The sequence below is a fragment of the Meles meles genome, chromosome X, assembly GCF_922984935.1.
Source record: "Meles meles chromosome X, mMelMel3.1 paternal haplotype, whole genome shotgun sequence".
In the NCBI taxonomy this organism is placed as follows: domain Eukaryota; kingdom Metazoa; phylum Chordata; class Mammalia; order Carnivora; family Mustelidae; genus Meles; species Meles meles.
In genome coordinates this window covers 111,209,339-111,281,427 of record NC_060087.1, presented here as the reverse complement: position 1 = coordinate 111,281,427, position 72,089 = coordinate 111,209,339, and the positions used below count along the sequence as shown (strand labels likewise).

General features: G+C 41.0%; 1 protein-coding gene across 3 annotated transcripts; it reads right to left on the bottom strand.

The window, feature by feature from the left end:
• Positions 1-18,969: 18,969 nt before the first annotated feature.
• OCRL (OCRL inositol polyphosphate-5-phosphatase) lies at positions 18,970-70,953 on the bottom strand. Of its 3 annotated transcripts, none has more exons than XM_045995618.1 (24): positions 70,698-70,953; positions 70,363-70,442; positions 64,919-64,998; positions 61,256-61,294; positions 52,359-52,469; positions 51,844-51,933; positions 51,069-51,189; positions 50,818-50,979; positions 49,476-49,577; positions 47,987-48,101; positions 46,608-46,724; positions 46,316-46,503; positions 44,194-44,305; positions 42,709-42,818; positions 41,058-41,193; positions 35,858-35,968; positions 35,052-35,217; positions 34,553-34,788; positions 26,080-26,103; positions 23,192-23,308; positions 22,206-22,290; positions 21,457-21,584; positions 19,427-19,538; positions 18,970-19,246 (listed from the first exon to the last, which is right to left on the bottom strand). In XM_045995618.1, exons 1-24 carry the CDS (start codon positions 70,734-70,736, stop codon positions 19,125-19,127), a joined length of 2,703 nt encoding a protein of 900 aa, XP_045851574.1. In that variant the 5' UTR covers positions 70,737-70,953; the 3' UTR covers positions 18,970-19,124. The 3 variants fall into 3 exon arrangements, with proteins under 3 accessions (XP_045851574.1, XP_045851575.1, XP_045851576.1); XM_045995619.1 differs by having other exon boundaries at positions 61,256-61,291; XM_045995620.1 differs by lacking the exon at positions 26,080-26,103.
• Positions 70,954-72,089: the final 1,136 nt, after the last annotated feature.

The window sequence follows — 72,089 nt, the reverse complement described above, 5'->3', positions numbered from 1 at the left end:
TTTATCATGGATCTCATCTGTAAAATGGGAATAATAATAATACTCACCTCATAGGGGGGTCATCCAGGCTACATGAGTTAATATACATAAAGTGCTTCATTGTTTGTTGTAATTACTACTTCTCAGTAGTAATTGGGCGCCTGCCAGAATATTAATACAAGCTTGGGTCCAAAGTGCCTCCAACTTTCTCCCTTTCTCTTCCCCTTAGAGATTCCGGTTGTTGACTTGAAATAGGAATTGCTTCATCTTTTTCATGGGCTTTGAGTCTTCCCAAATGAGGACCTCTGCAGGTTCTGTGGATCAGGACAGGTCAGGCGATTGGGGAGCCCGTCATCATGCTCATTAAGTCATGCAGCTCCCCAGCAATCTTTCAGTAACTAATGAATAACAGTTGGCTTAACCTCCTGGCCTGACGGGCTGTGGTCTGCTTAGACCAACAAGATATGCTCCTGAGGCTTCACCTTATGTGAGCCGCTGGCCTGCTCCATCCTACTGTCTGCTTTAGCCCCATTTCCTGGCTGGCTTTGAGAGATACACATTTGAGAAGCCCAGGGTGGGTGCCTTCTGTCCAGACAAGGGCTCCACCTGCTGCAGACCAGCTCCATGATACCCAAATTCCTTGCAGTCTCTGAATCCCACAAGGTGTGCAACCTGACCATCCTGCCAGTAGTCTCTCTGGGCAGGGCAGGAGTTTCTCAGTCCCTGACTGAGGGGCATTTGCCTTGTTTAAATGTAAGCTTTGGATCCAGCTGTACTTTCTTCTGAATGGTTATCTGGTCGTCCCAACATGGCTTGTTGAAGAGTCAACACTAGAATCACATCGAGCACAGCGAGCTACTCATGCAGGGAAAAGCATGTAGGGACAGAGACTGAGGGAACAGCAGATTCACAATCCCTGTGTAGCTCACACTCTGTTTAGGTATGTGCTCATTGAGTGGTAGGAGACTGAAATCCCTGCACTTAGTCATTTTTTTAAATCTCTCTTTTTGTTCTGTGCATATATACATAAATTCCTAGAAGTTAAATGCTACGGCTACATGATATGTACTTACTATCAAGACCAACCTCCAGGTTTGTGGGTGTTCTGTTAAGAAGCCCCAGCCTCCAGTGTTGGGAGGGGCTCATACCACCACAGAATAAAGCAGGGGTCAGCAAACCTTTTCTGTAAAGGACCAGACAGTAAATATATTAGACTTCGCAACCCACATGGTCTCTGTTGCAACCACTCAACACTGCTTTTGCCATGCAAAAACAGCCATCGACAACATGTAAAGAAATAAGCATGGCTATGTTCCAAAAAAATTTATTTACAAAAACAGATGGAGGGCCATAGTTTGCCAATGCCCAAGAGCAACTGAGACATACTTCTACAAGACCTGTCTGAGGCAAATTATACAAGAGTCACACAGGAGAGTTCCATACCAAACGTAGGGTCATCGAGAGTCTTCATGGGCATCTTAAATGGAGACTTACTGGCTGGGTAGGTGGGCAGGGCTTCTGGCTTAGGTTCCTCAATAGGATCTCCTGTGCCCGCCCTCATAGAGCAAGCCATCCTGGCATTCTAGGTCTCGTAGATTACCACTAGATTAAGTCTAAATCTCAGCCAGGGCCGCTTCACATAGGTATTGGTCCTTGCCTGCACCAAGCCATTTGTGTTAGCTCACTGGCTGATGCCAAGCACACCACCAGCCAACCCTGGGCCACCTCTTGCCCTGCATGTCTAAGGAGAGAAAGGACATGAGGATTGGCAGGGTGAGATGGGGCTGACATTCACCGAAGACACAGGAAGATAAGAAGGTTTATGGGGGTACAGTGAGTTTGGTTTATGATGTGTTGAGTTTAAGATGGCTGTGGAACATCCAAATGGAGATATCCAGCAGGCGGTTTCACATAAGCATTTGATTTAAGTGAATTCAAGTCTACTCATGCTGCCAAAGAAAGAAAAGATGATAATGGAAAGTATTCTAGTGATTCCACCTGCATCTGAGCCTGGACTCTGGAAAGAATGTGAGACAAAGAAGTAGGTCTGCCGCTCCTTCAGCGAGTCCCGGTTCTTCCATGGCTATCATGGTATGACCATCTGTCTGGGCTGATATGGGTCATGCATTTAAAGCTGCTATTTTGGGGTGCCTGGCTGGTTGGGTAGAGCATGAGATTCTTGATCTTGGGGTTATAAGTTCGAGTACCATATTGGGTGGGGAGATTACTTAAAAATAAAATATCAAAAAATAAAGCTGTTCTTAACACTCTCCTCACTGAAATGGACAGAGCATCCAAGCAAAAGATCAGCAAGGAAATAAAGGCCTTAAATGACACACTGGACCAGATGGACATCACAGATATATTCAGAACATTTCATCTCAAAGCAACAGAATACACATTCTTCTCAAGTGCACATGGAATATTCTCCAGAATAGATCACATCCTGGGTCACAAATCAGGTCTCAACCAGTATCAAAAGATTAGGATAATTCCCTGCATATTTTCAGACCACAATGCTCTGAAGCTAGAACTCAGTCACAAGAGGAAATTTGTGAAAAAAGAACCCAAATACATGGAGACTAAAGAGCATCCTTCTAAAGAATGAATGGGTTCACCAGGAAATTAAAGAAGAATTGAAAAAATTCATGGAAACAAATGATAATGAAAACACAACGGTTCAAAATCTGTGGGACACAGCAAAGGCAGCCCTGACAGGAAAATATATAGTGGTACAAGCCTTTCTCAAGAAACAAGAAAGGTCTCAAGTACACAACCTAACCCTACACCTAAAGGAGCTGGAGAAAGAACAAGAAAGAAACCCTAAACCCAGCAGGAGAAGAGAAATCATAAAGATCAGAGCAGAAATCAATGAAATAGAAACCAAAAAGACAGTAGAACAAATCAACGAAACTAGGAGCTGGTTCTTTGAAAGAATTAATAAGATTGATAAACCCCTGGCCAGGCTTGTCAAAAAGAAAAGAGAAAGGACCCAAATAAATAAAATCATGAATGAAAGAGGAGAGATCACAACTAACACCAAAGAAATACAGACAATTATAAGAACATACTATGAGCAACTCTATGCCAACAAATTTGGAAGAAATGGATGCATTCCTAGAGACATATAAACTACCACAACTGAACCAGGAAGAAATAGAAAACCTGAACAGGCCCACAACCAATAAGGAGATTGAAACAGTCATCAAAAATCTCCAAACAAACAAAAGCCCAGGGCCAGACGGATTCCCAGGGGAATTCTACCAAACATTTAAAGAAGAACTAATTCCTATTCTCCTGAAACTGTTCCAAAAAATAGAAATGGAAGGAAAACTTCCAAACTCATTTTATGAGGCCAGCATCACCTTGATCCCAAAACCAGACAAGGATGCCACCAAAAAAGAGAACTACAGACCAATATCCTTGATGAACACAGATGCAAAAATTCTCACCAAAATACTAGCCATTAGGATTCAACAGTATATTAAAAGGATTATTCACCATGACCAAGTGGGATTTATCCCAGGGCTGCAAGGTTGGTTCAACATCCACAAATCAATCATTGTGATATACTACATTAATAAAAGAAAGAAAAAGAACCATATGATACTCTCCATAGATGCTGAAAAAGCATTTGGCAAAGTACAGCATGCTTTCTTAATCAAAACTGTTCAAAGTGTAGGGATAGAGGGCACATACCTCAATATTATCAAAGCCATCTATGAAAAACCCACCGCAAATATCATTCTCAATGGAGAAAAACTGAAAGCTTTTCCATTAAGGTCAGGAACACGGCAGGGATGTCCATTATCACCACTGCTATTCAACATAGTACTAGAAGTCCTAGCCTCAGCAATCAGACAACAAAAAGAAATTAAAGGCATCCAAACCGGCAAAGAAGAAGTCAAACTATCACTCTTCGCAGATGATAAGATACTATATGTGGAAAACCCAAAAGACTCCACTCCAAAACTGCTAGAACTTGTACAGGAATTCAGTAAAGTGTCAGGATATAAAATCAATGCACAGAAATCAGTTGCATTTCTGTACACCAACAACAAGACAGAAGAAAGAGAAATTAAGGAGTCAATCCCATTTACAGTTGCACCCCAAACCATAAGATACCTAGGAATAAACCTAACCAAAGAGATTAAGAATCTATATGCAGAAAACTATAAAGTACTCATGAAAGAAATTGAGGAAGACACAAAGAAATGGGAAAATGTTCCATGCTTTTGGATTGGAAGAATAAATATTGTGAAAAATTTTATGCTACCTAAAGCAATCGACACATTTAATGCAATTCCTATCAAAATACCATCCATTTTTTTCAAAGAAATGGAACAAATAATCCTAAAATTTATATGGAACCAGAAAAGACCTCGAATAGCCTCTGCCTTCAGCTCGGGTCATGATCTCAGGATCCTAGGATCGAGCCCCGCATCGGGCTCTCTGCTCGGCGGGAAGCCTGCTTCCTCCTCTCTCTCTCTGTCTACTTGTGATCTCTCTCTGTGTGTCAAATAAATAAATAAAATCTTAAAAAGAAAAGAAAAAGAAAGCCAAAGTTGGTGGCATCACAATTCCGGACTTCAATGTCTATTACAAAGTTGTCATCATCAAGACAGCATGGTACTGGCAGAAAAACAGACACATAGATCAATGGAACAGAATAGAGAGCCCAGAAATAGACCGTCAACTCTATGGTCAACTAATCTTCGACAAAGCAGGAAAGAATGTCCAATGGAAAAAAGACAGCCTCTTCAATAAATGGTACTGGGAAAATTGGACAGCCACATGCAGAAAAATGAAATTGGACCACTTCGTTACACTACAGACGAAAATAGACTCAAAATGGATAAAGTACTTCAATGTGAGAAAGGAATCCATCAAAATCCTTGAGGAGGGGGCGCCTGGGTGGCTCAGTGGGTTAAAGCCTCTGCCTTCAGCTCAGGTCATGATCCCAGGGTCCTGGGATCGAGCCCCGCATCGGGCTCTCTGCTTAGTGGGGAGCCTGCTTCCTCCTCTCTCTCTCTCTCTCTCTCTCTCTCTGCCTGCCTCTCTGCCTACTTGTAATCTCTATCTGTCAAAAAAATAAATCTTAAAAAAAAAAATCCTTGAGGAGAACACAGGCAGCAACCTCTTCGACCTCAGCCACAGCAAATCTTTCTAGGAACACCGGCAAAGGCAAGGGAAGCAAGGGCAAAAGTGAACTATTGGGATTTCATCAAGATCAAAAGCTTTTGCACAGCAAAGGAAACAGTTAACAAAACCAAAAGACAACTGACAGAATGGGAGAAGATATTTGCAAACGACCTATCAGATAAAGGGCTAGTGTCCAAAATCTATAAGGAACTTAGCAAACTCAACACCCAAAGAACAAATAATCCAATCAAGAAATGGGCAGAGGACATGAACAGACATTTCTGCAAAGGAGACATCCAGATGGCCAACAGACACATGAAAAAGTGCTCCACATCACTCGGCATCAGGGAAATACAAATCAAAACCACAATGAGGTATCACCTCACACCAGTCAGAATGGCTAAAATTAACAAGTCAGGAAATGACAGATGCTGGAGAGGATGCAGAGAAAGGGGAACCCTCCTACACTGTTGGTGGGAATGCAAGCTGGTGCAAGCACTCTGGAAAACAGCCTGGAGGTTCCTCAAAATGTTGAAAATAGAACTACCCTATGACCCAGCAATTGCACTACTGGGTATTTACCCTAATGATACAAATGTAGTGATCCGAAGGGGCACGTGCACCCGAATGTTTATAGCAGCAATGTCTACAATAGCCAAACTATGGAAAGAACCTAGATGTCCATCAACAGATGAATGGATAAAGAAGATGTAGTATATATACACAATGGAATACTATGCAGCCATCAAAAGAAATGAAATCTTGCCATTTGCGACGACGTGGATGGAACTAGAGGGTATCATGCTCAGTGAAATAAGTCAATCGGAGAAAGACAACTATCATATGATCTCCCTGATATGAGGAAGTGGAGATGCAACATGGGGGGTTGGGGGGATAGGAGAAGAATAAATGAAACAAGATGGGATTGGGAGGGAGACAAACCATAAGTGACTCTTAATCTCACAAAACAAACTGAGGGTTGCTGGGGGGAGGTAGGGTGGGGAGAGGGGGAGTGTGGTTATGGACATTGGGGAGGGTATGTGCTATGGTGAGTGCTGTGAAGTGTGTAAACCTGGCGATTCACAGACCTGTACCCCTGGGGATAAAAATACATTATATGTTTATAAAAAATAAGAAATAAATAAAAAATGTAAAAAAATGAAGCTGTTCTTGTATGGGGTGTGTGTGTGTGTGTGTGTGTGTGTGTGTGTGTGTGTGTGTGTGTTGCTTCCTGGGACCATTATTTCACTTTGGAATATTTAAGGGATTTTTCTGGGTCTATTCCATTTTTCCTGAAGTAATTGTAGAGTATGCTGAATAGGATGTGATGCCACTGTAAATGTGTCTGAAGCAGAAGGTAGCGGGGAAGGACACTGCTTCAGAATTTTGAGATTCACTAGTGGATAGGTGGCAACAGCAGACAGAATAGTGAGTGCAGTTTTCAGAGCAAGAATACAGAGTAAGAAGAGAAGCGGCCGAAGTCCGAGGCCTAGGACCTAGGATGCGCTGTCATTTACCAACAGGACCAGGGAGGGAGATGAGCCTGCAACAGAACGGTGGGTGAAGTGGGAGAGAAACCAGGAGTTTTGGTCCTGGCAGTCTGGTGGAGGGAGTGTTCCAGAAGTGGGGAAGTGCTACTGAGAAGTTAGAGAAGATAAGGGCTAAGAAATGACCTTTGGCTTTGGAAACATGGTGGTTACTGGCGACCTTGATGAGAGTGGTATCAGAGGGAAGGGCCAGAAAGGGTAAGGGGTGAGTGGAGGTGAAGAAGTGGGGACAGTAAGTGGAGACAACTCTTTTAAGTGTGGCTGTTGGCGACAGATTGTTAGAGCGGGAAGGCTTCTCTCCGTCAGTCATCACTCCTTCATACTAGGGCTATGCAGTCCTGGGGAGAAGCAAAGGAAATACCTTCATTTTCTGCCGTCATCTCATTTTTCCTAGAACCTTGCCCCAAAGAGTGTAGTTTTTGAGGGCTGCCATAATGAAGTACCACAGACTGGGTGGCTTAAGCGCAACAAATATTTATTCTCTCACGGTCCTAGAAGCCAGAAATTCCATATCAAGTTTGGCAGAGTTGGTTCCTTCATAGGGTTGCAAGGGACACTCTGCTCCAGTCTTCTCCCAGAGCTTCTGGTCATTTGCTGGATGTCTCTGGTGTCCCTTGGCTTGTAGATGCAGCACCCAGATCTCTACCTTCATCCTCACATGACCTTCTCCCTGTGTGTCCCTGTGTCGAAATTTTCCCTTTTTATAAGGTCATCAGTAATACAGGATTAGGGCCCACCCTCCTCCAAAATAACCTCATTTTACTTGACAGATCACATCTGCAAATAAGGTCAACATGACAGGTAGGAGGTTAGGATTCTAACATACAAACTGGGGGCGGGCACAATTCAACCTATAACAAGCCGTTTGGTCTCATTCTTTCCACTTCCTCTCCAGTTGTCTAGCCAGAGATTATTCTGTTCCTTCCGGTTCACATCTGTGCCTTCCCCTCTTCTAGCTCCTTATCGCTTCCATCCCTCCTTCCCTGCTTACCCCCTCTGAAGATCTGACTCATCAACTTTCTGCAAGAAGACTTCCCGCCCTTGTTGAAACTTTCTAAATAACTTGCAACACTGAGGGATGGTGAAGGAATAAAGAGAGGAAAGTGATATTTAATTCTGCCTGTTTTCAGCAAGATGGGGCTGAAAGCTCCATGGCCTTTAGATAATTTCTGAAAAACTGTTTTTGTTTTTGCTGACTTTTGAGGCCGTAAGTAAGAGATTGTAAGGAGAACAGTCAATAAAGTTCCTCAAAATAGAAAGAAATTATCATGAAACCAGAAGAGTAACTGCAGCTTCAAATACCAGTTTTCCAACTGGGAACACTCTCCTCTGCCACCTACTGGCCACAACTACAATCAGTAAATGATCCTTGCTCCTGGGAACAAGGGTCACCATTAGAGGTAGAGGGGTGGCCCGTGGTCACCAAATGGCCCATGCAAGTGTGCTTTGTGTCAGGATGTGGTTTACAGCCTCCTGCCCCAGGGAGTTGTGAGGCTGGCTGGAGGGCCCCTCGGCTGCCTGATGGTGTGCTGGTTTGACGTGCCAGAAGCTAGAAGCAGCTTGCAGATGCTGGGGACGGAGCAGCCGGGGATGTGAGGGAGTGGTATGGAGTGGGCTGGGCTCTGTGCCTGAGAGGCCCTCTCCAGCCGCCTACAAGCTCGAGAAGGACACTGTGTCTGTTCATTCCAACACACAGACGTTTCTTTCTTTTATGAAATAATGTTTTCTTTAATCTTTTTCTGATATAAAAAGTAATGCATGCTCATTGTAAAACATTAAGAGAACCAGACAAATATGAAGGTATTTAATTTAGGTTGGCATTGGAAGGTGGCCTGGGGGGCTTTACCATAATCTCCAACAGCACCCCCAAAGTCTCTCCAAATATACATGCAGTTTAAGGAAAAACTCTGCTTGCTATGCAAAGACAGCTTCCAGTTTCAAGACAAAGTCACTAGCCTCTTTCTGAATGTCTTCTAAACCTTCCTTTATAGACATTCTGGAGCCACCACAGCCCAAAATCCCACCACCCAGGGGTAACAGCTATTTATAGAATGGAACATCGACTTCCACTATTTTTGTGCCTATGGATTATTTTTCAAATTTTACTTTTTATTGAGATATAATTGATATATAACATTATATTAGTTTCAGGTGTATTTGCGTATATTGCGAAACGATAACAGTAAGTCTAGTTAACATCTATTACGACAGAATTACACATTTTTTTCTTGTGAGGGGAACTTTTAAGATCTACTCTTAGTGAGGCAAACCATAAAAGACTCTTAACAATAGAGAACAAGCTGAGGGTTGGGGGGGCGGGGGAGCTGAGTGGGGGGTGGGCTAAATGGGTGATGGGCATTGAGGGGCACTTGTTATGCTGAGCACTGGGTGTTATACTAAGTGATGAATCACTAAATTCTACTCCTGAAAGCAATATTACACTACATGTTAACTAATTTAAATTTAAATAAAACCTTGGTTTAAAACAAAGGATCTACTCTTGTAGCAACTTTCAGATATATGCTACAGAATATATACAAATATATGCTATTTTGTATTTTTTGCCATTTTACCATTTTTTAATTATTTACCATGCTATACATCACATGTTTAATCTTTATGTATTATCTTTATATCTGATTTCTTAAATTTAGGGACATTTGGTACATACCTACTTAGAAGCCTGCTTTTCTGCTCAATGTTACTCTTAGCATTTTCCCTGTCCCCATTCCTCAGCAACATTATTTGTAAAGGCTGCATATTTTATCCATAAAATATATAACGTGTTTACCCATCTTCTGATTCTGAAGGGTACGTAGATTGTTGCCAGATTTTGCTCTAGTGAATAATGCTAGGATGACCCTGTGTGGACTTAACCCTTTGTGCTCCTCTAGGGTCATTTCCTAGAAGCAAAATTGCTACTATGAATGTTTCTAGGCTCTTAATACATGACCACATTGCTTCTAGGAACGTGATACTCATTTACCCTTTGACAAGCAGCAGACACGCATGTTCGCCCTCCCCTCTGCCAACACTGGAGTTGTAGATGACATGGATTATTGGATGCTAGACTTTAGACTAGGTGCTGGGGATACCACGGTAAGGGAAATAAACCATGGTCTCTGCCTCCACAGTCACTGACCCAGTGGGAGAGCAGCCTGATCCAATGATGAATGTGTAAATCACACTGTGATGATGCTCTGGCTGGGAATGTAGCATGGGAGGAGTTGGCTCTGTGGTGAGAGGGGGCTGAGAGCAGTCAAGGAACAAGTCCATGTAGCTGAAGCAGAGAGAATGGGGGTGGTAGGATGTGGAAGGAGGCTGGAGTCAGTAGCACTCAGACCTGCAGGGCCTTGTGGGTCCCAATTCGGAGAAGTCACTAAATGGTTTTAAACAGAGGGGTGATGTGATTAGATTTACCTTTGGAGACTCACTTACAAATTGTTTTTAATTCTTAAAATTGTGGTAAAGTAATGAAATTTACCACTGTAGCCATTTTTAAGTGTATGATTCAGTAGTGTGAAATATATTCATATTGTTGTGCAACAGATCCCCAAAATGTTTCCAACTTGCAAAACTGAAACTCTATACCCATTAAACAACAACTTCCCATTTCTCCCTTCCCCTAGCCCCTGGTGGTTACCATATACTTGCTGTCTATAAATTTGACAGTGCTAGGTACCTCATACAAGTGGGCTCATACAGTACTTGTCTTATTATGACTGGCTTATTTCACTGAGCATAACGTCCTCAAGGCTCTTCCATGCTATAACAAGTCAGAATTTCCTTCATTTTTAAGGCTGAATAATATTCCACCGCATGCAGATACCACATTTTGTTTCTCCATTCATCCGTCAATGGACACTTGAACAAATGGACACATTTGTTATTGTGAATAATACTGATATCAAAGTGGGTGTGCAAATCATCTTTTCAAATCCCTGTTTTCAATTCTTTTGGATCTTATACCCACAAGTATGATTGATGGATCATATTGTATGTAGTTCTAACTTTTTGAGGAAACTTGAGTATCACTTTTAAAAAGCTAATTCAGCAAGACTGATTTTGTTGGTTACAGAACAAAAGAAAATAGAACTGGTTGGCTGTTAAAGGCTGTTAACTTTTTGGACGACACTAATATAATTTACCAAATACCCTGTACACACCCACAAGGGAACTTCCCTCAAGCTAATAGAGCTCAGTATGAATAATTAAATGTATTCACATTTCAGAAACACCTATTGTATACAGACTTATGTCTTTAAGTGCTTTGAAGGACAGTCTATTTATTAACAAAATATTGTTAAGCACTGACGATATTCTCAGGCATTGTGGGGAAATCCAAAATATGCCCAGCTTGGTTCCTACTCTCATGATGCTTCTAGTCCCAGATGGGCAACAACACCTTTTCTGTGTGGTGTGCTAAGACAGTGGTACAAAGGGAAGGTTCTAAGAGTTCAGAGGAAGCAGGAGTTGTGGGAATAGACTTCCTGGAGGAGGTGACATTTGGGTTTCATAGGGTTTGGGCAGGTGGAGTGGTGGGGGCTAGAGTTCCAAGCAACTGACACAGACTGAGCCCAAGTGGAGTTTAGGGAAGGTAAGGGCATGATAAGGTCAAGACTGGGAGTTTTGGCCAGAGAGGTGGGCAGAAGAGACTAAGGAGAGCTTTAATAACAGGCTGAAGAACTAGAACTTCTGTGGTAAGTGGAGGCTCAGGACTCTGAGGGGTTTTGATGAGGGGAAAGACATCAAAGCAGTACATTGGGAGGATTAGTCTGGCAGTGATGTGTGTAGAACAAACTGAAAGGGAGCTGAAAAATTAGTCAGAAAGGGATTAAACAGGACACCCCAGGCCTGAGGTAATGAGGGTTTGAATTTGGTGGTGGGCCTGGGAAGTAGGCAGTGGAAAGGAGGAAAGAAGGGGTCAGATGGACAAGACTGTGAACAACCTGAATTTGGCCCCATGAGAATGTCCCATCACACCCTTTCTCCCCTCCCCTCCTTCTTCCTTCCCTCCTCCTTTTCCTTGCCTCTTTTCTTCCGCCGTCTCTATAAAAAATAGTATGTATGTCTTATGATAACCAGTTCAACTCATTTTGGTTTCCTTCAGAACCTTGCACAGTGGTCTACACTTACAGGTGCTCCATGAATATTTGTTGAATTGCAATTGGTGACTGATTAGAAGTGGGCCGGGGACCAAAAATAATCAAAGGTTCCAGTCTGGCTGATGGGAGAGAGGAAATGCCGGGAGAAGTCGGTCAGGATCAGAGTCAGGTTAATTTGACCTACCGGCACGTCATCCGGCTGATGTGAAATCTTGGGATGTAGCTTGAAGAGAGATTTCAAGGAGCATCCCCACTTTCATCCCCACTCCAGCTGGGCAGATATTAGCTATATGTAAAAGCACAAATTTTGGTTTGGGGACATATTCTGGTCTGCCACTAGCCAAGTACCAAGCTAAGTAGTATTTCTGAGCCTGTTTTATCCAACTATGAAAGGGGGATAAAGTAGTCCGTAATAAAGTCATTGTCCAGGCTGAAAGTGATGTTAAATGTATTAGTACAGCATCTGGAGTAAATGATAGCTATAGTTGTTTGCGACTATTACTGTTATTAAGGAGAAGTATAAATCATGAAGTTCCAGAGTGAAGTCATCCATGGCTTCCTGTTGCCTATAGACTCAAAGGCAGCCTCCTTCCCAGGCTCCACAGGCTCTGCCCACCTCTCAGCAAACACCCCTAGCCCCACCCCACTGTGTTCTGTCTGGCTGTCTCCTGAACACAGCAAGCTGCTTTGCTGCCTTAAAGTCTTTGCATTTGCTCTTTCCTTTGCTTGGGATGTTCTTTGCCAGATCTTGTATAGCTGGCTTTTTAGGGGGGCAGATGCCTACATACTGTGCGATCATCATTCAAATCAAAATATGGGACCTGTTGGTCTCCTGAGATTAGGTATTAGCAACCATCATCTCCTCAAGGCAACCTCCCCTGACCAAGTCTGCTTGCTGTGCCCTCTGGCACGTCACCCTGCCTTATTCTCTCCAGAGCGTTTGTCCTACTCTCCAGTTACCTTGTGCATTATTTCCGTCTGCTTTACCCCATCCTGCCCCATGGTGGCTATATCATCAGCACCTTGAACAGCGCCTAGCACATATGAAGCCTCAATAAATACTGAATGGCTGGCATTGAAGATGCAAGGCGGGGGGTGGGGTGGGGTGGCGGTGATGAGTGATGGGAACAAGTCCAGTGAGAGTGGGAAGAGATGGACTCAAAGTACAGTGACAAAGTTAGCCCAGGCAAGAAGGAAGACCACTTACTTCTGACACAGGCGGGAAGGGAGAAGGATGAGGTAAAGCGGTGACATTTTGATTTGCAGAGCAAGACTTTGAGGGTTGCTTTGGCTAACCACTTTGACATTTTCACGAAGTAAAGGGTGTGGCCACCTACTGAGAGCAGAAGGGTTGAGGAAGAGGTCTGGGCCTGGAGGCCAGTGGAAGTTTTGGAGTAATTATACTAGGTGCTATTTATTTAGCACTTGTGCAGCAGGCACTGTTCCCGGCCCTTGAAATGTACTAGCTGATACCATCTTATGATGATCCTATGAGGAAAGGTACTATTATTAGTTTAAGATGGGGTAACTGGGGCACCTGGGTGGCTCAGTTGGTTGAACATCTGACTCTTGATTTCAGCTCAGGTCAGGATCTCAGGCTTGTGAGATCAAACCCTCTGCTGGGCTCCATGCTGAGCATGGAGTCTGCTTGGGATTCTCTCTCTCCCTCTGTCCTTTCCCCCACTCCCGCTTAAATAAATAAATAAATAAAATGTGGTAACTGAGGTCTAGAGAGGTCAATATACTTTTGCCCAACTTTGGACACCTAGAAGTGGCACAGCTGGGATTTGAATCCAGCCAATCTGATTGTTGGAGCCTCTGCAAAGAACCACAGCAATTTCCTGTCTCTCAGTCCCTGAGGCGCAAGTCTATGAAGGGTCCTCAAGACAGGAAGAGGAAGCCTGTGGAACGAATGATATATGTAGGCCTACAGCAGTCAGCCAGCTATCAGGCTATGCCAGGAAGCCCAGGAATGGAGGTGCCGGGGTGGTGATGACTGTTAGGCTTGGCGAAGTTGGAAGCCGAACTATTCTTTTTTTTTTTTTTGGTTCTTGGGCTCAGTTCAAGTCAGTCTTCAGTAAGCATGAGCCCTTTTTTTAAAACCTATTTTATTTCTTTATTTGTCAGAGAGAGAGAGAGAGAGAGAGTGTGCAAAAGCAGGCAGAGTGGCAGAGAGAGAAGGCTTCCCGCTGAGCAAGGAGCCCAATGCAGGACTCGATCCCAGGACCCTGGGATCATGACCTGAGCCGAAGCCAGATGCTTCACCGACTGAGCCACCTATGTGTCCCAAGGAAGCTTAGTTATTCTTAAGTGCACAAGAGAGGTGGTTTCTCAGTAGAGGAAAGCAGCACATGCAAAGGCCCTGAGGTGGGAAAGAGCTTAGCTAACTGGGAGTGAAAGGACAGTGTCAGAGTATAGTGGTCGGGGCAGGGGAACATTACTGGTGAGCATTCAAACATTCTAAGGTAGGATGTAGGCACTGGTATTTTTTAAAACCCTGGGTTATGTGCCCAGGATTAAGAATCACTGATTTAGGGATGCCTAGGTGGCTCAGTTGGTTGGACTGTCTTCGGCTCAGGTCATGATCCTGGAGTACCGGAATCGAGTCCCGCATCGGGCTCCCAGCTCCACGGGGAGTCTGCTTCTCCCTCTGACCTTCTCCTTGCTCATGCTCCCTCTCACTGTCTCTCTCTCTCAAATAAATAAAATCTTTAAAAAAAAAAAGAATCACTGATTTAGACCAGTTTCCACATAATACTCATTTGGGGCCCACACTTGGAGAAACATGCTCTAGATGACTCCACTGAGTAGCCAGGGTTGAGAACCACTCATCTATACTGAAGATGGGGAAGTGAAAGGCACAAAACCACGGCTTCAAAGTGTGACTGAAGAAAAGGCAAGCCCCTCTTGTCTATCTGGGGGGCTGAGGGATGGGAGTAGCTCCAACAGGACAGACAAGGGAAAAGGTTAAGTAGCACTGGCTGGGTAAGAATAAATTCAGGTAGGAGCAGCAAAAGCAGAAACTAGAGGGGTGATTTATCTACAAAGCAGAGAAACAAGGGCCAGGAACCAGGCACCCAGGGCAGGAAAAAGCAAAAGGAGGTGCCTGGGGGGATGGGCAGACTGCAGGTGTGGTTCCAGAGGCTCAATAACAGCCAGGTGTCACATACTAGTGATGGCCGCTCGGTATACATCCTTTAATTTACACCTCAGCCCTACTTCCCAAACATGCAGGAAAAGGCTGAAATATGGGAGTATAGAAGGTGGCACTGTGGTGTGTCTGTGGTGGAGGGGGAGGGCAGTGAAGTAGGCTAGGCAGGGGGTCTGTTATCTAGTTGACAGGATTAACGTCAAATGAAAAGACAGAAAGCCTTTGGCAGTTGCGAGACAATCAGTGAAATGCAGGGGAGAGCTAAGGGGCGCAGGGCAGAGGCTAACATCTACACAGCACCCACTACAGACTGGGCCTGCCACGTCATTTCTTTTTCATTTAATAATGCAGGGCTTGGTAGGCCGTGGGAAGTTTGGAGTTTCTTCTAAATGCACTGGGAACTCACTAAGGAGTTTTGAAGAGGGAAGTGAGGAGATGTAGTTAAGTCATCAAAACAAGTGCTAGGTCTGTTCCATTTTATAGGCCAGGAAACTACAGGCTAGCCAGTCTAGGGTCACACACAAGGAGGAAGTGGCAGAATCCAGAGCGAAGATCAAAACTCTCTGAGATGAATGGTGGCAAAATGTTAACAGTGGTGAGTTAAGGGTATAAGGTGTTCACTGTATCCTTTTGACTTTTCTGTATGTTTGAAAGATTTTGTAATAAAAAGTTGGAAGAAAGAACTAGGTTTAACACCAAAGTTTAAACTCTTTTTTTCCCACTCTGGCATGCTGTCACTAACTAAGTGACCTTGAGTCCCTCCTTGTCCCTTCTAAGCCTGAGTCTGCCTGTGGGAACAATGAGATTGAGTTAGATCACTAAGGTTCTCTCCCTAACACTTGGTGATCCCACTCTGGCTGGGTGTAGCTGTTAATTATTAGGCTACACCAAGAGCCAGGTCATCCACTTGCCCGGTGGTCTGAAAGACCCCAGTGGTTCTCCTGTAACAGCAGCCAGGGTTGCAGTTTGTCACCTCTGGAAAGGTCGTCACTGAGGCTGCTCTGCCAACACTGCCTGCTGCTGTGTAAAAACTGCTGGATGTCCGTTGTCTCTGTCTGCTGGGGAGAAATCTCTCTCAAAGGGAAACACATTCCTCTGCCAAGGCTTCGGGTGGGGCTAAAAAAACTGTTTATGACAACACTGAATCAGCACATTCATCAGGGTCAAGCTCATAGTCAGACAGAACTGGAAGAGGGCCCTGGTTGCAAAGAAATCTCCAGCTGAGGCCTCTTTGGTCTGAAAGGAAACAGAACCAGAACAGAGATCAGCAGGGGAATAAAAGGCACCATGCTCAAATCAGGGGTTTTCTCTTAAATGTTCAGATTAGAGCCCCCCTCAAAAGAACTAAATTTATGGACTTTGTCCCCCCAAGAGGTAATAAAGCTTCAAAACTGATTTTCAAAAAGTTGCAAAATGAATCCTGTGAAAACGGGCTCTTTGTAGGGAATGTCTAAACTGCTGAGGCTATGTTGGCAAGGACATTGGGTTCTCCCAAAATATGTATGTTGGGGTTTGTTGGATTTCTGGGGGTGGGATGATCATGAATCTGACCCAGGGTGACATTTACATGCATAAAGAATCAACATCTTTTTTTTCCTAGTAGTGTTATTTTGTTGCCTGAATCCCCGGAGTTAAGATAAGATCCTGGGCTGGCTTCTGGAAGCACTGTGACTTCTTTCTTAGCCTCTGAAAATACATGGCTGCTTCTCCCATCCAAAGGCAAATATACTGAAATTTCTTGTATTTCCCTGTAAGGAAATGACAGAACAGTCATAGCTGTGAGGACCACAGTCAAGTGGGACCCAGTGATCTAAGCCTCTCCTCAGTTCTTCCTTACCAAGATCACACTGATTTTTCACACAACATATTTATTCAGAAAAAAAATTGCAATAAATTATAATAAAAAAAGATGACACAAAATACAGAATACCACTAGCAGCTTTGCTTAGTGACCAAGACATTTCTGGGAAATATAAGAATTACAGAGTAAGAATCAGAAAACAGTGAAAGGGAAACTAATGCAATGTCACCATGTGGGTTCGAACCATTTCTTCCCTAAAACAATACAGATGCAGAATTCTTCTCTACCAGCTGGATCTGAACTCCTTACTTCAGAGGAGCTATGAAATAAATAGCGCATTAGAGTTACTTAGGAATTAGAGGTTGGCTGCTGGAGTAGGCACAGTAGGGGAGCAGATTTCTTACACCTACTCTATTTCTGCCTCCCCTGCCTAGAGATTGTCTCAAACCCTTAATGCTGTATACATCCCAGGGCCAGATCTGGAAAAACACAGAGGCGGTAAACAAATTTAGTGTGTTTGCCTCATGAACAAAGAGCTAGGATGCTGCAAACGGTCCCCACCAACCATATCCTTGATGTCCCAAAGATCCTAGGTTGGCAATATACTAGACAATGTGCCCAGGACAGGCATTTCCCTGTCTTTGTGTTACAACCTTGCCCCAGCTTCTATAATTTGCCTCTCCTATGATCACTTTCTGGCCTAGTGGAGATGACAAAAGCATTCTGCTCACAATCTTCTATTAATGAAATTCTGACCTTCTATTAATTCTGACCTTCTATTAATGAAATTCTGATTGGCAGCTATTTGGCACCAGGAACCTGACTCCTAGTTTCATAACTCCAAATCAGGAAAGGGTTTAACCAGTATATCACAGGATATATACCTTTTCTTCCCCAACAGAACTCAACTTACGAGAGATGAGGGGAACTGAAGAAGCATTCAGCAGTGGTGTTTCCCCTGGCTCTCTCCTTCAGTGTGCTAAAAGAGTCAAGAGTCAATGTCCAAGACCAGACACAGAGCCCGTACATTAGGCTCCTTGGCTTTAATGTTAATAGTCAAGAATGAGTTGATTCAGGGTGGTTTTAATGAAAGACATCTAGGAAGAAGCCAACTGCATCAGGCAGTTCTGCAGTCAGTGGCTGGTAGCTGGTTTGCCAATCATCACAGAATAATTTAAAAAAAATGCTGCCCCACAGAGCTTGAGTAAATGAAAAGCTCAGAGAGTTGTCTTGGGTGGGAGAGAAAGGGGCTTCGTTGGGCTCACTGCACAGTCTCTTTTATGTAACACTGGATAAGGAGCTATGGGAGCTGGTCATAGAGCCCAGAGCCAACCCTGGTGAGGGAGGGGGCAACAGCTGCCCCTTGGTATTTCAGGAGACCAGAGAGGGGTTCTAAGGATTATTCACAATACCCTGCTGGGGGAAGGAGCAGTATCGCTAGAGAGGCCCACCTGAGGTCCAGACTGCCTTTTTGACTGTGATGCAAGCATTGCTCTGGAGGTGGATTTCTAAGTGAGGAATGGGTCCCTCAGACAGTCAGTATTAGCTCTCATGTAAAATCTGATTAAGAACAGAAAGGGATGGTAGAAAGCAGGATCTGTCAAACACGAATATTTTCACTTCTGAAATGCTCAAAGTGCTTCCACTCTGACCGTGATTCTCTCACATCAGTGGGATGTCATCTCTAGTAGCCCCTAAACTTCTGCTAGGAAATGTGGTCTGGGACAAGAGAATACAGTTCCACTCAGTGCAGATCCATGAAAAGGCCAATGTTATAGACATACAGATGCCACTGTAGTAGAAATGCACAAATGCATGTCACAACCACATGTAGATGGTTAATTCACTGTTGGGGACATTCGAGGAGTCACTAGCTTCACTCAGACTTCCTTCGACGTAATAGAACTAGTGGAGTGGAGTGCAAAGGGGTGATATGGGAGGGGGTCGGGCAAAAGTGCTTTAGACGAAGGACTATAAACGAGTCTGAGCTACAGCACGTAGTGCTTGTAGACCTAGAACGGGAACATCTCAGAATCTAGGCCTAGGGCGCTAAGGACAATCATGATAGCTGGGCAGGAGGGCAACAAACACATCCCCAGGTAAAGGAGTGTAAATACAGATCTCTTTGCCTTATAAAGAGAGAACACAAAAACACCAAAATATGGTACCTTTGGCTTGGCAATATAAGTCTAAAAGTATTTTGCTGTGTAGGATATGGTAAGGGAGCGATTAGGCAACTCTCTTCCTCTTGCACTAGAAACAACCTTTTCATGCCAACAGCCTCAAAATTCTGCAACAGACACTTCCTGTGGCATGACTTTTCAAATCATTCTGAAATACTTGGTGCCCAAGATCTTCCACCTCTAGAATCTCAGAGAGTACTAAAAGGAAAAGGCTTATTAGTCTTCATCGCTTTCAAGAAATCCCAGAAGGAACTGGATAGCACGTTGACGGTCACTTGGAGTCTGTCTTGCCATAAGGTTGGGTGGAGGCCTTAGGAGAAGACTAGTGAAGAGAGTGGCTAGAGGGTGAGAGAAAGGAAAGGGGGAAAATCTTTGTTAGACACAACCTAAGCAAAGCTTCAGGGATGGGAACTGGAGGACCAGGGGATGAGGGCAGTGGGCCATGTGCCTGGATATGAAAGCTTTCCCATCCAGCCCGCCCTCCTGCTCATGTTGCTATTCTCATGAAGTACTCTTACCAATCATGTTTTCGCTGACGTTGTTGTATTTAGAGAATTTTAAGAGTTCTCGAAGGAATGCCATCAAGTAATGGAAAACATTTCTATGGCATCTTGGAAGCTGGGAAATCACCTGTTTTTTAAAAAAAGAGGGCGGACAGTGAGGAGAACAAGTGAAAGAAAGGAGTAAGAAGAGCTTATAGCTGCCACAGTAGTTTATAATCCAACCCACACAGGATCCCATTCATTTGTCACAACTCTCTTTTATTTCCTCATGACTACCAGAGTACCTGCCAAATGAAAACTTCCAAGTCAGAATGGTCATACTGTTTGGTCTCTGTACACTCAATGACCAGGCCACAGTCACATGTGTGATACGGTCATCACACATTCACACATATACACCACCTCACAAGCAGGTTAGTATTAATCTGGTCTTTTCCATCTCCTCAGACAAGCAGCCACGGCATCTGTGAAGCTCAATGGTTTTCTCTGTAATGTCATTTAGCATGGATGGGAGCTTCTCTCAATATTCACTAGTCTGATTGAATGGTATTCTCTGCCACTGTGCATCAAAACTATTTCAAGATTGAGTGGCGCCTGGATGGCTCAGTGGGTTAACCCTCTGCCTTCGGCTCAGGTCACGGTCTCAGGGTCCTGGGATTGAGCCCCGCATTGGACTCTCTGCTCAGCGGGGAGCCTGCTTCCCCCCTCTCTCTTTGCCTGCCTCTCTGCCTGCTTGTGATCTCTCTCTCTCTCTTTCTCTCTCAAATAAATAAAAATCTTTAAAAAAGGGGTGCCTGGGTGGCTCAGTGGGTTAAAGCCTCTGTCTTCAGCTTGGGTCATAATCCCAGGGTCCTGGGATCGAGCCCTGTGTCGGGCTCTCTGCTCAGTGGGGAACCTGCTTCCTCCTCTCTCTCTCTCTGCCTGCCTCTCTGCCTACTTGTGGTCTCTGTCTGTCAAACAAATAAATAAAATCTTTTTAAAAAATCTTTAAAAAATTATTTCAAGATTGAAAACAAACACCAAGAAGGGGCGCCTGGCTGGCTCAGTCAGTGGAGCATGCGACTCTTGATCTCAGGGTTGTGGGTTCGAGCCCCACACTGGATGTAGACATTACTTAAAAAAATCTTAAAGAAGGGCGCCTGGGTGGCTCAGTGGGTTAAGCCACTGCCTTCGGCTCGGGTCATGGTCTCGGGGTCCTGGGATCGAGTCCTGCATCGGGCTCTCTGCTCGGCGGGGAGCCTGCTTCCCTCTCTCTCTATCTGCTTGTGATCTCTCTCTGTCAAATAAATAAATAAAATCTTTAAAAAAAAATCTTAAAGAAAATATTTTATTCATGTATTTGTCAGAGAGAGAGAGAGAGGGAACACAAGCAGGGAGAGCAGCAGGCAGAGGGAGAAGCAGGCTCCCTGCTGAACAGGGAGCCTGATACAGGACTTGATCCCAGGACTCTGGGATCATGACTGAGCTGAAGGCAGGCACTTAACCAACTGAGCCTTTCAGTGTCCCTAAAAACAGAATCTTAAAAGAAAAAAAAAAAAAACACCAAAGGGGCTCCGGGGTAGCTCAGTTGGTTATGTGTCTGCCTTCAGCTCAGGTCATGATCTCAGGGTCTTGGGATCGAGCCCTGTGGCAGGCTTACCACTCAGCAGGAGTCTGCTTCTCTCTCTCCCTCTGCCCCCCACCCCGCTTGTGCTATCTCAAATAAATGAATAAAATCTTAAAAAAAAAAAACACCATGAAGACAAAAAGGAGAAAGGCTCACAAATGTCACAGATCCTTCCTGGTAATGTCAGCCAGAATTCCATGTATAATCAGCTTTACCAATCCAATGCCAGAGTAGAGGTATCTGCCCTACTCAATAAACCAACTAGAGAAGTATGGCAAATGTAATGGGAAATAACACAACCTAAAATTTAAGAGTCCCAACTCTCAATGTTGGTGTCCTACCATGAGTGACGGATTCAAACCCATCCTACCATATCTAAAAATTGATTTTTCTATGGGGGCACTTGTCCCAGACATATCTTCAGAGCAGTAAAACTCACCTGTCGGCAATTCTGGGGATCCTGAGCAGAGTCAAGGCATCGCTGATATAGCTCATAACAGATGACAGGTTCTGGCAGGGCTTCCAGGAAAATGAGCAGTGCTTCAGCCACAGAGTGATTACTGCCAGCTGGATTAACTTAAGTCAAGGGAAAGGGGCTCCAGGAAAAAGTCCACACAGAGACCCGATTTGCTTTCTTCCTCCAGCTCAGGGACGTTTCCTTCCTATTATTCAGGGCACACTGATCCTAATTGGGATTTGATATTTTATTGGTCCAGGTATGCTGCAGGTGAGTTGTTACAGAATTGACCAAAGACTCTTGGGAGGTTTGGCTCAACTCGAGTCAGGGGAATATGGCGTGCAGAATGACGTTCACACTGGATCAGTCCTTGAAACTAGTCACCAATGTTTCCCATCCTCTTCCATGTCCTAGTGACAACACATGTGGTGGCAGGAGTGATCAAGGGCCTGAAGCAGAACAGTACCAGTGCTGTGGGTCCTATGTTCCATGTTTATTAAAAGTCATTGTTACCTACCCCTTGATTCCTTTCAGTAAGAGTCTGAGACAGAGAGAAGTCAAAAGTTCCTGAAAGGAATTGAAAAACAACTGCAGAGTCAATGATTACCTTATAGTAAAAGACAGTTACAAAGAAAGTGAAGATGGAAACACAAAACTCAAATGCAGGTGGGAAGGAGAGTTTGGTCAAAAATTCTTCACCCTGCTTCCTAAGCCTTTGTCAAAAAGGATACGGATTGTCTCAGGAATGCTAGTATCCAGACAATCAATGATCTGCTGTAACTCCTCCTGCATTCCAGGGGTTTGGAACAGGTCCTCCTACCAGAGAGGTCACAATGAATGGAACAAGGCAAGATAATCAGCCCTAAGGTTCTGAAGACCCCCCAGGGATCAAGAGAGTGGTAGAATGCAGATGGAAGGGTAATATGCACACTCATGATTAGGAATAGAGGTGTGATAATGGCATCTTTTCCACTTATCATCTGCATAATCCACATGAAATTTTGTTTCAAACCAGAAAATGATCTTCAAAGGTTTTAGCCTGTACTTGAGATGGAAGAGGACTAGATACCTAGAGTGGGAGATGAGGTATCCCCACTTCTAGCTTCCTGACAAGTAGAAGGCAGAGTCCAAAGAGCTGAACCACATTCACCTACTGATACTAGGGAATTCTAGGGCAGGGGTAAATGGCATGCCCATACCAAACCTTGCCTTTGAGTTCTATTACTCTTTGGTAGGTAAGAAAACATTTTCCTTCAATTTAGTCCCAAGTAATTTCTGTATCTGGGGGGTTGGGTTGGAGGTAGCTAGCATGTTAGATAGGATTAAGAAAAGAAAACCAAATTAAAGAAAGAGGCTTGAAGTTGGCTTTGGACTTTAAAATCTGCAATGCCTACGTGAGACCAGAAGCAGGCCTTACAGACTGAGGTACACAGCGGTCCAGGGAAAAGTCTGTGTAGCCAGTAGACAGGCGTGCTTGGTTTGGGCCTGGCTCCACCATTACACTTATGCTGTGGTCTTAGTTGAATCACTTAGTTTGCAGGTTTCAAGTCTCACACCTGTAAATAAGGATACTTCCATCTGCCCAGATGACCCAATAGCGCTGCTCTGTGAATGTAGCTTGGAAAAGTTATAAGCTCTATTCTGACATGAGGTATTATCGTTTCCTACCAGATTCACACACCTTCCAAAGTTGCAGGGCAGGCCCACAGTCACTTACCTGGTGACAGGCGTATTTGAATAAGTGATCTACCAGAAGCCAAATCTCCTTGGGGACCTGAAGGGGTCTCTCGCTGGCACCTTCATCCAAGGGAACCATCTGCAGAAGGGATTTCTCCTAATAGATGAAAAAGGAGATTCAAAGAGGTCTCAGTAAAAACTTATGTAACTTAATCTCCTTCATATTCTGCTTACATAGGTACAATGTGATCTTCATAAGATTTTTTGTTTTTTTTCTTCCTGGGGACACCCCTGGTCAGAAGGCACTTGATATGGATTCTCACAGTTAAAGGATTTCCTTCCTCTTCTAGATGCTTAAGAGTGAAGCATTCCATTTGGGTTTATTATGTTCATCACATGGGCGCCAGGTGCACTGTGTACTGTAAACCCTCTCAGGGGTGACGCGAAGAACGAGCGCTGCAGCAGTACAGGCACAGCGGAGTGCGCATGCGGCCTGAGACCTGGGGACCATTCCAGCACGGCAGCCTATACAGTCCTCGGAGAGGGCAAGTTTTTGTTGACTTTTAACCTACGATTCTCTCAGGTCTTACCACAAATATTACAGTTTTCATTGCTGACTTAAATGAGGCTCTCTGGTCCTCAGAAATTAAAGACAATTCTCCACATCACACCTACATTCATGAATATTTCAGGCTCAATGGAAGGTCTAATCTTAAGGCACTAAAACTCATAACCCTTAAGATCCAAAAATGGTAAACCAAATATAGCACACCAAGAACCAGAAATACTGTGAACAGTTCAGGGTCTGAGTCCAGAAGTTATTCTTTATATTAAAAACTCAGCAGAGATTTCTCAGGGCTGTGACCTTTTTCACGTATCCTTCTACTTTCTTAGATTCTCCTGAAGGAATCTAAGAGAAAAACCCAAAAGTGACAACTAAATCTGAACTTGTAAATGGCTGGGGAAATAAACTCAATTATCTTATGTTTATATAGTCAAATAGAAATTACATTAAAAAGTGTCTGCAACAGATTAAAAGTCATATGAAAGCAGCCTTCAGAAAAATCCTAGTGGAGAAAATGGTGACCACTTTTTTGGATCTTCTCCCCCTTTCTCCAACTCTGGCATAAGGTTATATATTGTGTACTTTCAAGTGTAGGAAACTCTGTACATTCTATCCCCAACCCCCAACCACGTTGCTTGATGGGAAAAAAAGAAGTGTTTCACTACTTCCAGAGACTGTGTATACTAGAGCAGAGCTGAGGGCTCTGCTTAACATTATGTTCTTCAATAAGCACTGGTGACCTTTTAAAGCTGCTGTACCTTTCTAAGAGAATGAGGAAGAGAAAAGAGCATGACAGTCCGTTGCTGTTTAAAATCTAATTTCTTCACATTCATTTTGCTTCCTTTTTTTCCCTGGGATTCTATCACTTGATATTCATGTTCCATGTAGCTGCCACAATTTCTACCAGTGGCTCATCCACTAACTTCTTTCCGGTTGCGAGTATTAAATCCAGGCAGACACATGGTGTCTGAACCAAAGCACTGTCCAAAATGCACTCTGCTCATTTTCTGAACCAAATGCAACACATGTATAGATTTAGCAGATACCTCCAAACTTACCATATATAAGTTATTCAGCACTGATTCATGTACTTTTTAAAAAATTCGACATCCAACTGACGCTTTTCTTGTACTAAGGCATTAAGGCAATACAAGGTAATTTCATCTCACTGTCTGAGATGAAAAGACATTATGGCCTGCTATTAACAAGGAAGGGCTGGAAAGCAGAACCTCCTCAATCCTTAGCGGTTTAAAAAGGTTAATAAAATGTCAGTAGGTTATATACATCATTCACTATGCATTTTCAAACTCATGTGTGATAATACGAAATGTCATATTTGTGTCTCTAAAGTCTAGAGAAAGATCATGCACAAGAAACAAAACTTTCTCAAAAGTCCAAAATTTATCCCAAATTCTAATTTTCAAAGAGAAATCAGGCACACTTTGTTTTCTTTCAATGAGACACATGTGGTGCCTGATAAGCCCACACTTTGAAACCACAGTGCTAAAAACTAAGGCAGAAAACAGTACACCATCCCCATTATCAATATGCATTAAACTCCACCAAATGGGGAGATCACATTAGATACTATGTGACAGTGCTTTAAGAATGTTTTTCAAGCCCACGTTTCTCTACTCGATAGGCCTGTATGGAGCCAGACACCCTCCAGCCTGAACACGGGAGGTGGCCCAGCACTGCATGACTGCTTTACTAGCTTCCTTCACTAGGTATTCAGGAGACCTGGGTTCCAGTCCCCTCTGCCCCACACCCCTGATGTCAGGAACAGTAGGACTTCAGTGAGTGTTTCAGCCTTCCTGGGCCTTGGTTATCTTGTCTATTAGAATGGAGAAAACACCTTACCCCATGTGAAGGCAGAGTGCTAGACCAGATGATCTCTTATGATCTCGTGCAGCTTGAGGATTCTGTGCTGTTTCTTAACCATGGACCTATGTATTCTTTTAGTAATTAACCATTATTGCCACTAACTCCAAACCATTCTTAATGCAACAGAAATCCAATTCTGGTTTTACTATCATTGGAAATGGAGGACAGCTAAGCAGTGCCCTCCTTCACCTCATGAACCTTCAGATATATCAAGACAGCTCTTTAGTTACTTCTCATTTTAAACATGCAAATCTGGAATTTGAGTCATATTACTTTTATGTACTGGGTCTCAATGGTTACCAGTGCAACAAAATCTTTTCTATGCTTCAGACATACTTAAAGACAGCTGGTAGGACTTTGGTGGATTCTCATGGAGCCAGAGGACTCTGATATGGGATAGACTAGGGACGAATTCTAGGGACAACAGTTAACTGTTAATCAAGCACAGGAAACACATAACCACCAATGGATTGCATTACCTTTTCTAGGAAGCTGTCTTCTTCCTGAGAGCAGAGCAGGAAAAGAAAGTCATTGACAGAGAGAAAATTATTTGAATTAATTTACAGAATTAGAAACAGATCAGTATTATTAGAACTCACTAGCTTACTAGATACATACACTTTAAACAGCTTTAAATTTTTCAAATAAATCATTATTGTTGATAATGGAATGTGTTCTCATATGTAAAAGTTCTCTATTATACGTATTAAATTTTCATGCAGTTTATTGAGATTATCACTCAAGAAACATACATGTGCAGTCCTAGACTTTTGTGTCCCTTGGCAGCTGCCAGCTGACCTGGCCAAATGCCCAGTGGTGGCTCCTTTCCACATGCTACTTGGAGCCAGGCCCTGCTGCTACACAGTGCAGCTTCTTACCTCATCCTAATGCTACCCAAAGGACGAATGTTGAGTCTAACAGTGGCCATTCAGAAGGAGACAATCGGCTTCTCTCCTCTCTACTGCCATTCCTCTCACCTTAGTTGGTCCCCTAAGCAGTATTCCACACTCTTTTCTCTAGCCCCATACCTACTCCCCTCTTCAAAGGATCCAAGAATCCCCAAATATGGAGACCCATCTGAATTGTAAATTTATTTCATTTCAGACTTTGTGGACCAGAAGACCCATCATTAACCCCTATCATGTTTTCTTATAACGTATAAGATGAAAAAGAATCAAAGGAAAGGAAGAAGGCAACTTCTTAATGGTCTCTGTCTTTTGTGCTCTTATTACAATCCAGTAACAAGCACTACAACAATAACTACTGCCACCATTTAGTGGCCACTGCCTAACGTGCTCATGTACAGTGTCATTTAGTCTGCACAGTGTGCAAGGTAGGTATTATTCCCATTTTATAGGTGAGTAAGCTGAGGCTCTAAGAGGTTAAATTACTGCCCAAGGTCATACTGCTAGGTATTAAGTGGCAGTATCAGGATTAGAACTCAGGTCCGATGGACTCTACAACCATTACCACCACGGTCTCCTACACAACTCAAAAAGCACAATTTGGCTGCTTCCTAGGCAGAGAGGCAGGGGAAAGCTGTGAAAAAGACAGTGAGAAACAAAGCACCATGGTTAGCAGAGAAAGCACTGGCACTGGTGGTGGTAGACAGTCCTGGGTTCAAATCTTTGTTCTGCCCCCAATTAATTTTGTACAGACATTAGGCAAGTTACTCAACTTTGTAAAGCCTCAGTTTCCTCATCTCCAAAACAGAGAGAATAATACCTCCTTTGTAGGGTCAAGGAGGCAGCCTAAAATCCAGGCATGGTAAGGCAGTGGTAGTAGAGTGTATGAGCACTTCCCAGCCACTGCCAACTGGAATCCTCCCAATTCTGCCATAGGCCACCAAGAACCTGAGTATAAAACACATTTCTCAGGTCTGACAGTAAAAGGAGAAGTCCTGATCTTACTATGAAAGATGTGCAGGAGGCTGGAGGCGGGGGAGTATGTGTTCCCTGTTCCAAATAGCAATGTTAAGTGCATTTCCCCCAAATGACTGTTATAGATATGGTGGGTAGATATTTTAGTATTATTAGATACATTATGAATTAAACAGGCTCTTGTAGGTTTACCTATACTTCTAAATACCACATGAGATAAAAATATTCAAAGTAATATTGCTTCATAAAATATATGATATTTATAGTATTGTAATTACAATATTTTTTAATTTAAAAGTTAAATTCTGAGTGTCAAATATCCAATTTAACACAATTTTGGAGAACAACCTTTTTAAAGAATTTAGGACTATTTATTAAGAAATTATAAAATCTGCCTAACAGACTTCTCTATTTTTCCTCCCATGAATACATGCCACATGACATGATGAGTAAAACTAGGCAGTTTTCATATACTAACCTGTTAAATCAGGCCCTCAAAGAGGTTTTCTTCAAGCAGTGACCATCTACTAGTGGAATGCATGTCTTTGGGGAGTGTTGGTGGGGGCGGGGGAGGATGAAAAATGAGGCTCTACAGAAGAAAATGATATGGTCCCTGACTTGGGTTTGCAACTGAGTTGGGGTAAGAAGTCCCAGAATTTATAGCCTGATATTGTTATAACTCACAAATATGGGTTCTCAATAAACGGTTAATAGGAAAAACAAACAAATCAGGGGTTCAAAGGAAGGAAATGGCTTTCAGATAGGGCGATCAGGGGACTTTGTACAATGGAGATGGGACCTAACTAGCCCATAAAGATTCATAGGATTTTAAAGAGTGCAGATGGGGTCAGGACACTACAAGTGGAAGAGGCGAAAATAAACACAGGTTCAGAGAAGGTAAATCCCAAGGTGAAAGTAGAGAAAAGTCAGTCATCTGTTCTGCAGGAAGCATGGGGGAATGCTGAGAAAAGTAGTGGGAAATAAATATGAAAAGCAATGTTGAAGTCAGACTTTGGGGGAACTTGAATGACAGGTAAAGCAATATGGATTGTAGTTAGCAGGCATAAGCAAGCTGCTGACTATCTTTAAGGAAGGCATAGGCCCCAAAGCTGTATTACAGAAAGATCAGTCTGACAGCCCTGAATAGGAAAAATGAAAGGGTAGTGATAGAGGCAAAGGGAATTGGTTTTGTTATTTTTTTTTTTTATATTTTATTTATTTGACAGAGAGAAATCACAACTAGGCAGAGAGGCAGGCAGAGAAAGAGGAGGAAGCAGGCTTCCCGCTGAGCAGAGAGCCTGATGTGGGGCTTGATCCCAGGACCCTGGGATCATGACCTGAGCGGAAGGCAGAGGCTTTAACCCACTGAGCCACCCAGGTGCCCCTTGTTATTTTTTAAAGACAGAGTGGGAGAGAATACACAAGCAGGGGGAGCAGCAGGCAGAGGGAGAAGCAGGCTCCTGCTGAGCAAGGAGCCCAATGCGGGACTAGATCCCAGGACCCTGGCATCAAGACCTGAGCTGAAGGCAGCCGCTCAACCAACAGAGCCACCCGGATGTCCCAAGGCAAAGGGAATTCTTCAAAAGCTATCAAGGTAGGACAAAAAGAAGTAAACACTTTAACAATGGGAAAATAATTTATTTTTTAAATGAATGGATTAAAGAGAAAATTCTGAAAGAAGAATCAAAAGGACTTTGATTAGATACCGGTAGAGAAGCAGCACATTTACACTGAGAGTTTACTTCTCTGGCTATAGGCATATAGTAGATGTAAATAACATTTATCTTAACACTAGGCTTGATTCTGAAAATAGAAACACCACTTAGCCTCCACTTATAAACAGCACACTCCTAAGGTAGTCCTAAGGTTGCTGATAATCACTTAGTTCAACTGACCTGCCCACTCTCTGCAAAAGGCTGTGTGTTGCTCACATTTAAAAAAGGAACCTAATTCAGGATTCCCCAGTGGGGCAACCATGGCATGCTACAAATGCATTGCAAATCATTATTCACTCCAACATTCACCCATAGAGGAATTTTGCCAGTAGTAAATGCAGTTAAAATAATGTAAAAGAGTCACTTAGAGGCAGATCCAAATTTAAAAATAAAAAGCAGAAAACTGAATGGATGTCAAAGTTCTAGAAAGGATCAGTTCCTATGAACTATAAAGAGAAGAAACACAAACCATATACCTAACCGGGTAAGAAATGAGAGGCTGGATCAGTAAGATGAAGTAAACACCTAGTGAAAAGATCACTAGGGACAAATTAATTACCAAGCTGTTATTCTTGGTATTTCAAACTTTGATACAGTTCTCCAAATAAACATGTCCCCAAGCAAATATAGTCTGTCCACCCATCCTTCAACCTTTCTTCTTTCTGTATCTACCAGCAACACCTTTAACCAGATCTGATAAGTTCAAAGCTGGTCTCTCCATTAGTCCAATCTATAAGCAACACCAGACGATTCCTCAAAATATGTCAACTTATAACCTCATACTACTCATAAAAGGCTTCTGATAGTTGTAGATGCCCTGTGGCTCCAGCACAAACTCATCTGTTGACGTCAAGACTCTATCCCCTGCTCCCAAACCACCCCAACAGCCTCACATATTCTTTTCTTTAATCCTCACTCTTCCCAGGGAAATCTTACTATTTTTCATATAAGGTCTTTTTGTTTTCACCTTCTAACATTTATTCATCGTGTCCCTTATACCTAGAAGAACCTGCTCATCCAATACGTTAATGTATATTTCTTTAGTACTTGGACTTGACTCAAAATACGTCTATGATGAACCCCAAATCACTTTTCTAGTCCACTTTATTCTTATGTGGTGAATTTGTTTCTAGTTGTGTTAATGTTACATAAATCAAATATTCAAAAAGCCAAAATAGGCTGGTTCTGACATTGATCTTTATAGAAATTAGCTGGTAAATCAATAAGCTTTTATAGCATATAAGGCTTGAGTAAACGGCACAGGAATCTATTAATACAAATTATAAGCTCCACAACTCTCATTCTAAATGCTTTTCCAAAACAATTGATTTACCAAACACATTGGACATCAGCTAGTAAAAGTAGTTAATGTTTAGATTACCTTTAACCAAAGTCCCTATTAACTTCGATTTAGAATTTAGCCGTATTGTACACATAAGCAAACTTTCATCACCACTAAATGACAGTCCCCGCATAAACTCCATAATACTTTGTATTCAATATGTAATGAATAAATATTGATGACTCCATGCTAGTTAATATGCTAGTTAATAAACCAGAAAAAAATCTATCTTTATTCTGGAAAAGAATAAAGAAAATTACAAATAAATTCTCCTCTGTTTGCCATTTGTGCTAATTCCAACTATGCTAGTAGTGGCAAAGTCACTGTCATTGAGAAGGGCAAGAAGAATGAAAAGGACTTATGCCAGGTATTTCACTCCACATTTGGCAGGAAGAGGGTGTGGCAGAACAATCTTTCTGAAATAGTACATGGAAAGTCGACGTAGGCACGGGACTCATTTCTGGTTTCACCAAAATTTTAAAGTAAATAATATAATAGAGGATAATAGGTACCATTATTAATAGCATCATCTCACGGGATCTGAAATATCATTGTGGGTCTTGGGACAAATATGAACAAACCTAAGAAAGCATTGCAGAAGGTTAAAATCAAGTCAAAACAGAGTGGGAAGATATTACAAATGGGGTACAGATAATTTTAGATTTCTTGTTTAGTGCCCTACACTATATCACTTCATCATCAATGAGATACAGGAATTTAATAATACTGAAATGTGACAGGCTGTAGAAAGAAGTCAGAACCCTATATTCTGCCTTCAGCTCAGGTCATGCATGATTCCGGGTCCTGGGATCAAGTCCCACATCGGGCTTTCTGCTCAGCAGGGAATTGGCTTCTCTCTCTCTCCTTTGTGTCCCCGTTCCCCCCCCCGCCCCGCCGCCTGCTCTCTCAAATAAATAAATAAACTCTTTTAAAAAGGAACACTATATTCTACAAAATTAAAAGAATAAATAGGGACCACACACATACAATTTAATAAGAACTCAGAATTTCATAATGAAAAAATTAACAGGGTTCTATTTTTTTTAAGATTTTATTTATTTATTTGACAGACAGAGATCACAAGTAGATAGAGAGGCAGGCAGAGAGAGAGAGAGAGAGAGGGAAGCAGGCTCCCTGCTGAGCAGAGAGCCTGATGCGCGACTTGATCCCAGGACCCCGAGATCATGACCTGAGCTGAAGGCAGCAGCTTAACCCACTGAGCCACCCAGGTGCCCCAGGGTTCTATTTTTTTAAACCTTGAATCATTTGTGCAGGAAAAGGGCTTCCTACAGACCCATTAACTCCACTAAAGATTTTGGCTACTTCTTATTCATCGTCAAACAATGAATTACCTGATAATATTTTAAACAAAATAAAACATTTTCACACTGGTTGAGCCTCCTTCCAGTCATTCTATTTAAAACAGGACAATTACAATAAAGGGTATCATAATGCCACTGCCAACTTGGACGAAAAATAAAACTAGTTTCCGGATTATAGGAAATAAAGTGAAAGGAGGGAGTATGAAAGGATTAAATTTAAACAGTTACCAAGAGGAAACAGACAAATTTAGGAAATGGTGGATCCTTGACTGGGCAACTGTCCTGGACTCTTAAAAAGTCAATGTCATTAAAGAAACAAAAGGGGAGAACTGTTTTACTCTAAAAGAGACTGCAGGGGCACCTGGGTGGCTCAGCTGTTAAGTGTCTGCCTTATGCTCTGGTCTTGCTCCCAGGCTGGGCTTCCTGCTCAGTGGGAAACCTGCTTCTCCCTCTGCCCTCCCTCCCACCTCCCCCCCAACCCCCGGCACCGCTGCTTGTGTTCCCTTTATCGCTGTCTCGCTCTCTCTGTGTCAAATAAATAAATATTTTAAAAAACAAACAAACAAACAAATAAACAATCTGGGGTGCCTGGGTGGCTCAGTGGGTTAAAGCCTCTGCCTTAGGCTCAGGTCATGATCTCAGGGTCCTGGGATGGAGGCCGCAGCAGGCTCTCTGCTCAGGGGGGAGCCTGCTTCCCCCCCTCTCTGTCTCTGCTGGCCTCTCTGCCTACTTGTGATCTCTGTCTGTCAAATAAATAAATAAAATCTTAAAAAAAAAAAAAAGACAATCTGCCTTCAGCTCAGGTCATGATCTGGGGGTCCTGGGATGGAGGCCTCTGTTGGGTTCCCTGCTTCTCCCTCTGCCCCCACCTACCCTACTTGTGCATGCTCTAGCTCTCTCAAATAAACAAATAAAGTCTTTTAAAAAAATAAATAAAAGAGACTGCAGAGACGTCATCAAAGGTATTATACGAACCCAGATGAGATTTTTGCTTCAAAAGCTATCAAAAAATTCTTGAGACAACTGGAGAAATTTAAATGTGGAGTGGCTAGTTATCTTAGGCATAATAATGGTATTGTGCTTATAAAGAAATTGTCTTTTTTCTTAAGAGGCAGGCTAACGTTTTCACCAGTAAAATGACCCATCACTACTTCATTTCAAATGGTATGGCAGAAAAGAAAAAATACAGATCTGTATCTATAAGGAATGTGAGTGTTCACTATATTGTTCTTTCCATTTTTCTGCATATTTGTCACTTTCATAATTGAAAGTTGGGAAAAAGAAAGCTGGAAAATGGTTTTTGGGATGGAGGGAAGGGGGCAGGGAAAAAAGGGGAAACTTCATTTGGAATATATCCTAAATGGTGAAATACTAAATTTCAAAGACAGAATATAGTGGTAAAAGAGAAAACAAGTATTGTAAGAAATAACAGAATGTAAGGATGTGAATTTCTGAAGAAAATGGTTCTCTCTCAAACAGAGGTAATACACCCAGTCATTAGGGCTCTAGGGAAACAAGTATAATTCCAAGAAAGAATGCTGGGACTGGACTCAAGTGTTTTAATCTACCATCTGAGTCATAGCTAAAACAATTCTATGGCAACAGAACAGATCACACTGACAAGCCAGCAGCCTGTCCGCTGGTCTGGCCCTCCTTGCTAGGTGATAAAATCACTGCTCTGGTGAGGCTGAAAGATCAACATGATTACTAACAGAAATGATAAAGTATGGCTGTCACACATCACCCCATTTTCTTTGGTAAAAGACCAAAAGTATGCCTTTATAGCCTGAAGAGGTCTGCACTCTTCGGGTGCAGGAATATTTTCATTTAGAAGAAAAGTTAATAGGATGAACTTTACTAAATCAGTTTATGTTACTGAAGATAAACGTTTCTTCCATAAGGAAACTGATATTAGAGCTTGGAATCAGGGAGGGGAAATCCTACTCCTTCCCTTTGTTAAGTGTGTCCCAATAAACATGCCGCAAACTTCAGGGCACATTATGATCATCCAGAATGCTGATAAAATGCAGGTTCCTAAGCCCTGAGCCCTGTGACTGTGATTCTATTGCCAGAGGTGAGTGGGGGTGGGGGAGAACGTGTACTTGTTCAAGGACCCCTGCAGGATCCTAAGGCGGGTACTCTGAAGTTCACTTATAGGTCTGGGCTGTAACACGCAGCCAAGTTTGGGATTATATATGATGATACAGTGAGGTGTTATTAGACTAGGAATCTAAAAGTCTGGGGGACATACTTGTCACTAACTTATTCCACTTTGGGCAAGTTCTTGTCTTTGTGCCTCAGCTTTCTCATGTGTTTAATGAAGATAATACCGCTGCCCCTCAATTACTGTATCTTCCATACATGCTAATGTATACAAGAGTGACTTAGAGTAGGAAGAGCATAACAAATAAGCATTAGATCTTTGAGAATGGAGCCTTTAATCTAATTCAATGACTTTAGTATTACGTATTATATTCCTGACGAGAGCCAATTACTGATTGCTCTCTTCGTTTTCCTTTTAGGCTTAATCTAAGGCAAGTAGTGCTGGAGTAAAGTGACATTCTTGCTCTTATTTATCACCTGACAATTCCCCAATCCCGACCAAAGAGAAAGCACAGAGGCAATGAGGATATCCCTTAAGTATTATGAAAATTACATCTAGAGGAGGTTCCATGTCTTAGAATGTTTCTTACCAAGTCTATGAGTTTGGTGACGGGAACTTCTCGGATTGGTCTTTTCATTCGGCACAAAGCCTCTAAGGATGTACCAAAACAACTTGGGAGGTAATTTCCACTAATGGTCAAGAAGTAATCTTTGCCTCGATCCAGGTGAAGGACTAGAATATCTTCAATCTTATCTTCCCCTGAATTCAGGATGGTCACAGAATCTTTGCTGACATACACATCAAGGGAAATGTCCACTGTCTCATCTGAAATTTAAGAAATGACACATGGTAACAGAAGCTTCTGATGGAAGAGCAAAAGGGAGATGAGAACCAACAGAAGTAGTGTCCTCTAAAAAATCACCAAGTGATGGAGGAGACACTGGACACACAAAAGAGGTCTCCCCAGTATAATGACAGTGAAGGTAAGAGACATGTGGTTAGAAAACAAAAGTTAAACAAAGGGAGGCATGGGAGTCATGGGGAGATGGCACATTGCAAGCAGAGACAATGGGAAAGGGACAACTCACTTGGCTCCAAGTAGCCCTCAAAAGGTTCAGCCCGAAGCCATGGCTTGCAGTACTGGCTGTCATTAAGTTTAGGGATGAAAGAAAAATGGCAGGGAACCTGTCCATTGTTGCTGATCTGGAACTTCTCCTTTTGTAGTTGCCGAAACTTCACATTCTCAAACACAAACTGGGGAATAACAGACAGACACAAACATGCATCACTAGTAGGGGGAGTATGTCAGTTGGATTATTCCATAGAGAATATGAATAAAGAATAAGGTAATTATTAACCAGGTGTGCAACTGCTGTATGCATTCACCAGCTGAGCCAGCTGGACATGATGCCCTCTCATTTCCTGTTGTATTCACCCCAGCAGAGGAGGAATTACACAGCTCTTGCTACTTCTCTAGGCTACTCTAATTGTTCCTGAGAACCCAAGAGGTTAACCCAACCTTGGGTCAGGACATCCATCCCATGACCAAGTAAGCCCTGGTTCCTGACATATGAATTAACCAGCAACTCTGAAATATTAAATAAGAGGAGCTAACATCTGAGGGCGTACTTCATGCCAGGAGTTGTTTTAAGAGCTTCACACATATTAACTCGTGTAATCCTCACAACCACCCCTTTAACCAGAAAAGGAAACTGTGGCTCTCAGAGAGTTACACAAGTGCTTCTAAATGACAGTGCTGGAATCACTGGAGGCAGTTTGACTCTAGCACACACGGTTTTCACCACTTTGCTGTGCTGCCTCCTCTACCAAACATGATTTCCCCCAGACTAACCACAACGGGCAGTAGATAGGGAAGCCATGTATTTTTGCTTACCTCCCTCCTGCTGAGTTCTAAGGAAGGAAGGAAGTCATTTTCCATCCTGTCCATAATCCGTACAATATCTTCAAACACTTTCCGATACCTCCGTTCATCCACAACCTTCACCTGAAAGAAAACAAGCCCTCTTTTCAGTCTTACATGCTCCTAGCTCATCTTCCCTTGAGATTACCTAATAATTTAAAATGGGTTGTTACAGCAATCATTTAAAATAAACTGTGGTACAAACATCCTCAAACACTTTCTGAAATATCGTTCCATCCACAACTTTTACCTCAAAGAAATCAGATCTTATTTTAGTCTTGTGTGCTCTCAGCTTGAATCTCTAAGAGTCTTTTTTTTTAATGTCACTAAAACAAATATAAATTAAAGTAAGCATTACAGCATACCCACTTTATGGTAAAGGTATGGTTAATTGGTTAACTTCCTGGAAAAGTTAAACCTCTGTACTAAGAAGCTTGGCAGTAATGTTTGGGAAGAACATTTTCTTGCTCCACTGTTATTTGGTGGTGGGGGAAATGGGACAATTGTGGTAGAAATTATTTCTTGCATTGCACAAAGTAAGTGTCAAAACATACCTAAGTACTGTTTCTAATAATGATCACAAAGCGTTGAAACAGCGGAAAAAAATGATTAAACCATTTAATTCTATTAGCTGCTATGCACAATGCCAAGAATCATAATGTCCACGCACAGATTATATAATGATAAAGGCATGTCAGTAAATAGATCCTATGGCCATTTTAGAAAATAGCCAATACAAAATGCTCTAGATTAGAGTAAAAGCATGACAACAGACAAACAAATCATTTCAACTAATAGATCAAAAACATCTCCCACAGCACATTCAGGCTTCCTGATATAGTTGTGTTTTCTTTCACTATTAAAACTTCATACAAATCAATGCCAAAAATGAACATAATTAACATAGCATTTTAACTTATTGAAGTCCCAGTTTCTTTTTAGAATAGGAAACTTCACAAATTCGATATCAAAAAAAAAGGACTGATACATGTAGAAGAAGTTATAAATCAAATGTGGAAAATAAGAGCATCAAAGCTGAGCCAAATATCTCAAAGACTGGGAAGGTTTTATGTATCTAAACCATAACACTTAGAAAACTGAGGAGCAGGCAATCACTAGTGTCACCAGAGTCCACACTACAGTGTTAGGTTAAGAGAAATTTTATACTTTTAAAATATTTTTTAAAATATTTTATTTATTTGATAGAAATCACAACTAGGTAGAGAGGCAGGCAGAGAGGAGGAAGCAGGCTCCCTGCGGAGCAGAGAGCCCGATGTGGGGCTCGATCCCAGGACCCTGAGATCATGACATGAGCCGAAGGTAGAGGCTTTAACCCACTGAGCCACCCAGGCGCCCCACTTTTAAAATATTTTTATAAAATTTTGCAACTTGTTTTTTATAAGGTATTTTACATGTGTCATCTTTTCACAATAACCTGCAAAGCTACCCAAGCAAGTATTATTCTTCTGATAGTTGAATAGATCAAGAAACAAAAAAGATCAACTAAGTTGCTCCCTGCCACAGTTAATACCAAAAGTTGTATATGGACCTCTATTGCCAGGACCCTTTCCAAAATACCAGCTACACAACAGGATTAATTCAGGTAGGTCTTAAAAATACAGATGCCTTGGCCTACTGCAGTTTTTAAAAGCTCTCTATGCAATTTCTATGTTCATCAAAGTCAGAACTAATGCAACAGATCCCATTACCAAGTACCAGGGTGAAAACCCAATCTCAGCCTAATCTCAGCCAGCCCACAGCAAGTCTTCTAAAGTTAACTGGCCATTGAGCACTTGGTTTCTTTGTTAACAGTCACTGATGGACAGTGGTGGTAAAAATATAGTGTGTTTTTTACTTTTTTTATTTTTTAAAAGATTTTATTTATTTATTTGATAGACAAAGATCACAAGTAGGCAGAGAAGCAGGCAGAGAGAGAGGGGGGAAGCAGGCTCCCTGCCAAGCAGAGAGCCCGATGCAGGGCTCGATCTCAGGACCCTGAGATCATGACCTGAGCTGAAGGCAGAGGCTTTAACCACTGAGCCACCCAGGCGCCCCAAAAATATAATGTGTTTTTTAAAGCCTCTAATCATAGCATCCCCAAGAAACCAAAATATGGGGTGGTTACTAAATAAAACTTAAAATCTTTCCTTAGTGGGTTATCATAATCATAACCCTTAATGGCACATCGAGGATAACGAAGGGGAAAAAAACATAGAATGTAATCACGACCTGATACACCCACTTTAGAAAAGGAAATTACCAACAAAATTAGGAATTAAGAATGAGCTAGATGATCAATGAGCAAGATCTTTCTGTAGTGACATGGGTAACTCTCCAAGACACACTACTCAATTTTTTTTAAAAAGGAAGCTGCAGACTAACACATACAGTATGAGACCATCTATAATATTTGTACCAACACATAAAAAAATACTCTATTGTGTACGGGTCAACAAAAAACATATGCAAAAGTCTAGAACTATGCTGTTCAAGATAATAGCCAAAAGTCACATTTGGACATTTAAATATACGTTACTTCAAATTAAATAAAACAGAAAATTCAGCTCTCTCAATCATACTAACCATGCTTCAAGTGAGCCAGAGCCACCTAAAGTTAGCAGTACTGTACTGGACAGTATAGATCTATAACATTTCCATCATCACAGAAACACCTACTGGACTGTGGTCTATAAAGGTATAAATTCATAAAGGTAGTTGGCCTGGCTGGGAAGTGGGGCTTTTGGGCAAATGTGGGAGTGTGGGATAGAACAGGAATTGAAGAACTACAGACTTATCTGTAAATTTTGCTTACATTTTTTTTATTTTAAAGAAAAAGCACTTTTGAATTCCTGTGCAATTTAAGTAGTATTAAAAACTAGAAAGGTAGACCTTTATTAAAGATACACAAAAATACACAGGAAGCATGGAAAATTTTTAAATATCCTGCTGGGAGCTCTGGATTAGTATGTGTGGAATATTACAAATATTCCAAAGTTCTGAAAAGAAATACAAACAAAAAAGCCAAGCATAGCTGATTAAACCAAAAAGGTTAATGTCTGGGTAAAGACATCCTTTTAAAAATGGATTAAAAGAGGGAGGGCAACTGGGATCAGTAGTTAAGCGTCTGCCTTCTTGGCTCAGGTCATGATCCCAGGGTCCTGGGATCAAGCCTCACATAGGGGTCCCTGTTCACAGGGAGCCTGCTTCTTCCTCTCTCTCCCTCTCCTATTCCCTCTCTTGTTGTCTCTCTGTGTCAAATAAATAAATAATATCTTTAAAAATGGTTTAAGAGAATTAAAATGAAGAAAACAGGGCAGACCACAAGTACAAACAAGAAATTAGGTGGGCTAAAAGTAGTTATCTAAAGGTTTATCTAGTTAATAAGTTCTTTGGAACTATAGAGGCATTATGGGGTTAGTGGAAAGAACATCTATAGGCTTGGGAGTTAAACAGACAAGATTTGAATCTTAGCTCTCCTTCTAGTTGAATGCATGTAAAGAAGTTATTTAATCTCATCAGTTCTCCATTTGCTCATCTGTTAAATGAGAAATATTTAACTCAAAGTACTGTTGTGAGGAGTAAATGAGATATGTATAAATTTTTCATTACAGTCCCTGGCACATACTAGCTACTATTTGAGAAATCCTTACTATTATTTTAAAATTTCAAAATGGACAAAACTCAAGTCACAACTGCCTCGATAAAATTTAGATTCTGTTCTAAGACTAAGAACTAATTCTATAAATAAATACCCCAAAGTCATTCTCCTTTAAGACAGGAGTAGGACAAGACATGTTGGTGATAATCCGAAAAGCCAAAAGAATCAAATATACATCTATTATGTTCTTCACATGTCTTACTTCATCAATCCTCATAAGTAAGTACCACTGTTTTCTCCATTTTATAGAGGAGGAAACTGAGGCACAGTGATGTTACATATGTTTTCCAGGGTTACAGAGTTAGAAAGTCCTTGAACTGGGATGCAAATCTAAGCAGTCTATCTCTAAAGTCCACTCTATCAAGCACTGCACTTTATAGATTCTGACAGATTACAGGACTGTAGGTCTGGAAAATCTACAAGAAATAATCTAAATGTACTAGCTGTAATAAATCAGTAAGATCCCAAGACATAACCTACATATCATTAACATGCACCTAAAATATACAAGTGAAAACAAAAACTACTCACATCAGAGACAAAAAAATTAAATAACTGGCCATCAATCCAGCCCAGGATGCAACAGTTAAAGAAAAATTTTAAAACTTGTGCTCCTGGGGGTGCCTGGGTGGTACAGTCGGTTAAGTGTCTGACTCTTGGTTTCCGCTCAGGTCATGATCTTGGGATCCTGAGATCCCCATAGCGGACTCCACACACTTGGCATGGGATCTGCTTGGGATTCTCTCTCACTCTCTCCCTCTGCCCCTCCTGTTCATGCTCTCTTTTTCTCTAAGATAAATAAATAAATCTTTTAAAAAATTTAAAACTTGTGCTCCTGGACAGCAAATTTCACTAACAGTGTGGCTGACAACATGCCTTTTAAGGTAAGATACAGAAGTGGTTGTATGCCACCCACTCAAATGCCTTTGCTCCTGCTGTTCCCACCCCTTCACCTGGAACCTCTTTCCCAGGGCTTCCCTTCCTTACTATTTATCTGAGGAGAGGCTACTCATCCTTTAAAACGTAGCTTCCAGGGGCACCTGGGTGGCTCAGGGGGTTAAGCCTCTGCCTTCAGCTCAGGTCATGATCTCAGGGTCCTGGGATCGAGCCCCACATCGGGCTCTCTGCTCAGCGGGGAGCCTGCTTCCTCCTCTCTCTCTGCCTGCCTCTCTGCTTACTTGTGATCTCTCTCTGTCAAATAAATAAATCTTAAAAAAAAAAAGAAAAACGTAGCTTCCAACTCTTCCTTATGTATAACAACTTTAGTAGGAGTCTAAGGTTACCACCCAGCCATTATGCAGCAGAAGAAACATCTGTGTCACTAAAAGGCCTAGCATATTAAGAAGCATATGGACAGCATTTAGGAGGATTGAGGGCACTAATTTCTCAATGTTGCAAACGATTATTTGGTTATGGTAACATTTAGGGCTCAGTGAACTACTGAACTGTTCTGAGTCTAAACGATGTTCTAAGAATACCTAACACACACACACAAACGAACAAACAAGTGTTTACCCCAATATGGAAGAGGGCGCTAACAGGCTTGTGGTCACTGGTTTTTAGTTCCATATGACTCCGGTAATGAAGCTGATTAACATTTGTTCCTCTCCAAAGAATCCGGTCACACCAGGCTGGAACCCGACATTTCCCACTGCAAATAAAGAAAGACATTTAAAGGGAACATACCACACAATAATGTAATACATACCATACTGGTTCAGACCTGGGTTAAGTCCTTTTTTATATGCTTCTCTTTTCCTAATGATCCCAACTATAATATTCCCTATATTCCCTATATAATATTCCCTATATTCAAGCTCTATAAAGGGTCTGTGTCTGCTTGTTTGCCACTGAATCCCCAACCTCTAGCACATTATCTTGTGCAAAGTAGGTGTTCAATGAATAGTTGTTTAATGAGTGAATAAACAGTGCTCCCAAAATTCACATTACAACTTCAACAACATTGTCCCAGGGGAAAATATAATAGCCTCTTCTCAAAATATCTTCAGAACTATATTCAGCACTTTGCTCAATGAACTGCAATGACATTTCACAGAGACAGACAACAAATAAAAATCTAAAAACCCAATCCTATATTCCAAGACTGGGCTTAATTTCTGGAGGTAAGTAATAGTAGAGATTTCTCCTTTAAACCTAGACTTTCATGACAAGTCTAGCTTCTTCAGATAAAGATGAACTAACGAAGCAAGCAAGTCTGAACATCTAACAGCCCACAGATTACTAAGGTTAGGGACAAAACCCATTCATCATTATATTAAAATAAGCAACACCTTGTACACCTGATCCAGAAGTGACACAAATAAGTTCTTATCAGTAGCTCTTCAACTGACTCTCAAGTCAGGTGAGTGGGAGAAACAAGGTGAAGTGCGTAAGCTCTGCCAGTGTCACTTTTCACTTGCTGACCAGCTCCCTTAGGGCACAAGGATATAGACTCCTCTCCACCACACCCTAGTGCTCTGAGTCTACAGAAGCTGAACATGCCCAGGGAGTTTGTCTTTCAAGCTTCTGGGCTCAGCCAGGTAGGAAACCATAGGAAACAAAGAGATAGCAGGTAGAAGACAGTTACCAGGAACATACTGACAGGGGTGCTTTACTGGGGGGAATTAGGAAATCAAAGCTCCCCTCTCCCACCAGACAGTGGTTCTTAGCTTTCTCTGGCAGTTACAGAGGTTGGGCCCAGGCATCAGTATTTTTTAAAGTCCTCCCAAGAGATTCTAATGGATAGTCAGGGCTGAGAACCACTGTGCTGGAAGAACCTATCATGGTTCACTTTCTGGTGTTCTGAGCTAAGGAGCTGAGAAACAACTTGGGAAAAAAAAACATTCAGAACAGGATAATTGGTAAGGAAATAAGGGTGGAATCAGGAAGGTAAAAATCTGAGTCTGTTTAGATGACAGAAATAAGGCACTGCAGGCAGCCCATAAAACTTGAACAGCTCTGACACAGAAGAAGTAATACTTTCTTAAGATAAGCTCACCTTTAAGTTCACATGAATTAAAAACTCTTCTGTAATAGCACTGAGCCATTAAGTTTTTATGTCTGCTTCTGGCGTAACAGAAAAAATTCCTAGCCCTTCACCAACGTAGTCAGACAGAAATAAAAGCAGGCCTGAACCCACTCCAGGAGGAGGTTCTTTTTACTTTACCTGGAATCCCATCGATCTGTTTTAGAGTCATACTTATAAGTGGGGATAAACTTGATTTCACCTTCAGTGAAGTCAGCAAAAGCTTTTTTCTGTGTGCGCTGAATATTTAGCTAGAGATGGAAAGAAGCATCGCATAAGCAGGGTAACACCATCTTAATACAAGTGATAATCAGGTTGATCATCCATTTCTAACTAGTTCCACAGCCTTTCCAACTATCAGATACATAAATGAAATATCTGTACCTTGTGAATTAAAATCTTGCCATTCCCATAGCATCTAAACTCACCCACAGATAGGATGCTCATTATGAACACATTGCTAATTTTTTATTCCTAACAGTCATCGGGTAGAATGGAAAAATGAAATATGAATAATCTAAAGTTCTCCCAAACTAGACAGGAACCATCTAGCAAAATTTTAATTTAAAAACACACATACACACAAATGAATGGATAACTCCAAAAGCCAAATTCAGTGAATTTGGACACATACACACAAATGAATGGATAACTCCAAAAGCCAAATTCAGTGAATCATTACGGATCATTCTGAAAGTTATCCTACTCAAATACTTTACCAGAATTACATAAGATTCAGAATTTATTCCAACTGTACACCCTTTGGAAGCATGACAGAGGAAGAAATGTAAAGATATCCGCCAGCCAACCTCAATATGAAGAAAGATATAGCCAAAAAAGGCTCACTATAAAAAAAAAACATTCAACTACAAAACTCCTAAATTTTTACTATGTCTGAAGGTCAAAAAGGCTTACATTAAAATCAAATCAAAACATTTTCTTCCTCCATAAGAAGCATTCAATTTTAGCAACCAGTATCCAGAAGCTGAAGTAAAAATTCAAGCCATGTGCCAGGTTCCAAGGCAAATTTACAGAAAACTAGATTCCTGAATATCCAGTTTTATATAAATGTTACTGAATCAATGCTTTTCCTACAGGTTTTAACATCGATAAGCTAGATAGCCCCAACTTCTCAATCAGTTCCCATTAGACCACAGTCTCTGTTATTTATCCCAAACTTCTCTTCTGTTCTTCCCAATCTCCTCATAGGGCCTCCCTCTTTTACCTCCACACTGCTGCTAAGCCTGCCAAGTAATCACACAGCAACTTTCCCTGTTCCATCTGCCAAACCACATCAACATAGCTGAAAGCCCACTTCCTCCAGGAAGTACTCTCCAATTAACCCCACCCATTCTCCAACTTATTTATATAAATCACTGAAATCTCTTCTTGATAAAGACAATGAACAAATGCTGTATTTACTTTTTTATCTCTCCTGTTCCTATCCAAGCACTTCATAAAAGCACTACAAACCTTGTGTGTATTACTAGTCATATGTTTTCTCAGGACAATGAGACCTTTCCATCTATTCCTAGAGTAAGACACACCTGCCACACACATATCTCATAAACCTAACAATATTGTCTGCCATTTAGGAAAGTACCTGTAACATGAAAACTTACTCACCTGGTCAAATTTCAAGAGTCTCTGAAGGTCATTCTTGTTAATAAGACTCTTCACTTCATTGGCATCAGGCATACAAAGTCTATAGTTCAAATCTCCCAACCAGATGACAACACTGAAGATCAAGAAATACATAAATAGGAGTAGCAATAATTAGCATAAAAATAGAAAATGGGGAGAAAAAACCTAGGTAGATTATTGATAAGGATTCATTTATCACTACCTGAGACAAAGGGTTTAAGCTACAACTTATCCTTCGGAGAGAAGTACTACCAACACCTGAGAAGGCCCAGGGATTACTAAATAGGTGGGAAGAGAAGCATTCCATACGTGAAGAACAAAGATAGGGAAATACAGTGTATGTGTGGGATTCAGAAGCCAAGGAGTTAACTGCCTAAAAGAAGCATGTAGTTTATTTGCTGGACTAGTGCCAAAATTTTGTCTGGCTGCCTGCCAGGTCTCCAGGGGAAAAGAATCTGAACATTTTCTGCCTCTCTGAGCCCTGACATTCTGCAGGCTCTCCAATAAGGTCTGCATGGTCTGAATGACAGCTCTCCCAGTCAGGACCCTAACAAAAGTAGCTCCACAGCTCTCCACTACAGCCAATCTGCCTATCCCTGCCCTAGATCCACAGTCTAAGTTGCAGACAGGAGGAAGACTGGCTTGCCACAGGATTCTCAGGCTCCCAATCACGGCAACAGGCCCCTACATGTGCTGAGAGCTCCCATGGGGAGACCCTGAAATTACTACACTAAAAGGGAGTCTCCTTGTGAGCTATCCCAAGTCCTGAATGGGGTCTCTTTGGCAATCTTAAATGCAACACGAAATTTCTGGAATTCTGAGGAAACAAATTTAAGGAATTTCAGGGCAACTGTTTATTAATGTCAAGGCCTTGACTTTTTACTACCATGATACAGAATTGTATATGATCCTAATTGTTAAGATAATATGGGAACAGGCTAATATCACTACCCTTCCCTATTCTTTCCTCAATTACCCCACTCTGTTGATGCTAATATCCTAAATTATCTTTTGTTTTCCTACTAATTCCCATCTCAAACCACTCTCAGAATTTCAATTACCATTATTAATTTCTTGCCAATTATTCATTTCTTACCACCCAATCCATCCCTCAACTGATTTCTGCTTCTATCCTTAAGTCCTATTCTCTATGAACCTTTCTCCCATATTATCATATTGATCCACTGTTGTCTAAATCTCCATTGCCCTTATTCTTAACGATTCACAGCCACTAATAAGAATATACATATCCATATATATATATAAACAGTATATACAAAATATACACATTAATATGGGTAATGTAGTACACAGACACACACACACATACACAGTGGCTTGGAAAGAGACCCACAATAATAGGACGATATAGTCCTATACAATAAGTGTGCATGTGTTTGTATGCATATAGAGAAAGGTCTAGAATAGCACTATTCACAGGAAATAAAATGCATGTCAGAGACGTAATTTTAAATTTTTTAGTAGCTGCATTTAAAAAGTAAAAGAAACAAGTAAAAATAACTTTAACAATAAATTTTTTTAAGTCAATATATCCAGATTATCATTTCAACATGTAATCAATATTGAAAAACCGAGGTATTTTACATTTTTCCCACTAAGTCTCTGAAATCCATGTACAGTTTATGTATACAACACATCTCAATTTGGTCTAACTACTTTCAATTGTCCAATAGCCCCTTATGGCTGGCTGTCACAATGGACAGCATAGTTCCAGGATATGCAGCGAAATGTTAATATCAGTTTCCTCTGAGAGACTGGCTGGGAGAGCAGAGTGACTTCTACTTTTAATTTTCTTTTATTATATTTACAATGAACATTTCTATTTTATAATAAAAAAACAATAAAAACTGACTCCAGCTGACAGACACCTCCAGCATTACTCTTATATGGCCACTAACAGAACTAATCTTACCTCTGATAGCAAATCTGATTTCTCTGCCTCAATGAATCTGCTATTCCTCAAAAACCTTGTCTTCTTTGTGACCCCAATCCCTAAATGGTAATCCTTTACTCTTCAGTTTCCTATCCATTTAATCTCTTTTCAGCCCCACTATTCAAAGGCAAAGGAGATTAAACCACTCACTCATGTTTCATGATGTTCAGCTGTGGAAGGGTCTGATTTGGGACCACAAAACTCATACGTGCACAGATGTCCTTATAATCTTGATTTCTTCTCTCAAAGTCCTCCACGTGGGCAGCCAGATGGGAGTTGACAATGCAAAAGGTAGTGTTGTGAAATACAAATCTCACAGCTACCCCACCTTTGTTTCCCTGTTAGCAAGAGTAATTATTCACAGTTAGTACAAAGACACAACTAGCAGTTAAATGTCAAATGAACATAAATAATAATCAAGCTCATTTCCAAAGTAACTTGCCATTTTCCCCATGATTCCAGTTCCAACTGTTTCTGTAGCAACATCACGGATATATCGCCACTGGTCCTTTCTGGCAAATATGAGGAGCATCATCCCAACAAGGCGGACTAGTTGAACCTATGAGTTCCAGGGAGTTAGAAAAGGTTCATGTTAATACCACTCTTTGCCACACATCTTGCCCAACAACTGATTTTCCACCAGGAAGATATTAATGATGCTCAAATATGAATCCAAATCCTCTAATTTCCCAGTGGACCCCATAAAAAGGAAACAAAATTTCTCTGGGTAAGCTCTTATCTGACTCTGACCAGCAGGAGTTAAAAGTCTTTTGGGGACCTCAAGTACACTCAACTCTAGGATTCATTATTTTAAATACTTATAAACCTACCAGGAGTAGATAGCATTAAAAAAAATCAAATAAAAAACCCCTATCCCAGCTTGTTCCTTTTGCTTCTCATTCTTAGTCTCTGATTTCCAATTTCTTAAGAAATTAAAATTTATAAAAGAGCAATTTTTAAATTTTTTTTAAGATTTTATTTATTTATTTGACAGACAGAGATCACAAGTAGGCAGAGAGGCAGGCAGAGAGAGAGAAAGAGGAAGCAGGCTCCCCGCTGAGCAGAGAGCCCAATGCGGGGCTCGATCCCAGGACCCTGGGATCATGACCTGAGCCTAAGGCAGAGGCTTTAACCCACTGAGCCACCCAGGCACCCAAGAGCAATCTTTTTTATTCTGATTATTTTTAGTCTGAGAACTAGAGCTAGAAATATGTCTGAAATATGTGTTAAATCAGTGACCTATATGAGAGGAGTAACACCTTCAGGATTTTTACTATCTATATCAACTGTCAGAAGAAGTAAATGAAAAATATTCAGATAACTGCTTTTAAAGGGCTTGTATGGTAGCCATATAATTAAAATAACTCTTCTGGTAGCCTCTACCACATGCTTTCTAAAGACCAACAAATTGGCCCACCCTGCTAAAGTCAACTCATTTAAATTCTACAACACTTCTTGCTGATTCCACAGCATACCCTATGCACCCACATGCTTCAAACTACTTTTCTATAAAGCATCCAGTTCTGACCATGTCAGTGAACAATTCTGATCTTAAACACTTACTGTTACAAGTAATTATTTTAAGGTAATTATCATTCTGAGAATAAAATTCTTATTTTCTCTTAAAACTACCTAAACAATGAAAACATAGGATCAGAAAGCTCAGGAAATTTTTTTTCTAGAAAAATAGGTGTAAAGAATTAGTCTGCCCCAGGGAAAGTCAATTAAACCATTCTTTTGGAACAAGTTACACATAACAGAATAACTTATAGGGAGTTCTATTTAGTTGTATTTTAAAAAACAAAATGAAATGCAGCTTACTTTTTTATACTTGGCTTTGGAATGCAAACCTCTCTCCACAGCCATGGACCACTCTTGTTCTTTCACAGATTCAAAGTAGAAAAAGGCTTCTGTGCTCAAGTCCAGCTCTTGGAATCTGAAAAAAAACAAGAAGACATGAGATCTATGCATCTCCCATAATTATCTCTGTCTACCTCCTTTCCCATTTTCTGAGACATTAGGTGAAAAGGGAATAGGGAAAGAGACAAATTTTTATAGAACTGCTCTATTGACCCAGGTGATCAGCAAGGACAAGCAGCTTTCTTTATCAAAAGATCTTCTATAAGTATATGCACCGGCTATGCAAAATAAATCTTAAAGAGGGGGTGGGGGCACCTGGGTGGCTCAGTTGGTTGAGCAGCTGACTTCTGATTTCAGCTCAGTTCATGATCTCAGGGTCCTGGGATCCCTGCTCAGTGGCTAGGCTGCTCAAAGATTCTCCCTCTCCCTGCTCCTCTCCCTGCCCCTCCCCGGGCTTATGCACTCTCTCTCCCATAATAAATCTTTTTTTTTTTTAAAGTATATGCGGGGGGGTCATGGGGTGAAGGGAGGAAAAAATGAAACAAGAGGGGACCAGGGAGAGAGACAAACCATAAGAAACTCTTAATCTCAGGAAACAAACTGAGAGTGGTGCCTGGGTGGCTCAGTAGGTTAAGCTTCTGCCTTCAGCTCAGGTCATGATCTCAGGGTCCTGGGATTGAACCCTGCATTGGCAGCCGGCTCTCTCCTCAGCAGCGAGCCTCCCTCCCCACCCCTTCTCTGCTGGCCCCTCTGCCTACTTGTCATCTCTGCCTGTCAAATAAATAAATAAAATCTTTTTTAAAAAAAGGAAACAAACTGAGGGTTGCTGGTGGGGGGTGGGGGGAATAGGGTGGCTGAGTTATGGACATCGGGGAGGGTATGTGCTATGGTGAATGTTGTGAATTGTGTAAGACTGATGATTCACAGACCTGTACCCTTGAAACAAATACTACATTATATGTTAATAAAAAATTAAAAAATAAATTTAAAAAATATGCATAAGAATGTTGCCAAAGATCAATGTCAAAAAAACTAATCTTTACTTTTGTAAATCTGACATTGTCTTCCACAGAAAAATTAAAATAGTATTGTCTCCAAAAAATATATGCAAAGACTATGCAAAACATAAACAAAAAACAAAAAACCTCCACAAGGGACAAGAGTGGAGCTTTGTTTATATATTCTAGGAACAGTCACTGTTGGACTTGACCTCAAGTCTGTTTCTATTAAGAATGCAGTTTTCTTTGCATTTTGAGAGGACTAGGTGTTTCCTTTCACCATTTCAGGTATCATTCCTTTCTTATCTCATACATTTGATCCACAAGTTAATTCTCACATATAGTCTAAGGTGAGTTTTTAACAAATAGTTAAAAAGCAAAAGGAGGACAAAATGTCACGGAAACTAATACCAAATATAGAGCCAAAAGGAAATTCCAGATGTGTTCTTTACCCAATGCAGTAGATATCAGGAGGATTTGAATCACAGTTCAGCCAAGGTTCCAACTCACTATCTGGAGACTGGCCATTCACATTCCACGTTCCAACAAAAAATCTAATACAGAACACCAAAAAATTATTTGAAAATTAAGTATGAACCATTGAAGTTCTCTCATCATTTTCATACAAGAGTATGTTCACAATAAACCAACATAATTTCTCAAAATGTTCTGCTATACATATAAAAAATGCTCTCACATGTAGAACACAAAGGCAGTGGGCTTAATTCTCTGAAGTTTACATTAGGTGAACCCACAGAAAGGAACGAAGTCTCTATTTAAAAAATGCAAAGTTAATTGCTCTACCACATTTCCTTTTAATTAAACTCCACCCAAACTTATACTTGGAGAGCTTGTGGATGGGAAAAAGGTATCTTCATGCTGTAAATACATCTAATGTGGATAACTGTTCCATAAGGAGCTGTAACTGAATCCAAAAACTCACTTCCCGAAGGTTTACAAGGACATCTGTGTAGGAAATTCTGTGGAGGCAGATACAGTATTAAGGGGGATAGCAGAATATAACTGTCTTAACTGTTTACATACAAAAATAAGCATCATGGGGAACATGAGGAACTACAGGGGATACGGTTATAATTGAATTAGGACAAATGAGGCACACTGGGATAGCAGATGGGACCAGAATCTTGGACTATTAAGGGTACGTGTTGTTCACAAACAACAAAGAGAAGTGTTGCTGCTTTGCACACCAGAATATACGCCATGCCACACCACACACATTAGGTCCAGAAAAGATACCAATAACTAAAAATGAAATGAAAAATATGATACAGAGGAAAGAATCCAAGACAGAACTCTCAATCAAGAGCACTGGATGAAATTTTCTGTACTTAACTTACAAAAGTAAGTAAGTTAAGCTAGTGGTAAGAGCAGACATTGTCTTCTAATATTGGTGAGAAAAAATTCAGCAGGACAGAAAGATAAATACACTTGCTTAGGGAATGTGCTAGGGGATAATTCTCTAGTATATGTGAGCTTGATTTGGTTCTGAGTGGCTAGAACCATTAGTAGACATAGTATCATCAGTAGTTGGGAAATGGTAGCATTTGTGTTATTTTGTAAATGTATGTTATTGACAAATACAGAGACAGGGGTTTGAGCCAGGTGACCATTCCTTTTATTATGCTTTGATTATTAATTAAAATAATTAAAAATTTTATTATTAAATTAAAATTAAAATAATTTTAATAATAAAATTTATTAAATTAAAATAATACCTTAAATAACAAATAGCCATTTGTATGCCATACCTCAGTAAGTAGAAGAGAGACTAACCTAAAATTCTGAATGTTGACATATTCTTTCTCTCGCTTTGCCAGGATATGTTTGATGAGGCCCTCCCGCTGCCCAGCCTGGGTATTTGGTACAAAAAGCTTCCGCATAGTGTTGGTCACTTTGGGCTGTTCCTTGTTAGAAGCTTCTTTGTCACGTGGAAGCCTAGCAAATAACGAGAATTTCAAAAGTGAAACTGCCTATAATAAAAAAAAGTCTCCTAAATAGGAAACATGTTTTGACACAGGACTTACATTCTATTCACTGAAGGGGGTGGTGGTGGGGGTTCCCGATGAATCCCTGTAGGATGATTTTGTGAATTAATTTTCTTGTCCAAATTCATAGATGAAAAATTATCCTCAAATCCAAGAAGCCCTAGTACACACAATCCAGAGTCAAAGGGGGAAAAAATAATGATAACATCCAATTTATCCAGGATAGACAGAGCTTTTCTTTGATCAGTGGTATTAATTTGATCACTATTTGCTCAATGGCATTACCAAATAGAGAGGTACCATAGGGATACCCTGAAAGACTTGACATACTAACTAGAACAATAACAAGTTACCTTAATTTGGAATCTGAATATTAATAGCTAACACTAAAGACTTAGCATAATGCCTGTTTGATATAAGGGATTATATCATTATCTCCTTTAATTATCATAAAGACCCATGAAGCCAGTACTATTAAAAATCTTTCCATGTTACAGAAAAAGAAATGGAAGCTCAGCATTGTTGATTAAGTTGACCAAAGTTATACATAACCAGCAAGTCACAAAATTGGGGTTTAAACCCAAGCAGTTTGGCCCTGGAGCCTGCAATTTTTACCACACTGCTAAGCAGGCTCCCGAGGAGCTAACATGCCATAGAAAGGATCAAGAATGAACATCAGTTAATGGGCATGGACTCAGTAAAACCACTCCATAGCAGAAAGTGTCTGGGATTGACACTGTCTTATCTGTCCAGATGAAATCTATTTACTCTGCAGTGTTCATAGCAACCAGGCAAAAGAGAATCTTTTCAGTACCTGAAAAAACAGAAGGTTTGTCCTTAGTGTCTAACTTCTGGTACCAGCTAGACGAGTCCTTTTGCTCTGGAACAAGAAGTTGTGACTGAGCTAGAGAGATAAAAGTCATGGTCAGAAACAGGGGAGCCCTTCAATGAATGGGATTTATCATAATCAAAAGTCATTTAATCAGCACTCCTCAAATGCAGGACCCAGCATCACTCTTAAACGTAAAGGAAGAGACAAAGAGAGTGAGGGTAGCTCTGGGATCATCTGGGAGCAGAAGGAGGATGATAGTCTTCAGTAAGCTGTCCATGCTGTGACACTGAAGATTCTGGAAAAGGGCTCAGTGTCTTTATAGCTGAATAGACTTGTTCCCTAACCTAACCCTTGGTTCGTTCCTGAAAGTAGAAAAATCAGCACTGAAGACTGAAGGGGTGAGGTACTTTGCTAATGGCTGCTTGCCTCTGCATCAGCATGTCAGAATTTCACTGCCATTCAAAGAGCAGAAAGAAAACTTCTGAGTCTTGACTTACCTTCCTGAGCAGCAAGGACCTCCGAGAGGAACTTCAGACAGTGTTCCTCATCAGGGATTTCAAAGCGCCGCTCTCTGGTCCGATCTCCCTGAATCCGAATTTTGCAGCCACCTAAAAAGAAGTGAAATCCACACACATATAACTATGGAATACATGCTTTCTTGGGGTCATACTCTCAACTTATTAGTTGAGCAGAAGAAAGTCCAGATCACAAAAATTCTAAGACCTCTAATGTAGGAAATATGCCTATAGCATCAGGGGATTGCATGGGTGGGTGGGTGGGGGAACAGTACAGGGAGGAAATCTAAAGGGCTGATGAATTGTGTCAATAAGCAGCCCAATTATAGTGATATGATTCATACTAAAAACAGTTCTCCTATGTTCTGATATAGCTCCCCAATGTCAGTGCAGGGACCAAATTCTAATAAAAGATCAATTCCCTAACCACCCTCCTCCCATCTCCCAGTTGGAAATTCCTACCATTTCAAATCCAGATTATATAGTAAGAGTATCTGAAGCATAAAGGGAATAAAGAAAACAAGATGGTTTGCTCCTGGGTATAGACTGTACTTAGGCAATTGAATTTACAAACTAATTTAAAAAGAATAGTGGGATTTGTTTGAATTATTCTTAAAAGAAGCACCTATACCTCATTACTTCAAGTAAAAAGTGCATGTTCTGAATAAATGTACGAAAGCAATATAATGACCTATGACCAGGAGTGGTCTGGTTCAAGCATAGCCAATTGGAAAACAGTATAATTAGCAGCAAAGTGATCTAGGACATTATTTTCTTATGTATATAACATACTGTCTCCCTTTTTCTGATGCCCTAGTTATCATATGTATCAATCGTCTGGCTATGCTAATCCAGGAAACCTGTGTGCTCGTTTATATTCTTATTTTAACTGATTTAGTACATATATTGCTTTCTCATGCCCCTGGAAATCATAAGTTCCTCGAGAGCAAGAATTGGGGCTGCACATACAGGTAATCCAACACAACACTTATGATGATCTCCTAGGGTTGTCTGGGACTGAAGGGCTTCTCAGGACTCAGGACGTTCAAAGCTAAGACTGGGAAAGTCCCAGGCAAACCAGGATGATTGGTTACTTTACTGGTGACAACACTATCAGACTTCCCGGAGAAAAGGTATTTAATAGACAACTGTTGAACTAGACTCCCTCACACTTGTAAATGAAAGAGATGAGAAAATGAAATGAAAATCCTAGTTTCTTATGTTGGAAATCCACTTCTGAATCTCTCTTGCCTTTGCATTTCTTTATGTTTCTATCTTCATAGATTTAGTGATTAGAAGAAAAGAGATAAAAAAGAAAAATGTGAGAAAGAAGGCACCCAAGTGAACCACAGATAAGAACATTAGTGAGGGTGTTACCATAAGGAGAAGAAAAAACAAAGGGCATTAATAAAGGCTGTCAATTATCACAGCCTTGAAGATAGAGGGAAAAACCTCCTTTGGGGCACAAACAGTCCTCCCTTTCTTGGAGACTTTATATAAAAAATAGAAGAAAATTAAAAGATAAGTTTCTATCTGATATAAACTTAAACAAGAATACATAATCTCTCTCCCACAGTCCTTGAAAGATATATTTTAGCAAATATAAAAAATACTCTGACTCACTTAACAGAAAATTCCAGAAATTGCTTACAAAATAACACTGGATACTCTCTCACCATGTTGCATAGGAAAGAAGATAAATTACCCCATGACCCAACCTTCTACTATTTTTCCTTCCAAAACCCCCTAGCCTCTCTGTAATCAACAAACGTCTCTGAACACTCCCTGTTCTCTCAGTAATTCTCTCAATAATCTCTCGATCGCTCAGCAATTCTCAACTATGGCTGCGTTAGAATTACCAGAGACATTTTTAGAAAATGGACATTTGGGTCCCACCCCAGCCTGATGAAGCAGAATCTCAAGAGGGTGAGGCTCAGGCACTGGTAGTTTTTATAATACTCCCCAAGTGATTCTAACAAGTATCTAAATTGAAAATCAAAGAGTCACCTGTGAAGTGGCTGGTCCCTGGATGCTGTTTATGGTCTCTCACACCCTATAGAATTTAAGACTGCTGTCCTTATTTGCCCTAATGCCATCTCCAAACCATTTCCTCTTCTCCCTCAGGACAAATCCTTTTTCCTTTTAGGTTCACCCATTGGGTTATACCAACTTCTTCCCTTCTCTCCTCCCTCTATGAGATCATGTGCCATCCTCCCTACAACTTCTGAATCTACGATTCAATACCCAACTCCTAAGACTTTCTCTCCACTCAAACTCTTGCCTTAAATTTGGGTTCCTTACAAATTAGTGTAGAAAACACAGTCAACATCTTCAACTTCCTCATCCAATGACCTTGGCCCACCATCTCAGCCACCTGCTCCTTCAGTCCCTACTGGGATTTCCCTCAGATATACTCTGAACCTTTTAATCATAGAAACTATCACCACATAAATCTTTAATTGAAATATCCCATTCTGACCTGTTACTTCCAGCTAACTTGCTCATATGGGAACCTCCAGCCGACTGATCCCCTCTCTACTTTCTTAGTATCCATTCCCTAACTCCTACTTTCACTTTCTATTTTGTCAAACAGATGTCATCATTAAACTCTGTTGCAAAAGTCCAGAACTGCCTTATCACCTTGTTCTTTCACAGCACCTACTGCCTGACCATCCTGTTCCTCCTACCTGGTTAACTTTCAACCCTCAGAAATCCAACTAACTATCTTACTCCAGAGGGAGTAAACACACACACACACACACCCCATTATAAAATGACTGCTAACCTCAACTGGGCTCTCTATGATAGGAAGTCATCTAAATTTCCACAGTCAACTAGTCTCCCACTACTATCTGGGACAACCATTTCACACCTCCTCATTTATCCTTAATTTTTGGATCCCCTCTTCTCAATCCCTCTCATTCCAAGTGGATTGCTTCACCTCATGCTTCAGAGAAAATGGAAGCCATCACATGGAAACCCACCTGTATTTGTACTCAAATTCTCCTTTCCATTCTAAGGAAGAGGAATCCTCCTATCAAAGGCCACCTTCTCTTTGAATTATAATCCCTGCAATTCTCTCAGGAACCTTACACTCACGATCATTTCCCAGAAAACTCCCCTCAATATCTTTAACCTCCCTCTTTCACAGGCCCCTTCCCATTAGCATTAAATTGTATTCCAAATCCTATTTTATTATTTTTTTCATTTCATTTTATTTTATTTCTCTTCAGTGTTCCAGAATTCATTGTTCATGCACTACACTATTTTAAAAACAAAAAACCTTCCTAGACCCCGTATTTCCCTCCAACTCTAGTCTATCTCTACACTCCCCTCCACAGCAGAGTTTTTTTTTTTAAGATTTTATTTATTTGTCAGAGAGAGAGAGAGAAAGAACAAGCAGGGGGAGCAGCGGGCGCAGAAAGTCTCCCTGCTGAGCAAGGAGCCTGATGTGGGACTCAATCCCAGGACCCCAGGATCATAACCTGAGCCAAAGACAGATGCTTAAATGACAGATGCTTAAACGACTGAGCCATCCAGGCATCCCTCACAGCAAAGCCTTTAGAAAAAAAAAAAAACCACAGTCACTACTTACTCACATCCTATTTCTCTCATCAATCCATTCCAATATGACTTTTGCTCCCACAACCCTTTTAAAATATCTTTGTTAAGGTCACCAATAACCTCCAAATTGCTAAATCCAATAGATCCTCTTCAGTCATCTTATTAGACCTATCAGCAGAAATCAATAGTTAACCAGTCCCTGATTAATCTTTTCTGAAGGCTTCTATGATACTATACTCATTTAGTTTGCCTCTCTCTGATCACTAATTTTTTAGCACCCTTTGAGCTATTTCCTCCTCCATCCAACCTTTTAAAAGCAGGGTTCCTTAGAGTTCAATCTAAAACCTTCCTCCTCATTTTCTATCAGCATTGTCCAATACGGTAACCAATAATCACATGTGGCAAATGAGTACTTGAAATGTTACTAGTGTGACTGAAGAAATGAACTTCTCATTTTATTTCTAATTAATGTAAACAGGCACATGTAACTAGTAATACCATATCTGATACACAGCTCTATGTCCAGTCACATCATCTCTCATGGTTTCAAATACCATCAATGTGCTAGTGGCCCAAACCTTTCTTCTGAGCTTCGGATGTATACATTCAATTGTATACTGTCAATTTATCACCTACATCAAATGTCTCAAAGAAATCTCAAACTAAACATAACTAAAACTGAATTCACAACCCCCTCAAAGGAAAACTTAATCCTTCCACAACGTTCTTATTTTTGCAATGGTACCATCATCCACATTCATGCCAGTAACCTAAGATTCATCCTTGACACTTCTCTTCAACTCACTCCCTATGCCCAAACCAATCTCTTTTGATTTAATCTCCAAAAACATTTATCAAATCTGTCCACTTCTCTCCATTTATACTGCCACCATGCTCATATTCTAGATCTTAAAATCCTTTTTAAAAAAAAGTTTTTTTAGGGGCGCCTGGATGGCTCAGTGGATTAAGCCGCTGCCTTCGGCTCAGGTCATGATCTCAGGGTCCTGGGATCGAGTCCCGCATCGGGCTCTCTGCTCCGCAGGGAGCCTGCTTCCTCCTCTCTCTCTGCCTGCCTCTCTGCCTACTTGTGATCTCTCTGTCAGATAAATAAATAAAATCTTTTTTTTTTTAAAGATTAGTTTTTTAAAGGTTTTATTTATTTATTTGACAGAGAGAGAACACAAGCAGGAGGAGCAGCAGGCAGAGGGAAAGGGAGAAGCAGGCTTCCTACTGAGCAAGGGGCCCAATGTGTGGCTCCATCCCAGGACCCAGGATCATGACCTGGGCTGAAGGCAGATGCTTAACCGACCGAGCCACCCAGGGACCCCAAGACTCATTTATTTTAGAGGGAGTGTGTACATAAGCCGGGAGCAGGGGGAGGAGGGGCAGAGGGAGAGGGAGAGAATCTCCAGTAGACTCCCCGCCGAGCACAAAGCCCACTCAGCCAGATCCCATGACACTGAGAGCACAAACTGAGCCAAAATCAAGGGTCTGACGCCCAACTGACTGAGCCACCCAGATGCTCCTCTAGCTTAAACTCCTGAAACAGCCTCCTAACTGGGTTCCATGCAAATGATGACACCCTGGCATAAAATCTTTCATATTCTTCCCATTTTTTAAATGTAAAAATCCAGATTCCTTAACATGGCTTACAAGATCTTACCGGATCTGGCCTTAGCCCACCCTAACTTGATGCCTAAGCCTTGTTCCAACCACCCTGGCCTTATTTCACTTCAAAGAATGTGTCAAGCTACCTCCCCAATTTGGGAGCCTTTACACATGTAAAGGCATTTACACCATTTACACTGGCATACTTTTCTCTCCCCTATTTTTACCCCTCTCTTACTTAGCCCCTCTGGTCTCAATTTAAATGTCACTTAAAGAGGCCTTCCCTGGGCGCCTGGGTGGCTCAGTGGGTTAAAGCCTCTGCCTTCGGCTCAGGTCGTGATCCCAGGGTCCTGGGATCGAGCCCCACATCAGGCCCTCTGCTCAGCGGGGAGCCTGCTTCCCTTCCCTTCTCTCTGCCTGCCTCTCTGCCTACCTGTGATCTCTGTCAAATAAATAAATAAAATCTTAAAAAAAAAGAGGCCTTCCCTGACCACATCACCCAATTTAGTTGACTCTCTTATAAACTCTTTGTATTTCTCCTTGAGAGCATTTATCGAAACTTTAACTATGTAAGTATCTACACCTATCAGTTCAAAGTCTGTTTTCTGTACTGACTGATGGGGTATAACATGACTATATTGCTTTCTGATACATCCCTAGAGCCTAGCACAGTGCCTAGCACCTAAAGGGTATTCACATTTCATAGAAAGAATTAATTCATTATAGGCCTATAGTACCAAAAAGCACAGAAGCAAGAACAAAAGGCGCAGCAATCTTATCTATGTTGTTCTCCACTGATTCTGAAGCACTTAGAATAGTGCCTGGCAAATAGAAGGCACTCAACAAGTATTTGTTAAATAATGAATAGTAAGGGAGGATTTAATATTAGGAAATTAGTATAATATAGTCCAAGAGGTCAAATAAGGAATAATAATATAATCATCTCTATAAATAGTATAAAGACAGCTGATAAAATTCAATATACATTTATGATTTTAAAAAATACATAAACTTGAAATAAATGCAGTTTCTTAATATGGTTTTTTAAAAACCCTATCAAATCAATATGCAATCATGTCTTTTTTTTTTTTTTTTTTTTTTTTTTTTAAAGATTTTATTTATTTATTTGACAGAGAGAGAGATCACAAGTAGGCAGAGAGGCAGGCAGAGAGAGAGAGGAGGAAGCAGGCTCTCCGCAGAGAGCCCAATGCGGGGCTCGATCCCAGGACCCTGAGATCATGACCTGAGCCGAAGGCAGCGGCTTAACCCACTGAGCCACCCAGGCGCCCCATGCAATCATGTCTTCAACAATGAAGCACCACCTGAGGCATTCTTACTGAAAACAGGAACTAAACAAGGCTTATCATCATTATTTAATATTGGTCTTAAAATTCTGATTGGTGAAATGAGACATGAAGCAAAACTAATAGTTATAGGTACTAGAAAGGAGACAAAATTATAATTTGCAGATGATTAAGGCTGTCTATCAAAACCAACAAAATAAACAGCACCCCCAAAATTTTAAATATATTTCTATAAAGTGACTGGATAAAAGATAAATATCTAAAACCTGGTAACTATTAGTACAGTGATATACCATGTTCCTTGACTGTGTCTTCATTTTATAAAGGACTTAATTTAGTAAAATGTGGCACAACTTATGGTGAAATATTAGTCATTAAAAATCATGTTTTTAAATAATTTTAAATGACATGGAAAAAGCTCACAATATAAAGTTAAATGAAAATGCAACATAAAAACTACATATAAAGATTCCAATCATATAAAAACATAAAAGACTGGAAAGTGACACATAACAGTGGTACCTAGAGCAGTGATCTCTAGATTGCAGGAACATAATTTCAATTTGATACTTCAAACTTTTCTGAATTTTCTGAATTGTATATAATGAAGATATATTTATTACCTCAATAATCAGAAAAATATAAAATATAAAATGTATATATAAATATATAAATATAAAATGTATAAAAAAGTAAAATATAAAATATAAAAATATAAAATGTTTAATACCAACATCCAGACAATAGGAAAACATATTTACATTAAAATCAGGCCTGCCTAACAAACCCAGGGCCTCCCTCCTGCACATGCTATATGCTCTAAAGGTTTATGTATGAAGCGCAAAGATCAAGATAGAATCTGGTTTACCTGCAAATATTACTAAATGCGCAGAAATAACAAAGGATTTTATTCAAGTGGTTACTGATCCTGCTATGATCCAGTAACTCGAACCCAGGACAAAGCAACACATGGCTAATTTCTACGTAGGAAAAGCCAAAAGAACTAATGCTATAAATAGGTTTTCATAAGAGAAAAGGCACAGCTCAGTTTAACTTTTCGGCTTTGGCTCAAGTATCTATTTCTACGGGAACAGGACATTTTGGCATCTTATTTTGTCAGCAATGTCAGTCACTACTGAACTGCCTTTGCTCACATTTTGTTCTTTTAGTGTTGTTTCTGTCTTCTCCTTTGTAAACACAGTAAGACATAGATAGTAAGTTATTTGCTCTCTTGGATACCTGCAGAAATCAGCAGCTGGGTTTATTTAACTTTTCAGAACCAACCCTTAAGACTTTTAAAATCCATGACCAAAGAAAAGAATAATAAAACCCAAATCAGAAAAAGTCTAACTGAACTATTCAATACAAATTAATGGTAGCAAGGACAGGGACTGTTTCTAAACAAAATTATGTATAACCCATAGCCTCAAGGTAAGGGCTAAACCCCACTCATTCAAGGACTCAAGCAAGAGATAAGGCAACCAGTTTGATTTACATCGATGTGGTCACAAACTCCTTTCCATAGCAACCACTGAGTAGTCAAGGTAGCATTCAAGTGCCCATTTTCTCCTCCCCATAACACAGTACAATTAGATGATAAACAGAGAACAGCTTGCACAGAAAGTCAATGATGATTTGCTTCAAACAGATAAAAATGAGAGAAGTGATACAGTGAGAAGGAAGACTGTGTTCTTTCTGATGAAGGGATGGATGCCTTGAGGGGATGGAGCTTAAATGAAAGACCAAAATTATTTTAAGGAAAAAGAGGTAGCCTGAGACAAGCAATCAATCAAACTGAATCCCTCAGTACAAGGGGGACTCTATGGCCTCCCAAAATGATATGACGAATAAAGGAAACCATTATCGTTTAATATGCAAAAATAAACAGCGAATGAGGAAAAAATTTTAAAATATAATAACAGTTAAAAAACAAAACCACTGATGGCTCAAAGAAGTTCAGCATTAGAGAAGCAGATCACCTCTTCAACTTTTTAGATTCTTGCCAGCCACCTGATTTTTCTTATGTTTAGACTAAAAGTTTTTAGGGGGCAAACTTAATTTGTATGGCTGCCTTAAGAAAATGAAGAATACAGGATAAAATGGTAAAATCAAAACGTGCCCCAAAAGGGGTCTTAGTGGGTATTCCATTAAATATATGTTGAATGAGGGGCGCCTGGGTGGCTCAGTGGGTTAAGCCGCTGCCTTCGGCTCAGGTCATGATCTCAGGGTCCTGGGATCGAGTCCCGCATCAGGCTCTCTGCTCAGTGGCGAGCCTGCTTCCTTCTCTCTCTCTCTGCCTGCCTCTCTGTCTACTTGTGATCTCTCTCTGTCAAATAAATAAATAAAATCTTTAAAAAAAATATATGTTGAATGAAAATAAATTCCATTCAGAATGGTACTCACTGTTTGAAGCTATATCAATCAAAAGAGTTTCTTCTGCTTCTGAGGGAAAAGAACAAAGAACAGGATCAGGGAAGAGAAAACCATTCATAACAACTAAAAAAGGTATATGCCTAAGTAACTGTTTCTCTCAGTCACCACTCCTGGGTCTTAGAAAACATTTTAAAAATCCTTTGCTTTTTTTGTTTAGCATTTTTAAAAATGGATTTTGGAAGCACTAGGTTCTAAAGATTATAAGCAATTCAACTAAAAGAAAACTAAACTGAACAAATAACCATATGGAACACCTCAAACCAAATTAAGGAACAGCAATAGTAGGCCATATAAACATGTTAATTCAAGCAAAGATGAATTTAATTCCCAACTATAACATAATGATTTAATATAATCTAACTGTGTCACTTAGTTAATTCTTTTTTAAAAAACGGTTTTATTTTTATGTGATTTCTACACCCAACAAGGGGTTCAACACGGAGATCAAGAGTCAGTCACATGCTCTACTAACTGAGCCGGCCAGGTGCCCCTAGATAATTCTTTTTTTTTTTTAAAGATTTTATTTATTTATTTGACAGAGAGAGATCACAAATAGACAGAGAGGCAGGCAGAGAGAGAGAGAGGGAAGCAGGCTCACTGCTGAGCAGAGAGCCCGATGCGGGACTCGATCCCAGGACCCTGAGATCATGACCTGAGCCGAAGGCAGCGGCTTAACACACTGAGCCACCCAGGCGCCCCACCCCTAGATAATTCTTATAGAAAGCCAAGGTGCACCTGGGTGGCTCGGTTGAGCGTCCAACTCTTGATTTCAGCTCAGGTCATAATCTCAGGGTCATGGAATAGAGCCCCACATCTGCATCTGGCTCCATAGGGCTCTGTGGGCTCCGTGTGTGGGGCTCCCTCCACCTCTGCCCCTCCCCCAATTCTCTAAAAATGAACAAATTTTTAAAAATCTAAAAAAAAAAAAAAAAGCCATGGAAGTGACCCTAAAGGCCCAGAGGTTAATTACTTTCTTAACTCAGATTTTGTCTCTGAAAACTTCCCAGTGATCTCATTTCTTCTGCCTCTGCCCCATTTAGGATCAGAGAATAACTTAAGCTCTGACCTTCAGGCTACAATTAATACCTGGGGTCTGGCCTATCACACCCAACAAGGAAGTATAAAACAGGGCAAAGCACAGTCTCCAAGTTCAGTTCTATTTCCTCCCAGCTGGCTCTCCTGGACTTCCTTCCTTCCTTCCAGTGTCTAGATGAAACCCATCTCTTCCTCTCTGACTTCCCTGGATTTGGCCAACAGCACCTGTAAGACCCTCCTGGCTAGTTGAACTCTGGGTACTGACTCCTTAGGATTAGCCTGGATCTACCTTGGCCAGATGGAGTATTCTCAGCCTTTTCCAGATCCCTCACAAGCCTGGATTGTATATTTGGTCCCATTATTCAGCTACTACAGTAGCTACTGTAAGTAGTTGTCTGATATTAAAAAATACCCTCAATATTCTCATTAGCATGAGACTAACAAGGGACAATAGTGCATCAAGACATAAGTACTATTAATTTCTCACTATTCTTCAGTAACTTTAATTATTTAAAACCAAGTATTGGGGTGCCTCGATGGCTCAGCTCGTTGGGTATCTGCCTTTGCCTTAGGCCATGGTCCTGGGGTCCTGGGATCGAGCCCAGTATTGCGCTCCCTGCTCAGTGCGGAGCCTGCTTCTCCCTCTCCCTCTGCCACTCCCCCTGCTTGTGGCTCTCTCGCTCTCTCTCTCTCAAATAAATTTTTAAAAACTTTAAAAAAATAAATAAAAACCAAGTATTTATAGACTTATCAAAATAGATGCAACAGGTTGGGGAACAGAAAGGGTGTAAAAACAAGGAAGTAACTGTTCCTTTTGTTATGGGGAACTACGATGTGTGTACACACATATTTTCTTAGACTACAATCTAACAATCGACCATTTCCTATTAAAAAGAACACTAAGAGAAATAATGTAAAAAGAGGTTGTAGAAATAGTACAAAAAGGTACAGAGTTAATAGGATGCTAAAACTTACTGAGGTCATGGCTTTTCACCTCCTTAAAGGGCTAGGCATGTAATAAATGGTACTACACCCTGAAAAGTGAAATGACCATAGCAACTTACTATGGCATGCAGATGTCTTGTTCAATATGTCCCTCTCACACAGTGCAAGCTAAATGGCTATGATTTCATTCTTCTCTACAATGTGGATACTATTCATTACAGGTATTTTTAATTCTTAATATGTATTTTCTTAAAAAGTTAGACCCATTTAGTATTTCTATTTACAGGAATAAATCCTAATAAGAGATATACAAGGAGGTTTATGTACAGAGATATTCATCACATTACTATTTAAACTAGCGAAAAAAACCCCAAATGTCAAACATGGGAATAACTACATTATGGGCTACTCATAAAATGGCAAATATATACCTATTAATAGCATGGAAAAACAATCAGAATACGATGGCATAAAGAACACACAAAAAACTGCATATAGTATGAGTTCTGCCCATCTTTAAAGTTACATGTGTAGAAGAAAAGGAAAATGTTAGGTGTTTATCTCTGAAAGATAGAAATGTACTTATTTGCTTTACACTTTTCCTGTCTTTCCAAACTTTCTATAGTATATGCATTACTTCTGTGATAAAAAAAAATTCTATGAAACTTAAGAAAAAAAATCTATGCAAGGTAAGATTCAAGTTTTTCAAAAAGCTACAGTTGATACAGAATGCTTCTTTCTGGGGCACCTGGGTGGCTCAGTGGGTTAAAGCCTCTGCCTTCGGCTCAGGTCATGGTCCCAGGGTCCTGGGATCAAGCCCCACATCAGGCTCTCTGCTTGGCAGGGAGCCTGCTTCCCCCTCTCTCTCTGCCTACCTCTCTGCCTACTTGTGATCTCCGTGTGTCAAATAAATAAATAAATCTTTAAAAAAAAAAGAATGCTTCTTTCTGATGATGCCAATGAACCCACTGGAAACATAATGCATTTGTTCTCTAGTAATCAATTTCTCTTCTAGAGCAATGTGAGATAACAGAAGCAACAGCTCCCACACAAACCTCCCAAATTTTGAGTCTCATTGTAGCAGATGAAACAACAGATTTTCTGTTCTTTGTCCCCAAATTTGCAGGCAGAAAGCCAAATATTTCCTCCTTGGGAGTCAATTTTCTTATGATTCACCAATGTCAAGGTCTGAGAATCAGCACAATTGAGTGTAAGGTATTAAAATCTGGTAAGGCTTGTTGCCAAATGTTTTAATTTCGAATAGTGCAGGGAGAAAGTGCTGAATGTGTGTGAATCCAAGTGACCTTGATACTTTACAATGAGCAGTGTGTTTGTTAAACCCAAGAATGTCATTTAGATCCAAACATAGGTCCATAAGCATAAAAGACTACCATCACAGGTAACAGACTACATACACCTCTAACCCCCAACCAGGGAAGCAGGTGAGACCATACAAGTATTTCAGTACAATCCTTTAGGACTCACAGACAAAGCATCTTCTCAATAGTAGCTTAGTAATGTTATCATTTTATGCAAAGAGTAATACATTTCATTTTATGTGCAGTGACAAATTTAAATATGTATGGTATTACACAATGCAATAATGACCAAGGAAAAACACTGTACAACTAGCTAGGCAATTAAAGCTAGTACCTTGAACACATCTGAAGTGGCTATTTATAGGAATGATATCTTGAACATGCTGTTCCTTCTCGCACAACTGGATTATTAACCTAGGAAACAGAAGAATGCATCAACGAATAACTACTGAAAAACTCAAACATTTAACAAAAAAATATATTGATGTGCTGTTACACAAATCTAGTCCATATTTATTAGACTTACTATATCTCATTCCCTGGATCTGAGCATCGTGACAGCTAGAAATTGTTCTAGATCTAAGAGGGTATTAGAGATGATCAATCTGAATACCCACACTGTCCTTTGCCATAAAGAATATATAACAGACTATGTCTTAAACACAGCTTATGATCTTAAAAACAAGAATTATAGTGCATACATATTTACAGTATGCATAGCAGAGTGAAGAGTAGCTAAGTGTGAACTCTTGAAGGCAGACTATGGTTGTCTTTTCACCATAGTATTTCTAGTACCTAACATAGTGCCTAGAACTTAGCACTCAAGTTTGTTGAACAAATGAATTAGAAATTTCATAAATTAGCCTTCAGATTATATTCTCATGGCTTTTTCCAAACAATGGTTCTGTCTCTTCAAACAAGTAAATAGGTTCATGGAGAAGTATGAAGAGGTGCCCAGCCAGCTGGATCAGTTAAAACAACCCATGACCAACAGGGTAGCAGATATCACAACCAGAGCTTTTACATTCCTTGTGCTTTCACTCTGGCTTCCAACTTCATGCTGGTGTTTCTAGGTAAACAGGACTGAATTTGGCCCCCCAGTACGAAATGAAAGACTTCTAAATGTATTTCTATGTACTCCTGAAATATTAATTTTCATTTACTACTTATTCTTAGTGGCCCAGAATCAAGGGATGACATATTGGTAAGCAACCATTCTGAATATCTCCTAGCTTCCCCCAAATCAAGCAGTCTTCAGACGGTACTTTTTGCCAGAAACACTCTTCTTTTCTTCCTGAGACCTAGCTCAAATATCACCTCCTCTTAGCAGATTCTCCTAATTGTCCGAAGCAGAACCAGTACCCTAATCCTCTTTGTTTACCCCTCTAATAAAGCACAAACACCCTCCATTGCTGTTATATTTATTTCCCTCACTGATTTGAGCTCCTTGAAAAGAAAGACCTTATCATACTCAGTTTTGCTTCCTGCCTAATATAGATGCTCAATACTGGCTGAACAAATGAACCAGTTTAACTAAACTATAAACAGAGATAAATTTCTAAGCATAACTTGTTCAGCCTCTGACATTAAAAAAAATGTCATTGTTTTAAGGGGTTTTATTTCTAGTTTGTTGTCTTTTGGGGGGACTTGTTTTGGCTTTATGAATTTTTATTTCAAATGTGCTAACTTTAAAGGAGATAACATGGGGAAGGGAATTGCCTAGACAGAACTAAGTGGAAATAAAAATATTAATGCTATCTTTCTGCTCTGATTCTGCTTACCTAATTCGCAAAGGTTCATATTTTAAGGTGATTAGAGGAATATGGGGCACACTCCTTTTCTAAAAAAATTAAATTATTTGTTTTAGAGAGAGAACATGTGTGCATGAGTGGGGGGAGGGGCAGGGGGAGAGGGAGAGATAGACTCTCAAGTAGACTCCCCACTAAGCGCAGAACTGGACATGGGGCTCAATCTCAGGATCCATGAGATCAGGACCTGAGCCAAAATCAAGAGTTGGATGCTTAACCAATTGAGTCACCACCCGGTGCCCCTGGGCAGGTTTCTTTCAGCCTGCAAAGTTCGTAAGTTGAGCAGAAAGTTCTACAAACCCAAATGAAGATCAGAAACTAGATAAAGACTGACAAAGCAAGAGTGAAGGAGGAAGAGCTGACTTTTGGGAAAATGAACACAAACCAATATAATCTCAAAGAAATGAAGATGAGAAATAGTGTTTGAGAGGCGCCTGGGTGGCTCAGTGGGTTAAAGCCTCTGCCTTCAGCTCAGGTCATGATTTCAAAGTCCTGGGATCGAGCCCTGCGTCGGGCTCTCTGCTCAGTGGGGAGCCTGCTTCCCTTCCTCTCTGCTTGCTTCTCTGCCTACTTGTGATCTCTGTCAAATAAATAAATAAATAAAAATATTTAAAAAAAAGAAATGGAGTGTTTGACATTGGCAGTAAAACTTCGATTGGATTGTACTGTGAAAAGCCATTGTGAAGGTGCACCTGGGCAGCTCAGTTGGTTAAGCGTCTGCCTTTGGCTCAGGTCCTAATCCTAGATCCCTGGATCGAGTCCTGCATTGGGCTCCCTGCTCAGCTGGGAGTCTGCTTCTCCCTCTGCCCCTCTCCTGGCTCATTTTTTTTTCTCTCTCTTTCTCAAAAATAAATGAATAAATAAAAATCTCCCAAAAAAAGCCATCATGAAACAAACATGAATGAATGGACCTTGAGGGTATTATTGTAAGTGAAATAAGTCAGAGAAAGACAAATACCATATGATCCCACTTATATGTAGAATCTTAAAACAAAACAAAACCCTGAAATCACAGACACAGAGAACAGATCAGTGGTTGTCTGGGGTACGGTATGGGTGAAATGGATCAAGGGGGGTCAAAAGGTACGTATTACCAGTTATAAAGTAAGTCATGGGTATGTAATGTATAGCATGGTGACTACTGTCAACAACACTGTATTGTATATTTGAAAGATACTAGGAAAGTAGATCTTAAAAATTCTTATAAGAAAAAAAATCTGTAACTGTGTGGTGATGGATATTAGCTAGATTATGACCATTTCACAATATATACAAATATTGAATCATTATGTTGTACACCTGAAACATATAATGTCAAATATATCTCAATTTTAAAAGTGCAACCTCCTCAAAATCCATCACAAAACAAAGATAAACTTGGAATTTAAGTCAATTCCCTAATATCCACTATGTGTTAGTCATTAAATAAATTGTAGCAATAGGGCTAAAAATAAGTATAAAAAATTCTTCTTAAATGTAATCATTACTTTCAGAACAGGAAGATGAAAATAGGTATATGGCATAAAGAATGGAAATTATAATTTGGTAGTTGTCAAATAGAAAAGTAATAGATTGTGAATATGAACTCGGCATTACTAAGAAATACTTTGGTTCATTCAAGGAAGGTTAAAGATGAAACAACACATTGCATCATAATCCATTTTCCTTGAAAAAAAAGAATAGTGTTTGATTCCCTATTTCAAAAAAAACCTCTTATTTTTATTATACTTTTACTCTCTCAACTAAATTTCTCCAATGGTTGACAGCAGGAACCACAGAACTAAAGGTTATAATACGCTTCAAGTTCTAAGATAAAAAGCCCAAAAGAAAGAAAATTACTTGGAAGAAAAGTACTTGGAAGAATCCAAGTTAGAGAAGGTACCCATGAGACAAGAATCTGTGGATTGCAGATTATATGACAGTATTAGGTACCAACAAATGATTTCAAAAGAAACTTCTCAAACAGTGTAACTTTTAAATTCTACATGGGTTCACATCTCAGGTATGGTACTTCCTGTGAACAAGTGACTTAATCTCTCTGTGCCACAGTTTCTTTATCTAGAAATGGGGTATGATGTTGAGACTATTATAATTTCACAGTAAACCTCACATGATGGTTAAATAAACTAATTCATGGAAAGTACTTAGAAGAGTACCTGGCACATACCAAGCATAAAGTCTTAGTTGTTGCTATACCCTCATACCTTAAACAGAAATGGAACACAAGACTTTGATTTCTTTATGGAGAGGCCACAAATAGTCAGGAGAGCTGCCACTCCATCTGTTTTTTTGCTTTGTTTTTTTAGATTTTATTTATTTATTTGTCAGAGAGAGAGAAAGAGCACAAAGCAGGGGGAGCAGCAGAGGCAGAGGGAGAAGGCTTCCCGTTGAGCAAGGAGCTCAATATGGGGCTCAGTCCCAAGACGCTGGGATCATGACCTGAGCCAAAGGCAGACACTTAATCAACAGAGCCACCCAGGTGTCCCCCACTCTAAGTTTAAAAGTTCTTGTAGTACAGGAGGCCAGATGAAACGAGGAATTATCTCAAGGCCAGCTGCTCACTTCAGTATTAGCTAATGAGAGCTCTAAACCTATGAAACCAAGGAACCACATCCTATCTGTGGTCATCTCAACAGTGTAGCTCTTTTATTTAATCCTCCTAATTTTGTTTTTACAGAAGAGTAAACAGAAGTGCAAAAAATTTACTGATTTACCCAAGGTCACATCTTTTCACCCATTCTAGCCTTTGGAAGTGGCAGTGGTATTCCACTTTTCAATTCACTTTTCTATTGAATTTACTATTAAACTGGTCTTCCAGAGTTTGCCGAAATCTGGGAAAGGCAACATGAATTTACCACACCAACAGAGCTGACCAAACGGGACCTAGGGAAAAGCTACTTCATATGCCCAATTGACGTCCAGTTAGAGTGGCACCAAGAGACTCAGAAAAGAGAAGGCTAGGTTAGTGGGAATATCCTCTGTGTAAATTAGACAGCACACACAGAGACTGGGTCTGAGCAATCTAAAAGCAGAGATTGAGAAAAACTGTTTTTAGGCCAAATCCAATGTTGGGAGAAGACAAGATTTGAGTGATCAATGATTTTTAAATTCTGATGTCAAGAAACCAATGAACAACAAAGGAAGGTGGCTTGGGCACACAGGGATAGGGCCCATGATATGTACTCGTCACCATGGATACTTTTAAGATGTGGCATTAGTGGAAAGGAGTGAGATCAGCAACTATAGTGATAGCTTATCAAAATAATCTTTTATTCAACAGTGTTTACTGAGCTTCTAAATGCAAGGCAGAATGGAAGGTTAACACACACTGACAAACTGCCAAATCTTTATATTTCTACACATTTCATTACTTTTTCTATCAGTCAAGTAAATAAGTGAGGCAGTTACTGGTGTACACTAAACCATTACTGAATTTATGATTATGCCTTCAAGCAAGTGGAATAGGGGGTGGGCAGACTGGAGGAACCAGTTTAATGGGATTAAGAAAAGGCACTTCTGTAAGGCTAACAAGTCTTTCTATAACACTTTTACTTTTTGCAAACCATTTCAGCATTTATTATTCTTCCAGTTACAACTTCAAAGTCCATAAGGTAAAGGCAGTTAATGTTTTTATTTAACTGTTGAGTACACCAAAGCCCAGAAAACATTATTGACTTGCCCAAGGTTACACAACACATGTCACTTGCAGAGGCAGGAACTAAAAACCCAGGCTTCCTGCTTTCAGCGCCCGCCTGTTGAGTCCTTCCACTGAACCACACTGCTAGGAGCGATTTGGCGGCTTGGAAGTTGGGGACAAAGCCCCATGCCTACAGCACTCGCACTTCACACCTGGGCCTGAACCTGTTGCCCACGCAGCCTCAGGGGGAGGAGGGTGGGTGGCTTGTCGCGGTTTGGGGTTGGGAGGTAATGGCAGGCTCCCCTCCTCCGTGGGAATCAGGTGGTTACTTACTCATATTGCCCGTTCCTCTGGGCTAGCGTCAGGGCGCGGGGCTCCCGCAGAGTACCCTTCATCTCCATACCCTCGATAGTATGCAGGCAGTAGTCAAGGGTCTCCTCTAAATGCGCGCCCAGGCAGGGGTGGCGCGGTGCGGGTTGGAAGGAGGCTCCCATCCCTCCTCTCGCCCTCCTCACTGCCCAAGGCATTGCCTCCCGCGCCGGCCCCCTTCCCCCGGTCGGCTCGGCCCCGTCCCTACCGCACCCCAACCCCTCCACCGCGTTCCGCAGTTCCCCCGACCCCCCGCCCGCCCTGCGCGGCCTTCCCTCCCCCTTCCCTCAAGCGGATACAGCAAGGGGCTGGGCTCCAACCGGGAGCCGCGGCTCCATCCCGGCGGCCTCCGGGCTCAGTGGGGCTGCGGACTGCGGGCGGATCCGACGACACTGCCTCCCGCGTCCTCACCCACAGTCCTCAGCTGCGCGTCGTTTGAGGAACAGCACTGCGCAAGGAACAGGGAACCCGGAGGCGGGAGCCGGAAACCGGGAGACGGGAACCCGGAGCCGGGAACCGGGAGCCGGGAGCCGGGAGCAGGGAGCGGAGCCTAGAGCCAAGAGCCTGACCCGAGAGAGAGCGGCGTCTCGCGCCCTCGCCAGTTTTCCAGGCCGCCGCAGATTTCGCCCCCTGCGGCCAACCAGCGGAACTGCAGCGAGAGACCCGACGGACCGGGGGCGTCTCTACCACGTCCAGGGAGGACTGCGTTTTAAATGCTGCTTGTGACGCAAGAATTGTTCTGTGGGTATCGAAGATTGCCATAGAAACAAAACACAGCTATACCTATGAGATAACTCAAGTGTGATGAACCGATAAGACCTACATCATCCAGTAAAAAAAAAATTCGTTATTACAGTTATAACGCACTTGCTGGTTATCCTACCTCAAATGTTTTCCCATTCTCCCTCTTCCTTCCACCACCTAAATATTTAGAAAGATCCCCAAAGCTCAGACCTTTATTCTTCCTTTACTCCCCCTCCAGGTAATCTCTAAGCAGGCAAAGACCAAATACACTTCCCGGGTCCAGACTCCATGCCCAACATATCCCCTGGTTAACACAATACTGGACCACAACACTAACTCATCATTTTACACAGCCACTCAGGCTTGAAACTTCTAAGCCATGTGCTTTCCTCCTTACTCCTAATTTCTCTGTATCGAATTGGTCAACAAACAAACATTATTAATATTTTCTTTGGAATTACTTTCAGATTCCTTGTTTTCTTTGCGCTTGCACCCCCATCATTTTACTGGTACCCCTTGTGATCTCTCCTTTGACCATTTTACTCTGTTGATAATCATAAGAACATTCTTCCTGGAATAATGTTTCAGTTGCATTTTTTACTTGCTCAAGAGTCTACAAGGGAGCCTGGGTGGCTCAGTCATTAAGCATCTGCCTTCAGCTCAGGTCAAGATCCTTGGGTCCTGAGACTCAGCCCTGCATCAGGCTTCCTACTGAGCAGAAAGCCTGCTTCTTCCTCTCCCACTCCCTCTGCTTGTGTTCCCTCTCTTGCTGTGTCTCTCTGTCAAATGAATAAATACAAATCTTTAAAAAGAAAAAGACTCTATAGTGGAGCAGATAGCAAGACTGATTTTGAAGCTGTAGTAATTAAGAGCATGCGATGTAGAGTTGGTCAAGACCCATAGAACAGAATTCAGAGCCCCAAACAGATCCACACACAAATATGGAA

Coding starts and splice junctions, on each gene's coding strand:
- OCRL (XM_045995618.1), bottom strand. CDS start 70,736: ATGGAGCCGCGGCTCCCGGTTGGAGCCCAGCCCCTTGCT. Junction 49,578..50,817: donor GTCAACATTCAGAATTTTAG/GTTAGTCTCTCT, acceptor GTTCTGTATTAG/ATTTTTTGTTGGAACGTGGA. Junction 41,194..42,708: donor ACAGATCGATGGGATTCCAG/GTAAAGTAAAAA, acceptor CTTTATTTGCAG/TGGGAAATGTCGGGTTCCAG.